This window comes from Danio rerio, chromosome 14, assembly GCF_049306965.1.
Source record: "Danio rerio strain Tuebingen ecotype United States chromosome 14, GRCz12tu, whole genome shotgun sequence".
NCBI lineage: Eukaryota > Metazoa > Chordata > Actinopteri > Cypriniformes > Danionidae > Danio > Danio rerio.
In genome coordinates this window covers 19,726,305-19,797,500 of record NC_133189.1, presented here as the reverse complement: position 1 = coordinate 19,797,500, position 71,196 = coordinate 19,726,305, and the positions used below count along the sequence as shown (strand labels likewise).

Here is a 71,196-nt window from a genome sequence, read left to right as displayed (position 1 = left end):
GTTTTAGCAAAAACACACTTTATGCAACATTAAACAAGGAAACAATGGTATTACCTAGCTAAAATTAGTGAAGTCTAGTCTGAAATGTAACAGAATTTTGCTTTAAAGACTCACTTTTGTGCATCGATGATCAAGTATACAATGTTATAACACAAACAAACAAATCGATTACTTCCAGCCCAACTGGAAAAGCAATGATGGCATTGTGGGATACAGTATGCACATTGTGCCAAAAGAGCCATAACATCTGAATATATTCACAATATGAAGCTGCAAAAACAGCAAAAGTAACACTAGCATGGTGGTTTGTCATTTCATTCCTTAGCAATTCTGTCCCTCACATTCAATGTCAACTTCATCCTATAGTGAAATTACACAACAACATGTCTTTTAATGAAGCATATAATGCATCCTCTGCATTTGTACAACACAATTATGCCACTGTTCAATCTGACCACTGCTTTACCAAACTCCATAAGCCAAACATATGTAACCAAGCATTCAATTACAGCCATTTCAGGGGGTTCGTCAAGATGCAGTTAGCCATTTGAAACTCCAGGCTCAACCACTGCGTGATTTGCGGTGATCCAATAAAATGCACAAAACCACCACCACTATTTCTGAGGACAATTCGTTCTGTTGGGAGCCTGAATATACACTGAATACAGCAGATTTTGTGCTGTATTAACTATGTTTGAATGTAGTTGTTGTAATCTTGCTTAGTTTCAGTCCCACAGAGATGGTTGAGGAGTGCTTACCAAGGTTATTTTAGTACACAAAAACCACAAGACAAAAATTTTGTTAACTGGAAAAAAAACTTTAAAAACTGCAATAAATGGAAAAAATAAACTAAACTAAAAACAGCCACTGAAACGCTAACTGTAATAAAATAATTAGCAAAAAAAGAATTAATAAGCACAGAATACTTTGCATTTAAAAAAACTGTTAATTAACAGTTTCTGTATTTTGTGATTTTCCCTTGATTTATGGTTGTGAATTGCATTATGGGATGTTGATCTCTGCTCTGTCGACTTTTGATGAGGAAAATTCAACTCTACAGTTTAATAAAATGGCTTTTATTGTTATTTTAGTGGTTTGAAATAATATAATGTCTAAGAAATAATATATAGAGAAATAAGTTTGTAAAACAACAACAACAAAAAAAAAAAGTAATGACAGCTTATTACAAGGTTTTAGTACTATAACATACACGCTAACCCAGACGATAAATCACTTAAACTACTAAAAAAAAAAAAAGTTATTAAATGCATTTTTTTTTTTACTTTTTAAGGATAAAATTTGTTTGGATGAAATATCAAATTCCATAATGCAATTAAAAAGCAAATAAATAAACAGGGAAAATAAAAATAAAAACATGAATCCTAAAATACAGAAAACTGCTAATTTACAGATATGTTTACAGTTTAGCAGAAAATCTGCTGACTGACAGCTATTTAGAGAATCACCTATAGATGCACTTTTACAGACAAAAACATCATTCAAGCACATGTTTAAAAAACTATGTATAAAATATACAGTGCTCAGCACTGAGTACAGCCCATTTTTAAACTTAATATTTGCATCCATTTCTCAGTGAATATAGGCAATGTATTTTGGTTCATTTTAACAAAATAGATATATAAAACAGATATATTCATTAAAATAATATTTTAGTCACCAAACATATTCAAAAATTGAAAAATAATAGAATAAATTTCAAGCAAAATATTGCAAAAAATAAATACAACCTACAACTAAATCTTTCCATTTTTTATTTATTTTTTTACTTCTGTTGATTTTTCCTCATTTTTAAATTTGTAATTAATATTTTTCTATATCATACATTTGGGTGTACTAGATTTTGGACCGTAATCATAAGTTATATTGTTAGATAAGCTGTATCTAATGTAAATACACAAATATAATATATAGCTTCCTAATAAAAAAATGGATTTAAATAATAGATTTGTGAGGGGTGTACTTATATATGCACTGTATATACAGTACCTATATGTGTAACTATGTATAATCTTTCTAACATAAACATAAATGTTCTAACCTTTTTGCCAAAAAAATGTAAACTAGACATGTTTAACTGCATATACAGTAAAGGTTCTTTAATACAAAGAAAATTGTATTCTTATTTTTTATTATTATTTTTGTTTTGTTTTTATTCATTGCATTTCTATGGTTTTAGAATGGGTGTTTGTTCAACCTATTATGTTATGTTTATTACTAATAGGTTTGCACAAAAGTTAATATGAGCCATGCAAATACTAAAATTTGCTCAGGTTGACAATGGACATGTCCTGTTAGCTCTGTTAAACTAGAATTACTAAAACTGAAAAATTAAATTCAAAAATTGTAATCACAAAATAAAAACTAAACTAAAACTTATGAACCCATCAACTATAACTAAACTGAAATATACAGCAAATTTAAAAAAATAAATTTTAACGCTAAACTATAATAACCTTGGTTCTCATGATGACCGTTTTCTGCATATGGAAGAATAATGAGTTCCAGGTGTGTGTGTGCCAGGTCTCAGATGAGCCTATTATAACATTCATGCTGCACTTCATAAGCATGACCCCTTAAGCCCCTCCTACTGGAGCCATACATGCCACGTTAATAAGCAAGACAAACCGAATTAAATTACATTTTTCTTGGGGGATTTTATTAATAAACTGTTGAAGAGCCTGTGCTCACCGGTACGGCTTCATCAGGGTTTTTTAGCGAGTTTCCTTTGCATTCCAAAGAGGTGAGCAGCCTGGAAACTTAACTGCCTCCAACAAGTTTTTTTTTCCTTCTGTTGTAGTAATTGTGGGAAGTGATTATTGTAAACACACACACACACACACACACACACACACACACACACACACACACACACACACACACACACACACACACACACACACACACACACACACGGTGCCCCATATGAAAGTACACCACCACATCAGGAGAAAACAGCAACCAGATGTGCTGTTAGCAAAATGACCAGAGGAAACACAGACTATTAAAGGTAGAGTGAGAAGATGTGTAATGTGAAGTGATGCGTAAGTGCACGGCAAATCACGAGAACGTTTCACATTTACCATACACTCCATCTACAGTGCAAACAAAGACTTCCTTCCTGTGACTTGCACTTTAAAAAGTTTTATGATCAAGTCACTGCAACATGTTTTATGTTACTTTAACTTATCAAGCTACATTAACAATGTTTTAACTTTGTTTAAAAAAGCAACGAGATTCAACTCAATGTTTTGAGTTTGTTTGACAAAATGCAAGTTTAAATTATTTATAAACTTAAAATGATTTCATTTAAAATTTGAAAAACCTATATTCAGTATATTCCCCAGGACAAACACTTAAGCATTGCTTTAAAGAAGAATAATCTCTACTGATGGGGTAAACAGAATCTCCTTTGTCCTTTTAGGTTTGTTTTTTTTATCCCACTGTCAGACATTTAATTACAGGCACATGCAGCCTGGTGAAAGGGGTGATTCTTTTTTTCTTAAAACTTGGATATTTTTGCAGTTATTCACCTCATTTTATATTTAATTATGAGGTTTAAATAGGTTGCATTTTAGTGACATTTTAAGTGTTATTTATTTATTTATTTATTTATTTTTTTGCTGTATAAGCTTGTGGGACGGTATAATCACCTCACTTTTTGATGTACCAAGAACATTTCCTGAAGATTTAGAACAAAGAAATCTGAGATCAAAGCTTATTTTTAAGCACTAATGTATTACTTTATATATCATTAGCCCTCTACTGCATGCATTATGATCTATAAAAAAGTGACTGTTTTTGTTTACTTAGAATGGCTGAACTTGACATGCTGTGAAAAAAAAATAATAATAAAAATTAAGGTACTTTATGATATGTTGCCATATGGCAACATATTCCAACAGTGGATCTAACTTAGAAATTTCAAATTTAGAATTTTCCTTTTAATTAATAATTTTGTTATTTGAAGTGATTTATTTGGTGTTGCGATATTATAAGTTACCACAGAACTCATAAATGACACCTTATACTTTCCGACAATTGATGTTCCAACAGCTTTCATTTATTACATTCTTTTTTTGCTGAATATTATTAAAAACAAACATATTTTTTATTATATAAAACATACAGTAGGTATAAATATTTCCTCCAGTAAATAAAATAACAAATAAATAGCAAGTCTAATTCATACAGGTGCATCAGAATAATGTAGCTAAAAATGTTTATGTATTATACTAAGTACTCTACTACGCCTCTGAGCTAACTTGGGTGAACTGTCTCCATCACTGCTCTTATCAAATTACCAATCTGCACCATTCTCATGGTCACTAAAACCCATCTCATCCTCACTTTCATCTGCAGAAAGAGCCAGTTCTGTCCTTTTCTTCTTTCGCTTATCTTAGGACATGGTGGTCTTCACTAATACACTGTTCTCTGTATTTATATCTAATCAAAAGTAGTTTTGCCATTAAAAATCCATTTTATTTATAATTCAAATGCCATTAACACATGACCAATAACCATCATACTACTAGCATTCATGTTGTTATTGTTACAACTTAAAAGTTCACAGCTGACCTTGCAAGCTAACCCATTGCAGTATTGCACGTTCCACTATTGCACAGTGTTGCCGTTTCGGCAACACACACATTTGATTAATTGACAAAAATAAAATAATAACAAATGTTTTGAGTCGTGAGCATGTCTTCATAACTTGCTTAAGGTGATGTTTCGGATTTTTTTGTGGATCTGACATAATTTGATCCTTTGTTTTTATTGACGTTTACATTTGCATTCAGCAATTACTCACATTAAACGCCAGTCTGTCAGAAATCGTACTACAGAAAAACACTACATGTCATGTGACTAAACTAAAGCACATCATTAGCTAAGGTCTTCTCTTTCAAACAAAAAAATGTGAGAAACCTAAAATTAAAGAAACAGTGGCAGGGAAATAAGCATAAATATCATGTTGCCATAATGCGGTTAAGGGTTAGAAAAAATAGAAATCTGTTAGCCTATTGTCATTTAAACAATTTTTCAAACTTTCCTCTGCTCAGACATCATTCCGCTTTGTGTTAAAGCCTTCTTTGGTGTGTTATTTTTACAATTTAAATAGGACAAATGAGCTCATGTATGGGACAAATTCTGGACCTTGCTCAGTGACAAGTAGGTCTTTTGAACCACCTGAACCCCCTCTCACTCCCTGCCTATGGGCCACAATTATGTAAATGTAACTTATATGATTTTCTATAAACAGTACCTTTTAAAACAAGTATTTCTTAGTATACTTTTTTTGGGTATTTCTGATTGTTTTTATGCCTAGGTTTATTTTATATTATACTTAAATTAATTTAATTCATTATTTTAAGGTAAACCAAATTAAAAGTATTTCCACTATGTTGATTTTAGTTCATGTTTATTTTAATTATCAAAAAACAATTGTTCAATGATTTTAGTTTTAATTCACTATAATTGCCCTTCCTTTGTCTTAACCTATTCTGATTCTCAAGTAAATGTATCTTATTTTAAGAAAGTTAATCCTAAAATAAAATAAAAAACAAAATCATTTTCTCAGTGTAACATCAATAATATTAATGAAACCGATTTCCATTTTAATATAATTTAAATTATGACAGATTGGCATGACCAAGTCTACATGCCTAAATAACAGCTCATTTCAATGACTGGTTGGTTGGTGCTGTGCCAGACAGGCTTGGTTGAGCATTTCAGAAGATCTACTATAATTTCTATGCATGACCAAATATCTAGTCTTTATATAGAATCGTTTAAAAAAAAGAGAGATAATATTACCAGAACATCTTTGTGTCAGTTCTCTTTGGAGCTAGGGGTCAAATGAGATGTCCAGATGGCCAGTCTGTTCAGATGATATTGACCTTATTCTTTACATATGAGCAGGCACAGGCATTGAAATCTTTTTGACTGCAGACTTCCAGTCTCATTCACTTTCATTGATTTTTAGACATTACAATGGCTCGTTATGCTGCTTCATGTTGCAAACTGATCTTTTCTTATTATATTAGTCTTCTTTTATGTATAATCAAACACGCTTGTTTTTAGAGCAAGCGGTTTAACATTTTATTATTTGTAGTCATTTCTCCCATAGGCAACTGTTTCAAAACAAGTGCACTTCAGAATAAGGTCAATTAAATCTAAAGCAGCAGATAAATCTGAAGCAGAGAGTCACAATTTGGGGTAAACAACAGGAAAAGTTTTGTTCATTCAGCCTGAAAAAAAGTTTTGGCTGCTGGTGGTCTGACTGTGGCAGGGACTATATTTTTTAGCCTGCATTGGGCCCTTTGGTACTACTTGAGCATTGATTAAACACAGCAGCTGAGCTTACCTGCACTGTTGCTGCCATGTCACAAGCACTGGAACCCCTGTAAAAACAGAAGATTTGACTTACGAATGATTAGATTAACATAGTGGTTCTCAATTCCAGTCCTCCCCTCCCTGCACATTTTCTGTCTAGGTTACTAAACACACCTGATTCAGATCATCAGCTCGTTAACTGATCCTTGTGTGTCAAATAAAAGAGACATACAATATGAACAGGGCAAGGTGGCCTAAGGATTGAGGTAAAGGTTGTTTAACATTCACACATTCAGACTTTCTCCTTAATAATATAATTTTAGAGAAGTATTCTTTGGAACTTCTAAAAAGTCAAATCACATTAGCAGCCAATGACTACCAAAGTGTAACATTGTTCACAGTCAACTAAATAGTGCTAACATAGTTTTGAAGTCATATTTACATGCAATTTCGTACCGAATATTTAAAGTACAATAATGGCGTCATGTCATAAGCTTAATGTCATAAGCTAATCTAAAAACAACTTTACCTCAATGGCCTGTGGAATTAACAGGATAGTTCACTAAAAATTTAAATTTACTCACTATTTTAACCCTCAAGTTGTTCCAAGCCTGTGTGTTTCTTAATTATGTTGAACAAAAAAGGGAGATATTTTGAAAAAAGCTGAAAAACTGTAACCACCCAGTAAGCACTCATCATAAGAAGATAACATTAGGTTAGATTTATGTCACGAGATGACCAAAATTCAATGTCTAGCCAGCATCTAAGGATGTTTTTATGTCAATAAATTACGTCAAATTATGCCAATATTTTTGGTTGATTTTAGGTTGTGTTGGAAAGTGACCAAAATCCAACGTCTGATAGATGTCAAAGTGGTAAAGACCACACAGCATTAAGGTGTAACATGATTAGATGTTGATATTTGTTTGATTTTAGATTGGATTTTTCTTCACTCCCATCAGGTGAAGTTTTTTTTTCCCTCTCCGCTGTCGCCACTGCCTCGCATGGTTCGGGATTGGTAGAGCTACGCATCGATGAATTGGCTCTTCAGTGTTTGAACTCTCAGTAATGATTAAATCACACTGAACTGAGCTAAACTGAACTGAACTGAACTGAACTTAAACACTAAAACCTGAACCACACTGTTCCAGTTACTATGACCATTTATGTGAAGCTGCTTTGACACAATCTACATTGTAAAAGCGCTATACAAATAAAGCTGAATTGAATTGAATTGAATTAAACATTTGACATTGGTGTCAGCCTGGTGTTGGGGTCAGACGCCGACCAGATTTTCACTTCCAAACAAAACCCAATGTCCCCATGATCTTGGGGTACAACATCATGTTGATGTCCTGTGCCTGCAGGGCACTGACTAACATAGTTGGAAAAACAAATACTTTATAAGTCAGTTGTGTTCAACAGAAGCCCAATGTAGGATGACAAGGTTTGGAACAACAGGTAAAGGGTGAGTAAATCAAGTTCAGTTTTGGTTGAAATATCCCTTTAAATCACAAGATTGGGTTATGTCTCAAATAAAATTAAGTAGGCCTAACTTGTTTTCAAATGAGGCCTATTAATCATCACAAAATATCTTAACACAAAATTTGCTTAATTGCTGTTTTAAACAGGATGAAGTTATTCAGCTCACCTGCAGCTGCTGTTTAAAGAGCATTTGTCATCTTTATATCCCGTCGTGTCCCCTTGAGAAATTGACTTGAATCAAAGACAAACTTTTAAGCAGCAGCAGTACTCAAGGTAATTGTGCCATCTTTCTCAGCAGCTCGTGCAACATGGCAGAAATGACACATGAACAATTGCTGCTGTCTTCAGATCAGTCGAGGCCCTCGAGGTGAAGCCTTACCTTCTTACACTACACAGCTCTTCAGAATTACTGAGCTGTAGTAGATTTATGAGGACTGTTGTTTTCAGGCAATACAAAATATTTAGGAGTAACGTACCTGGGTGCATTTGACCTTTAAAAGTGCTGGAATTCATGTGTTCCTGTGGTTTCTGTAAGTAGGAGCTCGGGGACTGTAAATGTTTCTCATTTATTGCTGCTCTGTGGGCATTATAGGACATTTTTTTATGTTACATTAGATGTGCCCACAAACTGACAATACGGCCAGCAAACAGGACGGGGTGCAGTTTCTTATAAACATGCATTGAAGGTTGTTAAAATTAAAGAAACCACTTCATACAAAAGCTTTTGTCCTTTACTCACCCCAGTAAGTTACTATACTGTATGTTGTTCCGTCTTCTGAACAAAATAAGTAATAATTGATCATAATTAATAATAAGTTTCTTTTAATCAAATATTTGCTTGTTTTATTTTCTTACAGCAAACGTCATTGCAGCCCAATGTTGTATGTAATGCTTTATATATATATATATCAAATAAATACAAAATGTATTTAAATTTATTTACAGTAAAAATTAATAAATGAATACAATATTGAGTAAAATTAATATTTTTATTGAGTAATAATAAAAAGAATAAAATAAGTTCAATAAAACGTTTTTATTTTTTTTTAATAAATAAATTGAATTTCTAAACGAGTAATATGGATTCATTTTACATATTAAGATGGGGTCCAGTGTCAACTTTTTCAGTAGTAGTTTGGTAATACTTGCTTCAGTAAGTCAAATGTATAAATCTATTTAAATTACATCTCATTTATTAATAGAATGTACAAGTTTTCAGTGTTTTGAGAGATATTTAGTGACTATTTAAGAGGTTACTGTTAGTCAAACTATACAAATTATGTTTTTTTTCTCTTTTTTTTAGGCTACAGGCAGATATATACACCCACAAGAAACGTTTTTTGTTAATACTTAAGATGTCTGTCTGTGCTCAAGAACTGCCAGTTTTAGACTGCTGAATATTTCTCCCTGCATTGATTAACGCAATTGATTGATGGTATGAACTGTTATGGGAAGTCAAATGCATATTTATATTATGCAATTTTATTATTAATACTAAGAGATCAGAGAAAGCTATTCTTACTATTAAAGGGCCGACTCCCCATACATCTTGTTTTGATGTCCTTCAGGGGATTAAGTGTTAATTAGGGAGGTCAATCCCCCCAACCCCCCTGTAGCTTGCACTCTGATGGGGTCCCTTGAATTAATATATTTGGTCTTATATATTATAACAGATTCTAACCCTTATTCTAGGGCAGGGGTGCCAAACCTTTTCTTATGATGGGTCAAAAACCAAACTTGATTGAGGCTAGTGGACCAGAGGTAAATATATTTGCAATGAGTAATTTCCTAATTTATTTACGACTATTTAAAAATTATTTAAAAATTGCTTTATATTAACTAATGCAGTATTTATTACATTTTATAATGAACCCATTACAGTAAAAACAAAACATTGTAATTTATAACAAAATGACACTATTTTTTGCCTTGACTTGCTCACCGATGTCTTTTGCATAGTCCTCTATCCGTTGAGTGGCCGTATTTAAATTTTATAAAATCAGATTCATTTACATTTCATTTCAGTTTCCTTTTTTGTAGCTCAGCAACAAAACAAAAAAGGTTACGTCAAATTAGAAATTACAATCTCTGTTAAAGGCATTCCCCAACCCTCTCTATCATACTCTCCTGTCAGATGGGACGGTGGGCCATATCAAAGGTTACAATGGGTCAGATTTGGCCTTTAGGCCCTACTTTGGACATCTCTGTTCTAGGGTATCTCTTAATATTACATAAAAGGCATTTAGCATGTTGAGTGAATAATCTGAAGAAAAATCAGAACATGACAAATTCTGAGGTGGGATCTTTTGGCACTATAGACCTTTTTCATGGCTGCTGCATGGAGGGCGCCATAGCGACCAGCGTCTTCCGGTAGAATGCTAAAAACTTTCGTTTACAGTGTGTACAACTGATAATTTGCGCTCCGAAAATGGGTTTCAATAACGTTTTTAATGGATAACAGAGTATTTTTGTGACACAACTTAGAAATGTGTCTGTTAAAGCCGTTATAATCTGTCACATGTGGTTCAAACACGTCAGTTCACGTATCTGCCGTCAGAAATACAGTGCGTGTGTGCGTTCCTGGCCTGTCAGCTGGTAGCTCAGCGGCTTTTTAACACACACACACACACACACACACACACACACACACAGAGCAAACCAGAGTACTGGCATGAAACTTAACAGGTATGAAAGTCGTGCAATTTACAAAAATGATCAATAAAAGTCTGTTACTGATCCTCTGCTGGCTGATTTGCTGTTCATTCTGTTCATTCGCGAGCCGTTTGTGTTTTATTTAGTGTGTTGTTTTTACCACGGTTTGTGTTTTTCTGTCATTTTGAAATGACACTAGCCTATATTTTCACTTTGTCAAAGTTATTAAATCAGTGTGTCAGTGGCACAGTACAGGCTACGTGTGTGTGTCAAACATTTTGGTGAATTACATTTGTTTGGGCTGGTTATATATTTTAAATAAAGAGAAAATGTTGACTTTAGCGATAAGGCTTCATTTAAACTGCAAAAGATGCCGTCTGACAACGAGGGAAAAATGCCTCACAGCAGCTGTTTTCCATCCTATTACATCGCATTTCTTTAAATGATCAGTCCAGGAGATAGTGCTGATGGACAACAGTATTAGTTCAAAGAGGATAAAAGCAGGTTAAATAGATTAAAACTATCGTTTCAAAGCTGTCCAAATGTGACTGTTTACATGCATCAGCTGCCGACCGGAAGTTCTTCGCATTCTCCTTGCGCATACACGCAAAGCATAATGGGTAATTTTGCGTTCCAAGAAAAAGGTCTAGAACAGCACTTTCCAACCAGGCCTTGAATTAGGTCTAGCTTGCTTATTTTGACTATCCCAAATACAGTGTGAGACCCATAAAAGCATATACACCAACATTTTCCGAAGACTACTCACCTTTAAACTCCCGCCGATTTGTTTGGATGAAGCCAAGATTTGATTAGACAAATCTCACGACTTCATCTTTGATGAGGTACCAAGATAACAAACAAGATACACCAGAAAAACTCAAACAAACTCAAGCCACATTAGCAGATGCATCATTTTAATGACTGCGAACAAGGTCTGAACACCTCAGTACAATGGCATCAGTGTGTTAGAGGAAAAACATGCTCTAGAAAACATATTGGATGTGATTAACAGCACATGCTGCTGACAAAATGCGAGTCATGAGGGGGGGGGAAGGGGGCATATTAAAATTCACACTCACAAACCATTCAACGAGGGTCTGTGATTAATCGCTACGATACACAGGAACATTTATGGAAACGAGAGCACAGATGTTCATTGAAGAGAGTCAGTTACAGGTCAGCGCTGCAGTGACTACAGGCCTGCATGCAGATCACAATAATAGGCCTGAAGTCTTTTTCCGAAGAGTATCTTGTAAAAATAGCGCAGGTTTGTGACATATAACAACAGTCTGAGATGTGATTAGTTGTGTTGCTTTTGGACTGGAGTGTATGTCACGGAGGGGGTCCCAGAGAGGACACCGATGAAAATTTGAAGACCGAGGGGAGTTTGAACACTGGCGTTTCCCATGGCGACTCACTGCGGTAGGGCACATTTTGGGATTGACTGATCCTGGGCTCCCGTAGACCACTGGAGAATTCCCTACTGCAAGAGATACTTCTCCAGTTACTCTGGCTGTCCATACTAAGGCAGAAGAGTTTTCCAAGATACAAGACAGTGGAGTCATTCTTTTAGTGGAAGAAATACCTGACAGTGGCACTGAATGGCGCTGAATGGTTACCCAGAGTGCTCTGACTTGATGCTCTGTGAGGAACTGAACCTAAATGGAAGAGACCATTCATTGCAGAACAAAGTATACAGCCAGATTGTATCAATGGATTGGTGATATCATTGTGAAAAGAGTGCAGTTTTGGAGATGTCAGAAGTGCTATAAACCCTTTTGAAAGGATTTGAAAAAAAAAGGACACTGATATATTTGACAAAAGCTTCTACTCAAACTGCCAAAATGTAGCTAGTACTATCAAAATCAAAAGAGTGCATTAGGGCACTCCGCTTTTTTTGGCAGGGCTGGTTTAGGAAGTATTTTTTAATTCATTTTCTCCATAAGGATTTTTACAAAAATGAGATAAACCAAACCAACCAGCTATGAGTAGGGCCAGACGGAATCCATGGACGTTTTTTGCTATTTCTGCTGAGAATTTTGGTAAAAATCTGCGGATTTATGCAGAATTTTTTTGGAATTAGAAAGTATCATAACTAAAACCTTAATATGTGAAATAAAACATATCTTTTTAACTTTTATTTAATGCAAATCCAATTAGATTCACTTTATTTGGTAAACAAAGCAAGTTTCTCCTAAAATATATCTACTAAAAGACAGAAAATTTTACTGTACAAACTGCATCGTACATAAATCAACTGAAAATTTTTACATTAGTCAATAATATTACTGTAATTAATTTATAAACTGAATAAATATAGATTTACACACAATTTACTCAAGTAAATAAACAGAATTAATGACGGGCTAAAAATCTGCAGAATTCTGCGCGTGCAGATTCTGTGTGGGCCTAGCTATGAGGTTAATCACAACACTGAGTTTTGATTTGAACCAAAGTACATGAAAATTGAACGTGAGCTTGATTAATCAAAATTCATCCATGCAAGTTTGGCCACTTTTGCATTTGGAGTGGCGGTCCTTCTGAACGGATGTCAGTTTGGTGGCTTCAGCCACAATACTCTTAAGCACACCCCTACTCAATATTCAGAAGAAAGTACATCAACACACTGAAATAAAATTCTCAATAACCTCTGGTTCACTTTGGTTTGAAAAAAACAAACATCGAGAAAAAACTACATTCACATGAAGCACTGTGAATGGCACAATCAAATTAAATATGGAGAAATATAAAATATTATATTGGTTAGTAGGGGCGTCACGGTGGTGCAGTGGGTAGCACAATCGCCTCACAGCAAGAAGGTCACTGGTTTGAGCCCCGACTTGGTCAGTTGGCATTTCTGTGTGGAGTTCTCTCCATGTTGGCGTGGGTTTTCTTCGGTTGCTCTGGATTCCCCCAGAGTTCAATGCAGAATAAGTCAATTGGGTAAGCTAAATTGGCTGTAGTGTATGTGTGTAAATGCTTGAGTGGGTTTTTCCAATATTGGGTTGCGGCTGGAAGGGCATTCGCTGCGTAAAACATATGCTGGATAAGTTGGCGGTTCATTCTGCTATGGCGACCCCTGATTAATAAAGGGACTAAGCCGATAAGAAACTGAATGAACAAATTAATTTTTGTTATATAAAAACATTGTTGGCTCTATCTGTAGAAACAATATATTTCAGGTTTATTGCAAAATACTATAGGCAGACCTATATCAGTTATGTCATTTGTGGTGCTTCACAGAAGTGGGCAGAGCTAAAGATCTTTGCTCATTCATAGCTGACTGGTGGAATTTAATGCATTATGAATAATGTCGTTTTTGTTTTGAAGTTGTACTTGAATTCTTGTTTCAATTCAAGTTGTATTTAATACTTGCATAGAGCTTTTCACAATAATTATACATTTCAAAAAGGTCCACATTACATTAGTCAAAATCAGAAAATTTGTGTAAAACAAACTCTGATTTTAAGCATATATTTAATTAATGCAAACAGAAGGGTTCAGAAAAAGCATATACAATTGATTTACAATGCATGTCTATGTGTAATTGTTAAACAGAAATTTGCTATAATTTGAGCAAAAAATAAATAAACAAATAAATGGAAATCTTATTAATTTAAATAATCCAAGTACTGATCTGCCTTTTTCAAAGACAACAAAATGTTTGGAAAAAATAAAACTGTTAATAAAAGTAAGTACATGACAGCTTTCACACAAGATAAATTGTGTAAATAAATTCTAAAATTCTATGAGTCAAATTCATTCATTTATTTTCTTTTCAGCTTAATCCCTTTATTAATCAGGCATCACCACCGCGGAATGAACTGCTAACTTATCCAGCATATGTTTTAGGCAGCGGATGCCCTTCCAGCCGCAGCCCAATACAGGGAAACACCCATAAACTCTCACACTCACACACATACAGTACACCACGGCCAATTAAGTGTATTCAATTCACCTGTACCACATGTCTTCGGACTGTGGGGAAAACTGGAGCACCAGGAAGAAACCCATGCGAAGACAGGGAGAACATGCACACTCCACACAGATATGCCAACTGACCCAGCTGGGGCTCGAACCACCAACCTTCTTGCTGTGAGGCAATCATGCTACCTACTGTGCCACTGTGACGCCAAGTCAAATTCATGTAATATAAAAGTATTCAACTAAATATTTTGAATTATTTTGAAAACAATTACATAAAATAATAATAATAATAATTCCTTACATTTATATAGCGATTTTCTAGACACTCTAGACAAAAGGGGGAATCAGAAACTGAAATTAGAACCTGTTTATCATAAAATATTCTTAGCACAGTATCATTATTGCATTTTTTTTTTTAGAGAGTTTTGTTAACAATAGTGGTACAATAATACTGTTAAACATTGTAAATATGCACTGTAAAGGAAAGCTAATTTAATTAATTAAATAAACTATATGTTCATAATTTCTTATTTAAAGGATTTAAATGTAAATAAGAAAAAACACTGGTTATTTTATTGGTCAATATGTTGATTGTTGTTGTTGATCAGGATAACGATTATAGACCAAATTATCTCTATTAGTGCATTTATAACAAACCCAGTTCAACATATCCAACATGCATATATTTTATCATATACAAACCAAAAATATCAAGAGCAGAGAATATGAAAACAGCATAACATTTCTGACAAACCTATGCGGCAGTTTTGCGGTGAGCTTCTGAGACAAATTCTGCTCAAAGCATCTGTCTAGATGGAGAAACAGAAGTATAGGATTGCAAGGTGACAACAGAGAAGTGTGTACTCTATTACAAATCACACAAGAATTATATATGGAAAATAGAGGACGTTTACTTTGTGAGAGCGTCCCCTGCTGTCCATTTCTGTACTCTCAGCTCTGAAAACAAAAATATTACAATCACAAGCACGACCATCCTTGTTTAAAGCACTGGCTATTTCATAGAATTTTGAAACTTTAATGAAACAATGATATAAAAAACAGCATTTAACAGATAGCTGAAATGAATATGAAATTAGATATAACCTTTTACGGTTTCGTTATTATTCTTTACAATTGATTATCAAATGTTTTAGAGTTTCTAATTATAGATACAATTACATACCTATATGAAATAAGAACACGTTTTTAAAATTTGAATGGTTATTTGAACCTTCTATAGAGATTAAAGCTGATCAGAATGTATACTTACAGGCTAGCATTGGATAAGGATCGGGACAGTGAGAGTGGAGAACAAAAGGGGATTTTTGTCACTGATGAAGCTGAAATAAAAGTAAAGCAGGTCTTATAAATAGTATTATACATCACAAAAACAAAAGTTTATCACAGTTACCAAGACTAAAATATTTGAAACTGCTGTAACAGTGTGGACAGCCTGATCATAATGGAAGCTTGTTTCCGCAGCCAAGTGGAATATTAAAGAATATTAAAAAAGGAAATTGCACTTTTCTTACTCGCAATTGTAAATTTCCCTCTCTTAGAAAAAGCTCAAATTGCAAAATATAAAGTCATAACGGTGGGGGGGTGGGGGTTGAAGTCAAAATTGTGATAATCTAGCTTGAAATTATGAATGGAAAAGTTTGAGTCTTTTGTATCTCAACCCTGAGTTTATATTCTGCTATGACTTTTCTTGTAATTTCTACTTTGTAATTCGGAATTCTGACCTATGATCTCACAATTCTGGGAAAAATGTAGAATTACAAACTATAAAGTCCAAATTAGTTGTGAAAAAAATAACAACTTTAGAATTCCCTGATAATAACTAAGAATTGTAAGAAAATACATTGGATTTGCAAAATATAAACTCAGAACTGTAAGGGAAAGAGTCTGAATTGTGAAATACTATAAACTAAAAATGATGTGAAAAGGCCAGGATGGGTCTTATATATTAATTCGGAGTTTATATCTTGACTAACAGTATGGACTCACAGCTCTGACTGTATGTATTACTGTACTGTATGAACTTACAAATCTGAGAAAAAGCAGCAAGAACTGCAAGCAATAAATTCATAACTATGAGTAAAAATGTTCTGAGAAATAGTTAGATTTGAAAAAATAAAAACTGCGAGAAACTTTAGAATTCAAGTGACCTATTTGAGAATAAGCTTATAAGAGAGAAAAAAAGCTGAATTTTGAGATAAACTGTAACAATTATCTTTTTTTCGGTCACACTTTACTGTAAGGTTCTATAAGTTAATGGTACTTAATGTATTTGTTAACATGAACTAATAATAATAAAAATCTACATACAGCATACAGTAGGTCAACGTTTACTAATGCCTTATTAATAAAGTTGTGCTTGTTAACATTAATTACTGCACTGTAAGTTAATAATAGCGAACAATGACTATTTTCATTGACAAAAGATAATCAAATACTGTAATAAATGTGATGTTCATTGTTTGAAAATACATGAACTAAAATTAACCAATCAACTATTTTCTGTAAAATGTTAAAATACCATAAACAATAAATTCAGTGGCAACATAATTTATTCAGTGGCAAAAAAGGACTTCAATACAGTATGTAATTGTGCAAATCTATTAGGATCTAAAAATGAGCTAAACTCACCTGGTAAACTTGCTGAAGGTAAATCTCGGTTTGACTGTAATGCCAGTCTTGAACTATAGAGATGTAGAGACAAGTGTTGCATTAAAAAAAATAATAATAATAATTAAAATAAATACTGTACATTATCATGTGTTGTATTTTCTTATGTCACGTATGTATACACTGTAAAATTGCTGAATTCAACTTGTTGTCCAAACAAAAATCGATTTAGTTAACTAAACAAATTTAAGTTGATTAAACAAAAAACAATTAAGTTGTAGTAAAAAATCTCAAGAATTGTTGTTTCAGCTCATTTTACACAAGTAGTTTAAACAAGCAGCAAAAAAAAATTGAGTGTATGCCACATTTACAGTAAATATGAAAAGTATGTTTTGCTTGACTTGGCTAATGTTTCTTTATTTTTTGTATCTAATGTATTTTCTGTAGTCATTATTCCAGTCTTTAGTGTCATGTGACACTTCAGATATGATTCTATGATGATCATGTAGTGCTCAAATACATTTATTTTGTATTATTATCAGTTAAAAAAAAATAAAAACGTTTTTTTCCAAAAACTGCCCAGGCCCTGAAAAGATAGTAACATATGTCAAAATAAAAACCTGACATAGTTTTCAAGACACCTGCGGTTTTGGGGTGAACGTTTGTTTTCCAGTAAAAAATGATCCTAGAGCTACAGAGGAATGGCCGAATGCCAAATGCAGATCTCAGGCCAACTGAGAATTCACTGGTTGACTTGACATTGACATCTCCATGCTAACTGACTAAGATTGAGCAGTTCTGCCAAGAAGAACAGAGAAGACTGAACTGGACAGATGTGCAGAGCGGGATCCACACACTATCCACTTAAGACTGAATCTGCAGCCAAAGCTGCATCTTCTTAATGTTGATTTTTTTTTAATATAAAAGAAAATGTACTGGTATGCGGCATGGTGGCTCAGTGGTTAGCACTGTCACCTCACAGCAAGAAAGTTGCTGGTTCAAGTCCCGGACCAGTTAGCATTTCTATGTGGAGTTTGCATGTTCTTGCCCTATTTGCATGGGTTTTCTCCGGGTGCTCCGGTTACCTCCACAGTCCAAAGACATATGGTATAGGTGAATTGGGTTAGCTAAATTGTCCGTAGTGTATGAGTGTGTGTGAATCAGTGTGTATGGGTGCTTCCCAATACTGGGTTGCGGCTGGAAAAGCGTCCGCTGCTTAAAACATGCTGAAATAGTTGTCGTTCATTCCGCTGTGGCAACCTTTGAAATAGAGACTAAGCTAAATAAAAATGAATAAAAATGAATGAATGAAATTTTGATATTTATATGAATGTAAAAAAATATGATATGAAAATATTAATTTTTTTATACGAAAGTTTTCTTGACCAATAATGCCACAAATCCTAAACATAAATAAAGGTATTTCTTCTGGGGTTCAATGTTACCGAAATCTTTTTTCAGAGTGTTTGAATGCTGGTTGCAAGCCCTGTACACTGAAAAAAAAAATTACTTGGTTTGGTAAAATCTAAGAAATTTCCTGTCATAATTTTTCTACTATTAAATGTAATATTACATGTCACGCTGAACTATAACTAGTAAAATATTAATTATAACTTAGTAAAATATTAAATATTTACAGATTTACTTCATGTAATAGTTGAACTGGATAGAAAAGATTGAATATTAGTATTCATTTACTTGTATTGTTTAAATGTTTTCTATTCACTGCAAATAAATCAAGTACATTTTAATAGAAAAGTATTGACTTGTTGGGATAGCCAGGAATGCTGACTAAAACGTGACATGCATTTATTACAAATATATAAAACAATTGAAGTGTAAGTATCACGGAAATCTAAAATAACATTTAACTAATAATATTGACATAATTTGATAAAAGCAATGTTCCTTTTGCTAAAAAAAAACAAAAACAAAAAAAAATCGAAATAAATATTAAAAGATAATTAATTACATTTTACTTAATTTATTTAGGTGTTAGGTTAAACCTTAAGTCAATGTTAAATGATATTGACAAGCTCACTGTACTTGATATAAGATTTAAGATATAAGATAAAATTTACTTGAAATATACTTGTGCAACTTATTACAAGGATTATATCAAATAAATCTAAAAGGTGATTTTCTTATATTCAATCTATTCAGAAATGCATATTGAAATACCTTTGATTTTGAACAGTTGTCTCCAGCTTTGATATGTAGGCATTCTGTTCCGCTATTTTCCTGTAAAAAAAATACATAAATAAAACAACAACAAATAAGACAAACAAAATGAGTGGCTGTATTACTGAAATACTTATACTTACTTAGACATCATCTGCATCTCTTGTTGCATTTTCAGTCCTTCTTCCTTCATTCTCTCAATCTGTGCTCAGGAGTGTTGTAGGACATTAATTTGACTTGGTAAACAAGAATCTTACCTTGTGCACGTTATTAAAAAAATAATCGATCTTTGCATCCACTTGTCTCCACATTGCATTCACATATGAAAATATGAATAATGCTATCCTAGGGCTGGGCGATTTTGCCTAAAATCTAAATCTTGATTAATTGAACATTTTACCTTGATTACAGTTGATGAATGATTATTTTATGTGTTCACTGATAAGTTTTGTACAAAAAATATGCACACATGTAATGTATTTACAAAAGTATGCATTTACATGAAGACTGTGTTGGATACCCGAGGGGTCATGTGACTCCACTCGCGGTAGGGTAAGTAATTGAAAAAAATGACCTGGAAAAATTAGACCAATTATAGGTTCTAAATGTTGATTTTAATTAATCGCCTAGCCCTTTGTTATCCAATAAGGTCTCTAAACGCAAATCAATGCATTTAAGAGATAGTTCACCCAAAACTGAAAATACTGTCATCATTTACTCACCCTTGTTCCAATTTGTTTTGTTCGTTTGTTCTGTGTAACACAAAATAAGTGTTTTGAGGAATCTTGGAACCATTAACATGATTGACATGGCTGGAAGGAAAAACAAATGCTATGGAAGTCAATTCTTCAAAATATTTTCTTTTATGTTTAACAGGGAAAGCAAATCTCAAACTGGTTTAAAACAAGTAAAGGGTGAGTAAATGATGACAGAATTTTCAGTTTTGGGTAAACTATCTCTTTAATTACAAGTATCTACAGTTACAGTTTTAGTAATCCTTTTAATATAAAAAAAAATCTATTGTTAGTTTATGTTAGCTCAAATAAAAAAACATGAAATAAAATTTTAAATCCAGATCCTAGATTCGAGTAGGTTTAAAATTATAAACCTAAAAAGAAAAATTCCACACTCAGTAGAAAAAAAAACTTTAAAAGACGTTTCTGGAATTTTGTTTTAGAAATATTTTTGACTGAAAATCATGTTAAAATAAGCAAAGATAACGTTTAAAAAAATCTATAATATGAAATTTCCAAATCTGTGCAGTTACGAGTCATTCTAATCGTCACATCAATTTATAATCACCTTCAAAATGCTTCTAACAAGTTTACACTACTCTAAACAAATAAAAAACTAAAATATATTTCTTTTTTCATAACTAATGTAGCGTGTCACCAAACCATCAGTAATGTTCACATTAAGGTCAGATGATCTCACCGTCTGCTGATAGTAGGCCAGCAATCTTTTCTGGTGTTTGCCCTGGAATTGTAAGACCTGAAAAGCATAAATAACAGAAATGTTTATGTCATGAGTGCATGCCTGATTAACATAGCTGAGCTCTATTCAACTAAGCACAGGATTACCTTGCTTATCTCTGAGAAGTACTTTACAGCAACTGAACTGATATCTGAGAAAACGTCTGAGCAGCTCTGTAAGAGCAATAACCAGATTAGTGCATAGTTTGTTAATAGTAATCTCCATGACAAAAAGTTTGGTGTCTTACTTTATCAGAAAGGGGAGAGATCTGACATTTTGCTTTGCAAATGAGACACAAATTTTGCTTTCCTGATGTGGGAAACAAAGACAGAATTTCCCCTGTAAAACTGCAGAATCTCCAGCAGAGGTCAATATATCCACATATTTACTTTCTTTGAGCCACACTATAGTAAAATACTTGGTAATTCTAGAGTTGCAGTGGTAATACAACCATAGCAAAATAATACCAAATGACTCAATATACTGTTTCTAAAACTACAGTGTATATTGTACTACAATACATCACAGTTTACTGCAGTAGTATAAAGGTATGCTAAAATATAGTATTTATTATTTAATCAGTTAATCCCATGTTGAGTGGTTCGTTAAGAAAAAGTAACTATTATACAGTATGCTATACTTTACTATAGTATGGTTCAAAAACACTATGTGTTTACTATACATTACTATAGTAAGTTATATTTCTTATGTGGGATATCGTCAATGAAAATAGGTTACGTTAGTCAATTAGACAAAGCATTAACGTTAAACACCTAACGTTATTTGTAAAAACACTATGTCCTCTGAATAAAACAACCTGAACGCTTTTGTGTTGAGGGTGTTTTACCTCTTTGAAAGCACACATTGCAGATGATGTGGCCGCAGCTCGTGACCGCCATCTGACGCTCAGGGCCGGATGATGTGAAACACGCGTTACAGCAGATCCAGTGAGACATTATTAATTCTGTGCGAGTAAAATAACTTGTTTGCTAAAACTTCCATAAGTGAGTTAACTGCCTTCGTCATTTCATGTAACAGCCAATAACAAGCCATACATAAAATCTGTTGCTCCTCCAATTAACTTATATCTAACGTTAACAGTTAGGTTCCTAACTTCTGAGCTAACGTTAACTATACAAATAATCTTTTACTTTAAATTTTACTCTAAGGTGTGTACAAACGTTGTCGTGGTCACTAAGTTACATACCTGTATCCTCTTTTATTGATGTCTTAACTGATATCAGTAGTGTACGAACTAAACTGTAGGCTTGCTAGGTATAGCAAAAATAGCTAACAAAATAGCAGATTTTGGAACGGTAACGTCATCGTGGTAAAATCGCGCTAACTTACGACAGTCAGCGACCGTTTCCGCCTACACACTAAGGCTCTTGAACTTAATACATATTATTAACTTTACTACAGTTTTTTGTTAATACGTTTTAGATTTTTTTCTGATGGTGGTAGCACTTTTACTATAGCAGTGACGTTGTAATTAACCCTTTTAGGGTGTGGGTCAAATTACATAGAATTCAATATAAACCACATTTGATTATGAGAATACAACTAAATAAGTCAGATATGAAAAGTAAACATTTGGCATGGATAACGTTAGTTTAATTATAGATAATTCTCACACATTCTTAAAATTACTACTAAAATATTTAATTAAAGTATTAATTATAATATAACAAGAATATCAATAAAATGTTTTTTAATTATTTAAAAAAGATATTTTAAAACGTATTTAACAAATAAATGCAATTAAAAAAAAACATTTTATTTTAACAATTTATAATTTTAAAGTGAAGTGATGTTCAGTTCAAATGAATAAAACAGTACTAGCAACATTAAAATTAATTATTTCCAGTAAAATTAACAAACAACTAGATATATGTCACTGACACATGCAATTGTTTAGGATAAAAGTATCTGTCAAAGGCCTACATGTAATTAAGACATGAGCTTGTGTCATAACGAAATGCATATATTTTTTATGTTTTGTAGTACCTAAACAAAGGGCTGGGCCGATAAATGATATTATATTGAATCGTGATGAAGTTTATTTAAATAACAATGATAAGCTCTGGACCTTTTTTACTCAATATTAATCTAAGAGCCAATCACACAGCAGAAATTTGCAACAATGAGAATCTAAAAGTGTGTTTATATTATAGATGTAGCCTAACGAATTTTCGGCAACCGAAAATTTATCGGCCGAAAATGTTATGCCATTAATGAACCCTCTGAATTGTGTGGCCTCTTGTGTGCATATTTTGGATATGCACTCAAAAAAACGATTGATGGAATTGGCAAGATGCACATAAATTCTAAAAATGTGCAAAAAAACAACAACATATGCACATATCTGAGTAGGATAAACTTTTTATCGATAAGTAAAGATGTGTAAAAAACTGCGATGGAAACATTTTTATGTACAAATTCCATTATGCTCATTAAAAAAGGTCATGTGATTTTGTTAAAAGTGATGATAAAAATGTGTGCAAATGGACAAACCAGCAGGCCGAGCACATTATAAAACATCTGAAATAATGTTTTGGTCATTCTAAAACGCCGCAACCATTTCAGTAATAGTTTTATTATATTATTAATGAACTCCAGAATCAAGAGCATCTGTACTCCGCGTCTTACGCCTTCAAACGCCACTGCATGTAGCATTGCCTTCTGCGGTGCAAGTCATTTATTAAATGAAAAAAAGATTCTTGCAGCTTCTCCTACCGCAGCAAATTCCGTTTTTACTGATGATATTTGGCACCAGGTAATCAGGAAGTGACGATTTTGTTCTCTTTGACTCGTTGGATAGAAACACTGCTTTATTCGCATGTCTTTTATACGATAATCCAGTTTTACGCAGAAAGTTAATTTGCATTTTTGGATGTAAACATGTAAAGCTATTGTTTGTGTACTCTTATAAATCATTAACAACTTATATTAAAAAAAATATTGTTATTGTTCAATATGAAAAAATAATTATTGAGGTAGCTTTTTTGCCGTATCACCAAGCCCTACTTAAACCTGCATTTTCAGAAATTTAGCAGATCAAATTAATCAGCAATTGTTACAAATATTTAAAGTTCATCATCAACATCAGCTTGTTGAAACTTTATATGCGTGCTATGGTCATGAGTAAGAAAAACATTAGAACATGTTAAATAAAGAGATAAATGAAAATTAAATATAATACAATTTCTTTAAAGAAAAAAATAAAATAATTTTGGGTAATCCTGAATGGGGTATACTGTATGCACATGGACTTTTAATTTTAGCCAGCCAGCCTCTTCTATCCAGCCAGCGCTTACGGGGAACTGTCTTTAAATTCAAAATTGCCACGTTTAAGCTCTTATTTCTTTAAAAATCAGTGATCTTCACTGACTGATTAATATACAATATAAAGTCGGTCTCAGACCAGAAAAGAATCACTGTATTAAATTCTATTTTCCCCTGCCTGGTCTAAAAAAAATTGTTTTAACCCAGTTTTTTCAATGGAGTTTCTGCGCTTGCCTGCTGATCCTGATGGTGCTAGCGGTTACAGTCTTTCATCTCGTTTTACGTTTGAATAACTAAAGGCCGGCTCACACTGTGAGATTTCAGCCACGATTTTGTCATCTGAGACAAATTTGGGCAATCCTAAAAGATTCCTGAAATCCTAGGCTAAAACCTGTGATCTTTGATTGTTGGTTTGGCATGTTCACAGACAGCCACTTGGTGCCTGTTGCGATCTGATTTTTCCTCTGATGAAGTTCTGGCAGTGTCAGAAGATTTCAGAGACAACTCAAACAACCACGGGGAAATGTCAAAATATTTTTTTCTTCCTGGTTTTATTATTGAGACACGCTGTGTGCAAAATTGCTGCTACAGATTGTTTACGTTTGCTGCGAGGAATCATTTCAAAATGCGGAATAGTGAAAGTGTCAAGGGTGGATGACGTCAAATTCAATGGCCAGTTTCTTTTGTGTTTGGCGTGTCTTCATTAGCCAGGCCAGTGTTGGGCCAGTGCGAGCCAGCGCTTTTATCAGGCCAGGCCGGGCCAATCGCCCGGGAGGTTGAGCAGTGAGGCTGAAATCATGTCGCGTTTCCACTGTCGGGCTAGTAGCTTGCAGCGTGTCACACAAACCCTACCCCCAGAAGGACCCCCGAATCAAACGTCACACAACCCGCCCACTTCAGCGGGAATCAGGCAGATAAAGCACATCATCGCATCATCACAAAGCGATTAAAATGAAGACAACCAAAACAAACAGACAACATGTTACTGTACAGCATTACATTATATGTCTACAAGCACAGGCCTGTGTGTTCTCATACTCACCGACCGACTGTTGGCATTGTGGATCCAGTGGTCTCGCCACTTACGGAGGGACCCAGCACAGTGAGCGCACCATTCATAATATAACACCACAGAAATTCTCCATAATAATAAGAAAATGTATTTTATAACATCAACGTTTAGATAGACGCTGTCAAACATTCAGCTCAAATGCTCTGGAGAGACCTGAAACATATTTTTCCCTAGGCTATATGACACTTAATATTAGGTGATTCCCCTTTATTTAAAGCTGTTGCATATTATTCTGTGATCTTTAAGTAAAGGAGTTTCAGCACATAAGAGCAAGTAATAAAATATAGTCTATATTTCGTTGCACTCAGCAGCTTTGCACTAATAAAGCTCTAGGCCTAATATGTATTTAAAATTTCAGTTTTAAATTTTACCACATCATATATAAACATAAACACTTGTTTGAGGACACAGAACACATTTTGTATTAGCAGTTTTCCCCGATGCGTTTCTAGAGGCACTGCGCGCGCAGGACTGGATGACAGAAAAAAAGGTTGCCAATAGTTTCTGCTTTCACTCACCCAAAAATACTCTGTTTGCACTATTTGATTAATAACATTGTATCCAAATACTTTATAAATAATATTTTAAACCTTCTCCAATGTTTATTGTTTTATTATAAAATATCTCAAATCTTTTTTTCAGATAGGCCTTTGTAAAATGAAAGTTAAATATGGCTTTAAAACGGTTTATGTATTGTATAAATCTACATTGTTATAGCTAGCTTTTGTTTGTATATATTGGTTTATTTATTTAATGCGATTTTATTATATCCGATATTTGTAATTCTTTAAATGATTTCAATATAGCTTAGGCTACCTTATCAAGATATGACACTATTGTTTTGAGTCTAAAAAAGTGGAAAGCCCCCCTTTGGCCCGATTAGGCCCCGTAAGTGATAGTGGAAAATACAAGGCGACTGGGCTTGGCTCGCCCTGGCTCGCTCGATTTAGTCGCGATAGTGGAAACGCGGCTATTGTCATTCAGTCTGACTTAATGACAGCTGAGATCTTACAGTGTGACATGAGAGCCATGTTCGTGCAGTTTGACATCCAACTAACATTGAGGATTATAAAAAATCCCACAGTGCGAGTCGGCCTTAAATCAATGCTTAAGTCTGTTTAACTGATTATATTGTAATTACATTACAACATCATGTAAAAGGAACCTTATGAAATTGAAAATAATCACATTAAGCTTTTACCGGAAGTTTATCATTGCTGAAAAACATCAGCTGTGCACATAGCACATTGAAAGATACATAATCTTTTAAATAATGATACTTTGGTGGAAACTATAGCAAACCAATAAAGCTTCAAATAAATATTCTTAGTTTAAAGCACAACTTGAGTGAGGTAAAACACAAATAAGAAGACTTAGAGTTTTATTAAGTATGTTAAGTGAATTTATTAACATCAGCCCAAAAACATTTTTTATTTGTTTTACAGGGTAAATGATAGTTCCCTCTCAAACGAGCTAATTTATCAAAATGCTTCAAACTGTCTTAGAATTATTTAAACAAGCAGTTAATCATTTCATAAAGCTAAACCAACTTCTTTTCGATGAAAAAGTCTTTGAGGTTTTTCATTTGCCAGAATCCAACAGAGAGCAGTATTGATGTCTGAATAATGGCCCACCACAAAACGTTTCCATTCGTTTCCTCGCTCATTTGGCGAAACTTCTCCTCACGTTCCTGGTTGCAGTAAAATAAACAGATACAAATTGCACATAATTACCACGAGAGTAAGTAGTACACCTTGGAAAATGTGGACTGATGACACTCGGTCTGGTTCTCATTCAGATTCTTGCGAGCAGAAAATATGGTAACATTTTGTTGTCAGGCCAATATACAGCATGTGTTTGCTTACCCTTTGGAAATCTTGCTGTCTGCTAATGTAACGCATCTGGTCAATGAGATGTTGCAGGTTGTACTCCATTGCTTTTATAGTATCCTTTGTCTTGGCAGCATTAGGATCAATGGTGTGTTCACCCATTTGAACGTCTAAATGCACTTTCTGTGAAAAAAGAGAAACGAAAAAGCTTTTCGCACACATCTGAAGCATGTTAAATTCTAGGAGTGTAAGATATGACAAAAGCCTCATATCACAAAGTAATCTTTTTTTTTTTAATTATAATAAACACTCAACGGCCACTTTATTAGGTACACATTACTAGTACCGTTTTGAACCCCTTTTGCCTCTAGAACTGTACAGAATAGATTTAACAGGGTACTGGAAATATTCCTTAGAGATTTTGGTCCATATTGACATGATAGCATCATGCAGCTTTATGTGAATCTCCCATTCCACCACATCCCAATGGTGCTCTATTGGATTGAGATCTGGTGACTGTGGAGGCCATTTGAGTACAGTGAACTCATTGTCATGTTCAAGAAACCAGTCTGAGATGATTTACGCTTTATGACATGGGGCATTATTCTGCTGGAAGTAGCTGTCAGAAGATTGGTATACTGTGGTCATAAAGGATTAGTCATGGTCAGCAACAATACTAAAGTAGGCTGTGGCATTGACACTATGCTCAATTGGTTTAAATGGAACCAAAGTGTGCCAAGAAAATATCCCCCACACCATGACACCACTACCACCAGCCTGAACCCTTGATAAAAGGGAGAATGGATCCATGCTTTCATGTTGTTTGGCGCCAAATTCTGACTACCATTCTAATGTCGCAGCAGAAATCAAGACTTATCAAACCAGGCAACGTTTTTCAATCTTCTATTGTCCCATTTTGGTGAGCCTGTGTAAATTGTAGCCTTAGTTTCCTGTTCTTAGCTGACAGGAGTGGAGACCTGGAGTTGTCTTCTGCATCTGTAGCCCATCTGCCTCAAGATTCGACGTGTTGTGCGTTCAGAGACGCTCTTCTGCATACCTCAGTTGTAACGGGTGGTTATTAGGCTGGCTTGTGTAGCAAGCCAGACTACTGTTATCCTATTAAACTTATTATTATTTTTATTATTAATATTATTATTCTTCTTCTGAGACTAAAAATTAAACTCTATCTCCACCTAGACCTTTCAAGCTATGACCATCAAACTCGGGTCAGACCTCCGAACTATTCTGACTCGAGTTGCTATATCCTTTCCGACTGATCCGACTTTCGGTTTTCCGAAAAACGTCCCGGGACCGTCGGAAAAATCCCATAGACATAACATTGGATCAAACTTTGTGACCTCATAACTCCGCATCAGAATGTCACACAGACTTCTAACTGGGCTCATTTAACTCAGACTATCAAACTGCCAATGACTGACCATCTTTAAACTTTCTGGCCACGCCCTAGCAACCACTTTTGGACCCTAGAAACTGTCCCATAGACTTCCATTGCAAAATACTCTCATTGACTTTACATGGGATCAAACTTTGTGAACCCATAACTCTGCATCAGACTGTCCTACAGACTAATGATTGAGCTCATTTAACTCAGTCTAGCCAGCAGCCAATCACTGATGGCCTTTTAACTTTCTAGCCACACCCTAACAACCAGATACTGCACCCTAGCAACTGTCCCATAGACTGCCATTAAAGAGGTTCAGACTGATATTGTCATGCTGCAGTGTGATAGAGACATGGGGGTTGTGTTTAACTGTTCATACGGACAAGAAGCTTTGATACATCATCAGTCTAAGCTGTCAATCAACTCCATAGCAACAAAACAGACTAACCTAGCAACGATATAATAGCAGCTATATCTCAGCATCAGAACATCGTAGAGAGGCGGGGGTTGGCTTGTTTGAATCAGGCTCGCACACCATCTATCTATCTATCTATCTATCTATCTATCTATCTATCTATCTATCTATCTATCTATCTATCTATCTATCTATCTACCTCTACCTATCTATCTATCTATCTATCTATTTATCTATTTATCTATCTCTAACTATCTATCTATCTATCTATCTATCTATCTATCTATCTATCTATCTATCTATCTATCTATCTCTAACTATCTATCTATCTATCTATCTATCTATCTATCTATCTATCTATCTATCTATCTATTTATCTATCTCTATCTATCTATCTATCTATCTATCTATCTATCTATCTATCTATCTATCTATCTATCTATCTATCTATCTATCTATCTATCTATCTATCTATCTACCTCTATCTATCTATCCATCATGCTAACAACATGCTAATTCATGCTAGAATCATGCTAGTTACATGCTAATTCATGCTAGAATCATGCTAGTCACATGCTAATTCATGCTAGAATCATGCTAGTTACATGCTAATTTATGCTAGAATCATGCTAGTCACATGCTAATTCATGCTAGAATCATGCCAGTCACATGCTAATTCATACTAGAATCATGCTAACAACATGCTAATTCATGCTAGAATCATGCTAGTCACATGCTAATTCATGCTAGAATCATGCTAACAACATGCTAATTCATGTTAGAATCATGCTAGTAGCATGCTAATTCATGTTAGAATCATGCTAACAACATGCTAATTCATGCTAGAATCATGCTAGTAACATGCTAATTCATGCTAGAATCATGCTAACAACATGCTAATTCATGCTAGAATCATGCTAGTCACACGCTAATTCATGCTAGAATCATGCTAGTCAAATGCTAATTCATGCTAGAATCGTGCTAACAACATGCTAATTTATGCTAGAATCATGTCAGTAACATGCTAATTCATGCTAGAATCATGCTAGTAACATACTAATTCATGCTAGAATCATGCTAACAACATGATAATTCATGCTAGAATCATGCTAGTAACATGCTAATTCATGCTAGAATCATGCTAACAACCTGCTAATTCATGCTAGAATTGTGCTAATTTATGCTAAAATCATGCTAGTAACATGCTAATTCATGTTAAAATCATGCTAGGTACATGCTAATTCATGCTAGAATCATGCTAGTAACATGCTATATCATGCTAGAATCATGCTAGTAACATGCTAATTCATACTAGAATCATGCTAGTAACATGCTAATTCATGCTAGAATTATGCTAACAACATGCTAAATCATGCTAGAATCATGCTAACAACATGCTAAATCATGCTAGAATCATGCTAACAACATGCTAATTCATGCTAGAATCATGCTAACAACATGCTAATTCATGCTAGAATCATGCTAACATTATGCTAATTCATGCTAGAATCATGCTAACAACATGCTAATTCATGCTAGAATCATGCTAACAACATGCTAATTCATGCTAGAATCATGCTAACATTATGCTAATTCATGCTAGAATCATGCTAACAACATCTATCTATCTATCTATCTAGCAACAAAACAGACTAACCTAGCAACGATATGGCACCAGCTATATCTCAGCATCAGAACATCGTAGAGAGGCGGGGGTTGGCTTGTTTGACTCATGCTCTTACACTATCTATCTATCTATCTATCTATCTATCTATCTATCTATCTATCTATCTATCTATCTATCTATCTATCTATCTATCTATCTCTATTTATCTATCTACCTCTATCTATCTATCTATCTATCTATCTATCTATCTATCTATCTATCTATCTATCTATCTATCTATCTATCTATCTATCTATCTATCTATCTATCTATCTATCTATCTATCTATCTATCTATCCATCATGCTAAGGACATGCTAATTCATGCTAGAATCATGCTAGTTACATGCTAATTCATGCTAGAATCATGCTAGTCACATGCTAATTTATGCTAAAATCATGCTAGACACATGCTAATTCATACTAGAATCATGCTAACAACATGCTAATTCATGCTAGAATCATGCTAGTCACATGCTAATTCATACTAGAATCATGCTAACAACATGCTAATTCATGCTAGAATCATGCTAGTCACATGCTAGAATCATGCTAACAACATGCTAATTCATGCTAGAATCATGCTAGTAACATGCTAATTCATGCTAGAATCATGTTAACAACATGCTAATTCATGCTAGAATCATGCTAGTAACATGCTAACTCATGCTAGAATCATGCTAACAACATGCTAATTCATGCTAGAATCATGCTAACAACATGCTAATTCATGCTAGAATCATGCTAGTCACATGCTAATTCATGCTAGAATCATGCTAGTCAAATGCTAATTCATGCTAAAATTATGCTAACAACATGCTAATTCATGCTAGAATCATGCTAGTAACATGCTAATTCTTGTTAGAATCATGCTAACAACATGCTAATTCATTCTAGAATCATGCTAGTAACATGCTAATTCATGCTAGAAGCATGCTAACAACATGCTAATTCATGCTAGAATCATGCTAGTAACATGCTAATTCATGCTAGAATCATGCTAAGAACATGCTAATTCATGTTAGAATCATGCTAACAACATGCTAATTCATGCTAGAATCGTGTTAATTCATGCTAAAATCACGCTAGTAACATGCTAATTCATGTTAAAATCATGCTAGGTACATGCTAATTCATGCTAGAATCATGCTAGTAACATGCTAATTCATGCTAGAATCGTGCTAACAACATGCTAATTCATGCTAGAATCATGCTAACAACATGCTAATTCATGCTAGAATCATGCTAGTAACATGCTAATTCATACTAAAATCATGCTAACAACATGCTAATTCATGCTAAAATCATGTTAGTAACATGCTAATTCATGCTAGAATCATGCTAACAACATGCTATTTCACGTTAAAATCATGCTAATAACATGCTTATGTATCTATCTATCTATCTATCTATCTATCTATCTATCTATCTATCTATCTATCTATCTATCTATCTATCTATCTATCTATCTATCTATCTATCTTTTCATACTTTTTAAAACTGTTTAAACTAAATAAACTATTACCGTCAGGCTTTCACAAGCCAGCCTCAAAGTTTGTTCTCAAACTTTAAGAATCTAGTTAATATTATTATTCTTCTTCTGAGACTAAAAATTAAACTCTATCTCCACCTAGACCTTTCAAGCTATGACCATCAAACTCGGGTCAGACCTCCGAACTATTCTGACTCGAGTTGCTATATCCTTTCCGACTGATCCGACTTTCGGTTTTCCGAAAAACGTCCCGGGACCGTCGGAAAAATCCCATAGACGTAACATTGGATCAAACTTTGTGACCTCATAACTCCGCATCAGAATGTCACACAGACTTCTAACTGGGCTCATTTAACTCAGACTATCAAACTGCCAATGACTGATCACCTTTAAACTTTCTGGCCACGCCCTAGCAACCACTTTTGGACCCTAGAAACCGTCCCATAGACTTCCATTGCAAAAGACTCTCATTGACTTTACATGGGATCAAACTTTGTGAGCTCATAACTCTGCATCAGACTGTCCTACAGACTAATAATTGAGCTCATTTAACTCAGTCTAGCCAGCAGCCAATCACTGATGGCCTTTTAACTTTTTAGCCACACCCTAACAACCAGATACTGCACCCTAGCAACTGTCCCATAGACTGCCATTAAAGAGGTTCAGACTGATATTGTCATGCTGCAGTGTGATAGAGACATGGGGGTTGTTTTTAACTGTTCATACTGGCAAGAAGCTTTGATACATCATCAGTCTAAGCTGTCAATCAACTCCATAGCAACAAAACAGACTAACCTAGCAACGATATAACAGCAGCTATATCTCAGCATCAGAACATCGTAGAGAGGCGGGGGTTGGCTTGTTTGACTCATGCTCGCACACTATCTATCTATCTATCTATCTATCTATCTATCTATCTATCTATCTATCTATCTATCTATCTATCTATCTATCTATCTATCTATCTATCATGCTAGTCACATGCTAATTCATGCTAGAATCATGCTAGTTACATGCTAATTCATGCTAGAATCATGCTAGTCACATGCTAATTCATGCTAGAATCATGGCAGTCACATGCTAATTCATACTAGAATCATGTTAACAACATGCTAATTCATGCTAGTTACATGCTAACTCATTATGAATCATGCTAGTCACATGCTAATTCATGCTAGAATCATGCTAACAACATGCTAAGTAATGCTAGAATCATGCTAGTCACATGCTAATTTATGCTAGAATCATGCTAGTTACATGCTAATTCATGCTAGAATCATGCTAATAACATGCTAATTCATGCTAGAATCATGGTAGTAACATGCTAAATCATGCTAGAGTTATGCTAACAACATGCTAATTCATGCTAGAATCATGCTAATTAATGCTAAAATTATGCTAGTAACATGCTAATTCATGCTAGAATCGTGCTAGTAACATGCTAATTCATGCTAGAATCGTGCTAACAACATGCTAATTCATGCTAGAATCATGCTAAAAACATGCTAATTCATGCTAGAATCGTGCTAGTAACATGCTAATTCATGCTAGAATCATGCTAGTAACATGCTAATTCATGCTAGAATCATGCTAACAACATGCTAAGTCATGCTAGAATCATGCTAGTCACATGCTAATTTTTGCTAGAATCAAGCTAGTTACATGCTAATTCATGCTAGAATCATGCTAGTAACATGCTAATTCATGCTAGAATCATGCTAGTAACATGCTAAATCATGCTAGAATCATGCTAACAACATGCTAATTTATGCTAGAATCTTGCTAATTAATGCTAAAATTATGCTAGTAATATGCTAATTCATGCTAGAATCATGCTAACAACATGCTAATTCATGCTAGAATCATGCTAAAAACATGCTAATTCATGCTAGAATCGTGCTAGTAACATGCTAATTCATGCTAGAATCGTGCTAGTAACATGCTAAATCATGCCAGAATCGTGCTAGTAACATGCTAATTCATGCTAGAAACGTGCTAGTAACATGCTAATTCATGCTAAAATCGTGCTAACAACATGCTAATTCATGCTAAAATCATGCTAACAACATGCTAATTCATGCTAAAATCATGCTAACAACATTGTAATTCATGCTAAAATCATGCTAGTAACATGCTAATTCGTGCTAGAATTATGCTAGCAACATGCTAATTCATGCAAGAATCATGCTAACAACATGCTAATTCATGCTAAATCATGCTAACAACATGCTAATTCACGCTAGAATCATGCTAACATGCTAATTCACGTTAGAATCATGCTAATACCATGCTAATTTATCTATCTATCTATCTATCTATCTATCTATCTATCTATCTATCTATCTATCTATCTATCTATCTATCTATCTTTTCATACTTTTAAAAACTGTTTAAACTAAATAAACTATTACCGTCAGGCTTTCACAAGCCAGCCTCAAAGTTTGTTCTCAAACTTTAAGAATCTAGTTTACTGTTGCCTTTCTATCAGCTCGAGTCACTCTGGCCATTCTCCACTGACCTCTGGCATCAACAAGGCATTTGCACACACAGAACTGCCGCTCACTGGATATTTTCTCTTTTTCTCATCATTCACTGTAAACCCTATAATTGGTTGTGCATAACAATCTCAGTAGATCAGCAATTTCTGAAATGGTGGCCCGTCTGGCACCAACAATCATGAAATATTCAAAGTCACTTAAATCACCTTTCTTCCCTATTCTGCTGCTTCGTTTAAACTGCAAAAGACCGTCTTGACCATGTCTACATGGTATATGAAGAGTTCAGATGCAAAAGCCGCTAAACTCCAGTTCAGCCAAAACTGAGATAATGACATTGAGTAAATGCTTTAGGCACGAACTGTAGTACACCACATAACAGTTTGTTGGCAAAAGCCTCTAAACGCCACTTGCGTTTGACAGCAAAAGCGGCCATATCCCAAGAACCAATCAGAAGGCGCGAATCGAATCATATGTGTTCAATGTAGCGGTGCACTGATACGCCGGCTTTTATAACGAGAGTGTTTTATTCTGCGGTCGATTTCGATTTTAAAAGGCGGAGTTTGATGAACTGGATGAGCCTGTCCGACTGTCAGTAAATGGAACCATCCATGAAAACATCCCATACCCCAAAACTGTGCATTACAAGAAAAAGAAAACACAGTGTACAGTCGGAAGTTTAATATGCATTCATAACAGTTTTTTTTTATGCGCAGCGGCACTGCTTTGAATGAATCCAATTTACTATGCATTAAACAGCAACTGCGTTTCACGAAACACTAAGATGTCGAGTTGTATTGAGTTAAGATGTCTTTAATCCCACATGGATGCTATGAGAATAAACAAGAGGCCAAGACCATAAGTATGGTGAGAATGAATGAATGACAGCTTCTAAAATTGTCTGAGAGGCACCCCCTTTTTGTCCAGTAGGCCTACCTTGGTTTTTTATTTGCTACTTTAAGCTATTTTTAAAAGATAAAGATAATGTATAAAACTATTCATTATTTATATTACTTCATAATACCAAAATGTCTGATAAGCTTTTTATATTAATGAACAATGCACAGATATTGATGTTTCATAGTTTACAATGTTTGCAATGTTTACATTGTTTTACTTACATTAAATCCCAAATATCAGACATGACAACAGATTGTTAAGATTTTATTATTGTCAGTTCATGGTTTCTGCTATATTCATTCTTCCATGGCGGGGTGCCACGCCAAAATTCATCCCGTCACGGCTACATTACAGTTTCTCACCCAAAACATTAGATTTTTTAAATAGTGGGTAATAATTGCACCAAAACGTATTAAAGTGTAAGTGAATTATAACAGCGCAAACTTTTCTGTAACCGTAGTAGTGCTGTGCGTCATTTGTTTAACCCTTTAAGATGACGTGCTGATTGGCTGACAGACAGGTGCGTGATGCGTGAGGCTAGCAAACACGACATATAACCGTTTCACTTTACTTCAGGACGCATTAATAACGCTCTGTTGGTTTATTATAGGTTCATAAGACATTCATAAAATTCCTTGCAAATCTAATAAATGTTGGAGATATACTTGTTACATAAACGCACTAAATCGCACTCAGCAGCGTTTGTTTGAGAGCGCACAAGAAGATCTGCACACTATTGAAGTGGCTTATATTTGAGGTGGCGTTGCTAGAAGTTTTGTGCACGAGCAGAGGAAATCGGCAAGCAAGCAGAGATTCACATAGTCGTACATGTAGGTTATTACATAAATGCGATCTCCACTTCTAATACTGCGCTCACAACATGTGGCATTGAAATAACGGCACAGGTATTTGGTAGATCTGTGTAAAAAAAAAAAGGCCTGCCGCCACAGCTGGAAAAAATCCTGGAGGAAACACTGCAGTTTTAATGTTAATGAATAATGCACTTGACAGATTTCTTTCAATAATTGTCCTTTTGCTGTGTCCCTGGTTTATCAGAGGTTACCTCAGCGGAAGGAACCATCACTTGACAGATTTATATATTTTTAATTTTAGGTGTTTTATGTTTCGTAAAAAAAAATCTAATTGCATCTAAAGTGATTTCAACCATTTACACTGTTTTATCTCAATAGGTGGATTTAGAGGTTTTTGCAAAAAAAAAAAAAAGTGTATTTAGCTGGCTTTGACGCAAAAGAAAATTTACCTTGTTAAAAACCAAAGAATTGTCTAAAGAGATATTTTTGCAAAAAGTTTTTTATTTACTCGCTAATAACCCTATCATTAGCTATAAAATGAAACTTCTAAACCTAATCAAAGGAGCCTGATAGAAAATGCTCATTTACAAGGCAAGGCAAGGCAAGTTTATTTATATAGCACATTTCATACACAATGGCAATTCAAAGTGCTTTACATAAACAAAAATAAAAGAAAAAAGTAAAATAAAAATAAAAACAAATAATAAAAATGCATAAAAACAAAACAAAACATAAAAACAGGTAAAATGTGATATGAAAGAATGAAGAAGAAGAGAAAAACATGATAGTGCGATCTGTCGGACGCAGCACAGTGCTCATTCAGTAAAAGCACAGCTAAACAGATGTGTTTTCAGTCTTGATTTGAATGTGCCTAATGTTGGAGCACATCTGATCATTTCTGGAAGCTGATTCCAGCAGCGGGGGGCGTAGTGGCTAAAAGCCGATTCACCCTGCTTTGACTGAACTCTTGGAACTTCTAGTTTATATGATCCTAAAGATCTGAGTGATCTGTTAGGTTTGTATTGAGTGAGCATATCTGTGATGTATTTAGGTCCTAGGCCATTTAGTGATTTATAGACCAGTAATAATACTTTAAAATCTATTCTGAATGTAACTGGCAGCCAGTGTAAAGACCTGAGGACAGGTGTGATGTGCTCTGATTTTCTGGTTCTGGTTAGAATTTTGGCTGCAGCGTTCTGGATGAGCTGCAACTGTCTGACTGTCTTTTTAGGAAGACCAGTAAGGAGGCCGTTATAGTAATCCACCCTGCTGCTGATAAAAGCATGAACAAGTTTTTCTAAATCTTCACTAGAAACAAAGCATCTGATTCTTGCTATGTTTTTGAGATGATAGTATGCTGATTTACTGACTGCTTTGATATGACTGTTGAAACTCAGATCTGACTCCAGAGTCACACCAAGATTCTTGACCTTATTTTTTGTCGTTTACAAAAAAAAGAGCTCTGTTGGATTTAAAGGGTTTTGCATCTGAACTCTTCATATGTGTGTATGTATGTGTATATATACCTAGAAATGTACTCATTCAGTATGCCATACTGTATTTGTTATATTACTTCATTTTGAATGTCAGGGCAAACATTTGATTAAAAATGTAAAAGCGTAAAATTAATTTTTATAAATAATAAAACACTTTTTCAAAAACTAATGTCCAACTACAGTAAAAAGTAGAAAAACAAATGGTAAAATAAAATCTAAACATTTAACATTGTACTTTCATTGCAACTTTCTCGCAATGTTGTTATCTGCTTCTGCATCCCGATAATTGTGTATAATATTGCGCTCATATAAATTATAAAAAAGTGTTATCATGAACAATGTATTCTGTGAAACTACACAATAAACAATAATGTTCCTACAATACTTAGAGATTTTGTCTTGTTTTTAATCCAAATAAAAAATTAAACATATGAAATATCTAAAAAACAATGAGCATTTTCAAGACTTTCTAGATTTTGTGTTTTATAATAAAATTAGTAAAATTAGATAATTTTTTCCTTAAAGATGATCTGCTAGTGGGATAATTAAATAATCTTATTTCAAACTGAAAACAAGATTATTTTATTTATTCTAATGGCAGATTATTTAGCTTGTGTTTAAGGACAAACTCACTTAATTTTGCCTTATTTTAGAAAAAAAAAACAATATTTATTTTTTATTAAAACAAGGTTTAGGAATTTGTAGATATTTTTACTCGAAACAAGACAAAACTATTTATTTTAAGATTTATTTTTTCCAGTGATAAAGGACTTTTTATTTTGTCCATGTTCTTAGAACTCACCAGACGATCTCCGGCAAATACAGAGAACCTGGTGGAGTTGGACTGCATGCACAGAAAATGTTGACCCGAAGCAGGGGATGTAAAGGTGAATTTTCCATACCTCCCAAAGCGTTTTAACAAGACCACCTGCCAAATGACAGAGTATATCAGAAGAATTGTTCCAGATGGTAAGACTTAAGAGTTTACTGTGTAATTCAGAGTTATGTTATAAGTGCAGGAGGAGCTGAATGCTTCAAACCTCATGTTGAGGGTCTCTCACAGTTACAGTCAAACCAAGGTGTGGGGTATTGCTCTTTTTGTTCTCATCCCAGTACTCAAGCCTGAAAACACCTGAATGGAGGAGAAACCAAAACATTTGTGATACTGTTGTTTTAATACAAATTCTTTATATGCAGTTGAAATCAAAATTTTCACAGTGTGTCTGATAATATTTTTTCTTCTGGAGAAAGTCTTATTTGTTTTATTTTGACTAGAATAAAAACAGTTTTTAAGTTTTAAACCCTCATGGGGTCCGTTTTTTGTACCTCGCTTAAATGATTTAAGATGATTTGGCAGATTCTGGATCTTTTAATCTTGATAACTGATCTCTGGCTAATTTAGTTTTTCAAACAAGTTCGCGAATGAGATTAAAATGTCTGGATGAACTGATCTGACATCTGAGAACTGGACAGATCTATCGATCTGCGAAATGATCAGCAATGCAAATGATTGACTGACGACACAACAGTGTAATGACATCATCGGATTAATATTCAATAATCCACCTGATCAAAATGACATAAGTTTGCAGTAAATCGTTTGTTAAATATGATACGCAATAACACCTTTGTTTTGGGCTGCAGGCTTTACACTTTCTTGTGTGTTAAGAGTATTTAGCAGTTATTTAGTTTTATATTTAGAGCGGTTTAATCGACGTAATTACTGGCTGTTAAAATTTTAAAGCATTTTGATATTGGTGAAGGTTTTTGAAACTTTTGCGAAGCTACAAATCACCGGCATATTATCTGTCTAAACGTAAATGACTACATAAATTATTATTCCTTTAGAAAAACAAACAAAAAAATTCTGTACACTTTTAGCATTACCTTTTCTTAAAATGACCCAATCTACACCTGTTTATATGATATAAGCCTGCTCCTGAGCCGGTTTGGGCTATCAGAACTGTTGCTTTGACAACAACTCTCAATGAGTTTTTAAGAACGAAATGGCCCTCGATCGTGTCAAATCGTCAATAACCAAATCCAGCTGAGTAATCCATATACGAAAAATGGAACACTGCTGACTCTAAACAGGAAGCAGCCAGGTTCAACCAATCTGAGGTCACCGAACAAATTTCCATTGTGGTCTGTGCTATTTGCAGTGTGTTTTTGTATTTGCAAACACGATCTCACAGCAATTTGTAACTTTTTGATTTAGTGGCTAATTCATATGAATTCGTACCATCTCATTCATACAATTTAGTACTATTTGCATTTTAGTTGCTATTTGTTTATTTGAGTGCACACCTACTTTTTAAAATGTTACATTTTTGTATGACTGAACCAAGCAGCAACCTCCCACTCTTCCTCGAGAAGCTAATAAGGAAGTAACTGATACTGAAATTCACCAAATTCCACTTGTCCTGGCTCCATAATAGAACAGATTTCCATTGAGCCCACTGTTAAAATGGCCAACTTTACGGCAAAAAAAAAAGGTGTTTACAGCCTGGTACAAAGAAAGATATTGGTTCATATAGGGTATCCTTCATGACAACTGAGGGGGTGTAAATTTTTGTATGAATTTAACTCCTACATTTCGTTTATATTAAGTCTGCATAGTTAAGGTCGTATCCACTTGAGACACAGCTAGGTCTCGCTACTCATCGTTATGCCACCTCGCTGAACTCGGCATGTACTGTACATTGTATTTTTGTTTTGATTTATGTAGCTTTACACAGTCAATTGCCTTTTGGAATTATTTCCTACAATTATCCGATAATATGACATGCTGTGTGCACCTAATTGTGCCCACAAACTATTCACATGGTCTCCATTTCCTAGGTGAGTGAAATCATTTACTTATACCATCTCTATAAATGAATTTGTTTTGTTTAGGATAATTTATAATTTCTTTAGAACTTGTCTGCTCTCCAGAATTTGACAGATTGATTAGCTGTAGGCTATAAAACGGTCATCTGAAATGTTATCATACATTATTTTACCTAGATTTCATAAATAGCCTTGCATTTACTAACACAGACTATATTTGCAGTGTTTGGAAGTAATTCACGTTTTCCTCTTGTAGAAAAATGTCATAAGAACAACGCTTAGGGCCCTATCATACACCCGGCACAGTGTGGCGCAAGGCGTGGGCAGTAGTCTTTTGGTAGTTTCAGCTTGGCGCAAGAGTCGTTTTGAGGCGTTGCGCTACGCTGTTTAAATAGCAAATGCATTAGCGCTCATTTTTGAGCCCATAGGCGTTCTGGTCTAAAAGGAAGGCGTTCTGAGGCGGACCGCTGGCGCGTTGCTATTTTGAGAATCTATAATAGATTTTTCATTACACCAAAACTAACCCGGTCTAAACTCTGGCGCAGAGTTGCGCCTCGCTTACGCACTGCTTAATACGCACAAGAGAGCAATAGGCAAATATCGAGAGCAATAGGCAAATATCTTTACATATGAAAAAATGTAAATATTAAGAATATATATAGGATATAATAAGAATAGATACAGAATATAAATATAAAGGATTAAAATATTACAAAACATATTATTTTCTAGCCTACAAATATGAAAAATCACTGCTTTTATGTCTTCTTCATCTCGGGAGGCTTTTTCAGTTCATTCATGACAATTTGCTTTTGTATAATGTTATTATTATTAGCAGTATTATTTATTATATCCGTATTTATATTTGTTTTATTAAAAACAAGCTTAGATTTGCCCACCTGTCAGGTTTTAAACCATAAGGGGCAAAGCATGTGTTTTAGGATATAACTCAGGTTTTTGAGCACATTTTGCTATTATTATTCATTTATTCGTTTGCTGGAAATTAGAACTGAATTTAGAATTTTGAAACGAATATTTGCGCTTAACAAACAAAAGTATTTATTTATAGACTAATTGATGTCTGTGCGTAAAGGTTTCCCTATCCAACAGCAAAAGTGATCCATTATCTCTCATTCTCACGCAGTAGATGCTCTGTTTAACAGTTTTCTGTTAAAAAACTGTTAACTGTTAACTGTTTGCTTGTGAAATGCTAATTTTTTCCACTTAGACTTACTTTGCGTCCTCTAAATAGTGAATGCGCTCTTGGCGCGATGCAGCTGACTCTTAAAGGGAATGGGAGATGAGATTTTAATTGGTTTATTCTCAAAACACACCTATAACTCATTAAGAAAATAAACTCAACCCTTTTAGAACATGCGACGTGGCACAAGGCAGATTTCCCATCCTTAAATTAGCAAAAACGCATCCTGACACGCCCTGAAATCGTTTGTGCCCTGCGTTTTGCGCTCTGCGCATGGACCATCAAAATAGAGCCCTTAGTGTCTCAGTGTGTTACAACAGTGCTTTTAAAAGACTAAACACTTTATTGATATAGTATACAGTCAAGCACATGTGGTTAGAATACAAACGAGTCGCAGTTAATGAAGTATTAAGCTTTTCTTCCAAAGAAAAGCCCATTTAAGCAGAATGCTAGCAGGCGTCCGTGGCTCCGCTCGCACTCCGCCTCCTGTCCTTGCCCTTGTTGGTTACCTCCGGTGGGTGCGATGAAGTGCGAACAAAATGGTGCCGGTTGGCCACGCCCCTTGTAGTTTCATTTGCTGTCTTCAGAAACTTTTGGGTGATGTCACGGATACTATGTCCAAATCTTTTACAGTCTATAGACTGACCCCGTACGAATTAGCCACTAAATTGACAAAACAAAAAATAGTTACGTTTCCTCATGAGATCAGGCTGGTATTTGCATGTGTTGTGAGACTTAGCATGTGTCAAATTAATGAAGATGCTTTCTCAATTTGTTAGTGCTTTTCTAATTGCATATGTTTCTTAACTTGCAGTGTATTTAAGCTCTCCCAGTTACCATAGAATTTTCTTTTTATTGTTTTCATTGTGTCAGAATAAAAAGTTGATACAGTGGCACCACATGTGTCACTTATCCTCCTATAATTATATCACGCTATAATATTGAGGAATGATATATTGACCATATATTACCTAAATTTTATTTTTAGAGCTTTTATTTAGATTATTTCGTAAATGTTTCTTGTTTTCAATTTCAGCTTAAATTGCTGTCTAAAATCACATACCACACAATAAACTGTTACTTTTAGTTTAAAATTCTTTGCAATTGTTTTATATTAGTTCTATATTAGGATGAATGAATTATTATGCCGCTATGGTGTAACTGTGTTCTAGACCATAAAACCTTTTTTTGTTTTTTTTTCTTATTTTACTTAAAATAAAATAAATGTTAAGTGGAAAAAGAAACATAAAATGGTGTATAATAAAAAGTGTATAAAACACAATTTAAGCTACTTTATAAAATAAATACTTTATAAAATAAATTTAATTTAGATGAAAGCAAAAGAGACATTTAAATAACGTAATAAAACTGAACAAAAAATTCACAAGTAAAGAATCATTTTTTAGATTGTTACTTTTAAATTACGAGTCTGAAATCCCCTGAATTTCCTCTGGCCTCAGGTTACCTGGTTCCTGTTGTCCAGATACGTATGAATATTCCAGATGTATTAGATATTATGCAACATGTACCTTTAGAATTTATCTTGATATGTATACATAAAGTAATCATTTGTCTTCAAAGAAAGTTATATAAAGCCTAAATATGTCTACAGATTAACACTTTTACGTGTATTAAAAGTATTATTTTATTATTAAACTGAATGTATCAAACTGACTTAAATCATTTGTAATATCCTAGCCTACAGCGATACATTTTCAGGAACTATTTAAGATCAAATAACTGTAGAATAACCCACAATTCACGTATAATTGAATAAATACACCTAATACTGTATAACAGCACAATTCATCTTCACTGACCTGTCACCAGTGTGTCCACTGGAATCTCCTCGATGATGCACTTTTCCTCTTGTTCCCCTAAATCAAAATACATAGCTGAAGCCAAAATAACAAAACTGGCTAGCAACAGTCCTGTCAGACTCCCATTCATTACAGTAAAACAATTCATTTTTAAAGTAGGAAATCTTCAAATAAGACTAACAGATGGGAACTAGTAAAGCTGTAGATGCGCTGCAGATTTAGTGTGGGAAAACTACAGCTGCGGTTTGCAAAGTTCTGTTTAAACAAGGTTAAGGAAAAGAATGATAAGGCTAATCCGCAAGCTAACAATGTTTAGTTGGTTACACTTCATTTTGCTGGTTCTTTTTGATATTCTGTCGAATATAACTTTGCAACTATATTTAAACAACTCTTAGAGTATTAGGAGAGTATTTCTAGATTAGGTTTAGATTAGAAACTTTTAAGGTAGGTTTAGTTGGATGAGTTGACAATGATTTTTTTTTCACACAGACACAAACATTCAGAAGAAATACATTTTATTCATTTGTATTTACAACTTATATACAGTTTTGCAGTTATTGTACAGAATTCATCCACTTATGCAACATATATTGACAAGAACAGAGTAGTTTGAACTAAAGATGTGTTTCAGCTTTTGAGTGTGATGATGAAACCAGTGATTTTTTCCACCAGAGAGCATCAGACTCCATGAACAGTGTATGAGGACAGTGTGTGAAAGTGAAAACAAAATCAGTTAAACTCCTGTTATCACTGCTGTTTTGAAGTTTTTTTTTTTTGTTTTTTGTTGCTGATGACATCTGCAGTTCCCTATATTTTACCTTTATATGCAATGAACTTAAATGTCTTTTCATTGCTTTGAATACTTCAGTTTCCTTTTAAAGTTGAGATATGTGGCCTAGACTGTTTCAGCTTGTTAAATCACCCATCAAAGTCTTAAAGAAACCGGTCATTCCCTTTTAAAAAAAGTCTCATTTAAAAGCTGCAGATTCTTCCGTTTGGATGAGGCTCATCTGATTTACATTCACACACAGTTGTCAGGGATACAGAGTCTCTTTTCCTCTAGGGATGGACAGGGAGCACCGTTGTTTGCAGGATGCATGTGAATATAACGGGTTCTGTGTTTTACCCCTTTCTCACCACACTGACCTTTACAAAGACCCCAAGGTGACCACACAGACACCTCGCAGTCCAGAGGGGTATCTGTGGATAAAAAGAGAGAGAGAGCTGTTGATTAGTATCATAAGTTTAGCAGATTATTATATTTGTACTTGTCAATGATACTTGTCAATTGATTTTGGCGATCAATTTTGCATTAAAAAGGCTAACAAATCCAGTTTAATGAAAAAGTTATTCAATGTTTTCTTTTTTTAATATCTTGTTTTTCTATTTTTTATTAATCAATTGAATTGGAAGTCCCTGGCGATTAGAGTTGTATAAAAATGTATTTTTAGTAGAAGTTATATATTAAGCATATATTGCAGGATTCTCTCAGATGCACAAAAACCAATTGAATTGGTCTTCCAAAACATTCAATGTTCACAAAATGGCTGATAACTAGCACCAATCATTGAAGAAACAAAATGGAAAGTTGCTGAAATGCTAAATCATTTTTATGCTAAATTTACTGTATGCTTATGATCTAATTGCTTCTCATTTTGACTACGAGATGTCCCGATTCACTGATGCTTTCCAGAAATCCTCCTGACCTTGTAAAAGGTTGATATGTATCACAGACAGGGACTTTTGTGCAAGTAGGAAAACAGAAGGATGGAATAAAAGCACACATTTCACGTCCATGACAAACACTTCCTGAGTGCTGAGTGGCAAGAAACTTTTAAACGAGTTGGCCTCCATTATCTTGTTGCAGTTTGTTGTGTTGGTTACCATGGGAATGGATAAACCTTTCTACAGCCTGTGATTCAGTCACCACAGCTTCTCTCTAAGGATTTGTAGAGTTTCTTCGAAAACGGAATATATGAATATACAATTCAAATGTAGTTTGATTCATATTTCAGGGGGTGAGGGGTTGTATATGGGGAGACTTTGAAAGAGCATTACCTCATTCATATCACAAATCATCACAAACAATTCTCAATGCTTACTTATAAGAGGCCCGTCTATTTCATTCCCGCTTGGGATCTGATTGGACTGTGTTGGCTGGATGGGTAAGCTGAAGATCTGGTTGTTCTTGATCTTGGTTAGAGAGACTTTGGCAATTGGGGGGAGGTGCTTCAATCTGGGATAGTAGAAAGAGTTTGCTGGGTGGCTTGGGAATGATGAGGTTATCTGTTGAGAAAAAGACATACAGTTGAAGTCAAAATTAGCCCCCCTTTTATTTTATTTATTTTTTTTTTTTTTAAATTTTTCCAAAATGATGTTTAACAGAGCAAGGAAATTTTCACAGTATATCTGATAATATTTTTTCTTCAGGAGAAAGTCTTATTTGTTTTATTTCGGCCAGAATAAAAGCAGTTTTAAATTTTTTAAACACCATTTTAAATACAAATTTATTAGCCCCTTTAAACTATTTTTTCCCGACTGTCTACAGAACAAACCATCGTTATACAATAACTTGCCTAATTACCCTAACCTGCCTAGTTAACCTAGTTAAGCCTTTAAAAACACTTTAAGCTGTATAAAAGTGTCTTGAAAAAGATCTAGTCAAAAGCTATTTACTGTCATCATGGCAAAGATAAAATAAAACCGTTATTAGAAATAAGTTATTAAAACTGGTATGTTTAGAAATGGTTTAAAAAAAACTTTGTTAAACATGAATTGGGGAAAAAAATAAACGCGGGCTAATAATTCTGACTTCAGCTGTATCTGTAAACAAGATTCCTATCAAGATCTTCATGCCTACCTTAAAAAAATATTGGTTAGGTGGTCTAACAAATACATCAGATATAAAGGTACGAAAGCTGTTAGTGGGATTGTACCTTGTAACAAACAGTAAACATCTGTACTATTTGGTGCTAATATGTAAGCGTTAGGTACTAAAATGCACCTTGAAGATACCAATATTGACAGTTTTAGTGCAATTGTTTACCTTTTAAAAAGGTAGAACGTCTGTGATAAATCTTGTATCCTTATTTCTTTAAGTGTACTCTGAGTTTTCAGATTTTTTAGAAGACAAAGCTAATTTTTTTTTCTCCATCTCTCTTGAGCAGGGAATGGTTTCCAAAGTAGGTTGAGTCTGATGAAATGATGTAACTAAATGCAGCCTTTAAAAGTTTCCTTCTGTTGATTTGTCTCCAAGTCAGGTTTGTCTGCTGGTTTGGAAACTTTATGTCAGGTTGGAAGACCTGACCAAATGTTATAAATATATGTCTTTTAGACATTACCTGAGTGACCTTGTCTTGAGGAATGGTTTCAAAGTTTGGCGAGGAGAAGGTGAAACCACTGTCTGTGCCGGCATCATAGGGGTAGAGCTCTAGGCTTATGTTTTCTTTCCAGTGGTCACCCTCGCACAAGTTCAGACTGTCTACTCCAATAAACCAGTCAGGACTTGGCACAATGCGAACAATGAAGGACAGCTGCAAAACAAGAAGACCATTAGTGTTCAGTTGCACTGCGGTTTTAGCTTGCTCATTAGCCCATTTGAGTTGCCACTGGCTTGTTTTCATTTGGAAAGTTTTATTATTTATAATTCTTTCTATAATATTTTATAAGGAATGCCTGAGAGGCCAATGAAGTATGAGCATGTAGAGAGCCAGTCCCAAAAGTATGGCAGTGTCCACACTTTCTGACTGAAAACATCTGTGGTTTATATATATATATATATATATATATATATATATATATATATATATATATATATATATATATATATATATATATATATATATATATATATAATATTTAAAAAGCTGTAAAAACCATGCTATGGTGACAGCTTAAACCAGGTAATTTAGAGGTCTTGGATTGTCTCAGCTGGTGTACTTGGTCTCCCAGTCTAGCCAAACTAATTTTAGCTGATTTATCTAGTCAGCACAGTGATGTTTCTGACCAACTGAAAGATTTAACAATACAGTACAGTCAGACAAGGGGGTCCAAATTGAATTAAACAATGGCTAACGATGTGGTGTAGCATAAATATAATCATACACAGGACCAGCATTTAGTTTCTGAAGGGTGGCTCATGCTTGTCCTGTCTTTAACCTGCTGCAGTGCACAGTGTACTTACCAAAGAGTGTCTCGCAAAGACCTCAAATTCTGTGGTTGCGTGGCCAGTTCCTGCAACCACAGCTGGCGCTGAGAAGAGGCCATAGACGCTCTGGATCCGATCCCCAGCTGCCTCCACTTCCTTTATCAGGGTCCAAGCCTCTGCTCTCTCAGAGAACTCTCTCACCCCATTACTGGCGTACTCATTCCTTTGCCAGAGGTGATAGTCTGAACTGTGAGTTACTCCTGAAATGAAAATGAGTTTTCGATGTGTACTTCTGCTTTTGTGCATAACATGATATTCAAGCACCTTCATATTTGTTGTGCTCAGACCCATAGGAACAGTGTGTGAATGTACGGTGGCTCATAGGAGAATTTTTATTTTTTACAGGAAATTAATTAGTACATGTTTTTAGGCAGAATTTGTTGAAGGTCATCCATTAGAGCCAAGATTGCTTTTGGCATCCCTGTTACTTAAATCTTTGTATTTTTACACGAATCTATAGGAAATAGATGCATTTTGATTTTATTTAATAATCCTGCAAGAATCACTGATCAGCCATATTTAAAAGATACACTAATTTTTTGGTGTCTATGGTTGTACGTAGGTTCTACACAAATTTCTTAAGATTATTAAAAAGTTCTTCAAACTTGTAACTTATTTTTTTGAGAACCCAAAATAATTTTCTGCAAATTCACTTCTGTGGAAAACTCTTATGCAATCTTCATTATAAAGACTGCAAATCAACAAACTTTGGCATCCTTTTGGAGGAGTTGAAGTTGTAATTACTTGGTAAACCCCTTGAGACAGGGACAATGTCAAAGACTTGGGTTGAACATATGGTGCAGAGAAAAAAAAAAAGCAAAGCAACAAATGTTCTGCTACTCAGTTCTTTCGTATACATCCTTAAGTACACCAGAAACTATCAAGTTATTTAACAGAACCATTTTTGTTCCCCTATAGAACCTTCATGATCCATAAATTTTTAAGATTTTTAACAGAACCATCAATGCTGATAAAGAAGCTTCATTTTTAAGAGTGCAGCCACTCACCAATAAGAGGGGACCACTGAGCAGGTGGCCTGTACAGAGGGTAGTGCTTGGGGAAGGCAGTCTGTGTCCACTGGCCAGTAAACGTCAGTCGGTACTTAGCCGTGGAAGGGGCCGTGCACATGCGGTCCACATCCACCGGCATTGCAGGGACTCCACTCAGCAGGGCCAGAGTCATGGTCAGCCAGCAGTTCACTCTCAGAGATGTCATTGTTTCCATGTTGGTTCTGCAAAGGAACAATAACCGTTTTACCATGCAGGGCATGTGGACACATGCCATAACCAGGTTTGGACATTTTGGACCACTCCTTTCACTAAACCAAGTAACAATGGTGAAACATGTGGAAATGAAAGATTTTACATAAGCTGCCTCTGTGAGTGATTTAATATAATTGTGTCATACACTGACTAAGGAAGAAGGAATGTAGGTCAGGATAACCAAATTCTGTCTGTTTTTTCCAGGCACTGTTACATGGCATATTCAGCAAATAACAGACTGGAAATGAAATGCCATAGTTTGTTAAAAGTGATTCTAAACATGACAATATTTAAAAAATATATCTAATTATTTAAATAAATGATTATTTAAATTAGTGTAGACTGTTACAATTTATATTTAATATTAATTATTAGCGTTTTAGGCATTAATTATTAGTGTTATTTGGACATTGCCACACTTAAACTAGAATTTAGTCTGTAAGTTTTAAATAGTAAAACAGTGTTTAAATGTATATTCTATAAAGCTGTATTGATCAAAATTAAACCTAAGTAATTCGGCACTGTGCAGCATGAATAAAACATAAAACACTTACAGGGATTGCAGAGGCAGATGAGGTTTCCTGCAGAAGAGCTGAGTGGAGGTCACCTGTGCCCGGGCATTCAGAAGAAGACTGCAAGATTACTGTGTTTCTTCCAGCTATTTATGCGTTTCCAGCAGTCCCCACAGTCTTACAATATCAATAACCTCCTGACCCCTCCCAGATGTAGAGTCGAGCTCTTCGCACTGCATTACAACTCCATGTGGGATTCCCCTTCGGTTTCGGCGAAGCGAGTCACTGTTTGAATCAAGGTTCACACTTTTTTTTTTTTTCATTTCCAAACCTGATATGCATAGAGAAAGCAGCATTATGAAGCTCCAGAGAGTTTTGCAGTCAGTCGAGGAGGTAGTATTATGGGCTTGGTTGATTGTCGAAACAGACTTGGCTGGTGGCTCAGCAGCGTGGAAGAACCCGGCAAGCCGAAAGCTAACCGATCCCGCCTGCAGCCAGTAATTGCTTCCACATGCTCACGTTTTTCGCCCTTCTCAAAGTCTCTCCAGTTTCTCGACACTTAATTTGCTGAGAGCTGTTTGGATTTGGTTTTCTGCAAACCAGTTCCATTTCTGAGAGCTTGCTTAAAGGGTTTTTAAATTTTCCTCTGATGTAAATTGGGCTTTGACCCAGCCGGATTGCGACATCTAATGGGTTTGACATGTGTTTTACGCCTGTCTCAATCTGGGGTCAGTTTCTGTCAACCATCCCTCATTGTTCATTTGAGTTGTCTCACATGTCACTCTATTTGGTCACGATGGACCAAATGAAATATTAATAGAAGCTACAGAAAATATGTTCAAATGAGTTTGGATTGATCACACAAATGGATTCGTTTAACGATAACTCTAAGGAGGTAATAAATGCATGATGGTATGTTTAAAGGCTAAAATGTAGGTCATTGTTTGCAAAAACCACTTAGTCTTTATGACTTTACCTATTGGTTTTGTAGCAGCTTACCAGTTGTGATAATGGGTAACAAATTTGAGTTGTTGTTGAGTTGTTGAAAATGAAAATTATACATTATCATTTGAAATTTTTTTATTTTTTTTTTGCTGAATGACATTAACTTTTAAAAAGGATGATTTAAAAAGTAAATTGGTAAGTAAATTTAAAGCTTACTATATTTTGTATTTATGCATTTCTTTCTATTTATTTTCATTTTCAAATTGAATTATGGAGATGTCTGATTCTGAAAACTTAACCAAACTTAACAAAATTCTGTTTTATACAATATCTTGATTTTGTCTACTAAAAAGTCAATAAAAGGCTATTTGTAGAGTATAAAGGTCTCATAACCCTGAGTATTTTTATAAATTAGAAATAAAAATTTCAAATGATTGTTTTTTAATGCTTATAACAATGGTTGGGTCATGAGACATTAACAGAGAAAAAGTATCAAGTTGTTTAGGAAACTGTCCTGTACTGTTTTTGTATCGTAGTATGAAAACTACACCAGATGGGGGAAAAAAGACAATTTATTCCATTTTCATTAGTTTAAAATGAGGAATGAATGATCTCAGATTTATGTACAGATTGCAAAAATAAACTCAATAAAAGGTCAAGAAACAAAGCCACATTTCATGAATGTTCATGTTTTCTGACATGGCCAGAATTTTATCAGAGAAAAAATTTGATTGCAAAAGCCATTAATCGGTTGGCTGTCAGTGAATGTCAAAATTGTGATCCAGAATACTCACCAGGGACCCAATTTTTTTTTTAGAATGTTTCCAATTTTTTTTTTCACATGGCCAAAATCACAGTGTGCACTTGGCACAACTCTGAAAATCAGCCTGCTGTTCTAACACTAACCTTAAAGTTTACTAAAATGTAGTTTCTTATGTTGTGAACAGAATGTCTTAAACAAGACCATTGAAGGTGAAAAATCTGAAGTATAGCGTGGCCAAGTCGAATAAAAAGAGTTTTAGATCAGTCAGACCTTGTATACCCCAGGCAGCTTTTGATTATTCACAATGTTTTCTAGTGAGATTACAACAATGATCATTTTCCTCCCTTATTTTTTAGGTTATCTAGGTTTATATTAAACTTTCTATGTTTGTGGGACTCTTAGTTTGAAAACCGGAGACATAGAAAAGTATCTTTGAATCAGAGCAAACACATGCATTTTTAACATGTTTTGCGTTTTTTACACATCTACTTGTGGAAAATATGACAGGAAACCTACCATACAAGTAATTATATGCTGCATATATGATCCGTTATGTTACTGTGAAAAAAAATAGCATCTACAATCCTGGACTTATGTCGTGTGATTAAAGCATCCTCTTTTATAGCTGACACTATGCAACTGCGATGATTCAAGCAGTTATGAATTCCATACACTGTAAAAAAAATCGTGGTTGCCTAATGGCCTGTTTCCATCGAGTGGTACGGTACGGTTCGGTATGCTTTTATCGCCGTTTCCACTGTCAAAAGGTACCAAAAAGCGAACTATACCACTTTTTTGGGTATCCTTTCGAAAGGGTACCTAGCACAACAAAAGGGTACCAAAGGGCAGAGCAAGACGCGCAGCTGAACGCTATTGGTTTACAGAGAAAAAAAGTAGAAAGAGAAACCAGAAAAAACAAAGGAGCAAATGATTCTTTCAGCAACCAACATGATCAAACTGCAATGTTTAACTATTATCATCACCTTTTGGACTATTATGAACTCGAATGACGGAATCACTTTCTAACAAGATGTTACATGTGCTGGTGAAGATACAGATGAGATGTTACTGTAGGCTAAATGTTGTGTGTTGTTTTTGAACCCAAATAAGGACTAAATGCTGTGTAGTTTTTCTGTAATTGGTAACATATGGTAGACTGTAAGGGTCTGTGTGTGTTCATATGTGTTGCATTTATTTATTTTTTTATAATTGCAGATGTTACAGTAGGCTATTTCGCACACTATTGTTACCCTTTTGCAGGCCTGATAAAGGTGACCTGTACCGAACTGTACCACTCAGTGGAAACATACCATTAGAACAAAATCGTCACTTTCTGATTATCTAAAGTAAAATATCAACAGTAAAATCAAAATATGCTGAAGACAAGCTGTGTTAATCTTTTCTTTATTTAATAAACGACTTGCGCCTCAGAAGACAATACTGACATGCAGTAAATGCAAAAAAAAAAAAAAAATGTTAATCCCACTCAGTTATACGCATATATGTTTTTTATGCGCATCTTGGCGTTTCCATCAACCATTTTTTATGTGCATATTCAAAATACGCCTAAAAATAGGTGGATGGAAACATAGCTTCTAGGGATGCCACAATTCTCAATATAATATTGAACCGTTCGGTACAACATCCACCATTCAATACATGCTTGTGAGTTTAACGGTTTTACGTTTAAATAATTTATGTGCATTTTATTTCTCTCCGAAATGACTGTGTGTGCCTGTAAGTCTACAAGCTGAGATGAGGAAACTCTCCCCACAAGTATATATAGAATCATATGCTTTAAAGTTAGGGGGCGCTTAACCATCATTCCAAACTTTAACATGGGAAGCGGCAGTGTAGTGAGGCAACAGTACGAGAACTTTGTCTTTCAAATACGTGGTGTGGCGACATTTTGGTTTGATGTATTGGCAACGCAATCTCACGGCAATTCGTAACTTTTTGATTTAGTGGCTAATTCGTATGAATTTGTACAATCTAATTCATCACCCAATGATGGTTATGGTTAGGGGTGGGGTTGGGTGCCACACCTCTTTTTTAAAATCCTACATTTTCGTGCAAATTCGTACAAATAAGCCACTAAACTGACCAAACGTAAAATACTTGTGTTTCCTTGTGAGATCAGGCTGCTATAGCCTACTGAAACGGAAACACTTCCAACGTGACTGCACAATTGTGGCGCCATTACCCAACAATATTACTGTCTGAAGGCAGGATAGCAGAGAAGGTAATAAAGTCCTCCAAAAAACAACAATCCTTTGCTGAATCCTTCCAGCAAACAAAATCTACTGGTTCCGAAAGACATATAAAAACAACAAAGGCAGTGTTATGGTTTATTTATGTTTACTGAAGTACAAATATGTTTATTTGAAGTGGTCAATTTATGTCTATTAAGTTCACATGTACAGTAGATGTTTATTTTCAAAATGTAGGAATTTATTTGTTCCACAGATAGCCTACCAGCATAGGATTGCAACATATGAGATTTCAGTGTTAATTTTTTTATTATTATTATAGCTGCAATACACTACGAACTAGTGTACATTTTTATTCATAAACGTTCCTATTGTTCCTATTGCCTAGAATAACAAAAAAAAATTAAAAAATACTGATGTGTCAAGTCATCAACTGAACTGAAAACCTTGTTAAAAAAAACGAGGTATATAATAAACCGTAAGCTAACTGTATTTTGCATCTATAATAGCTACAGATGGAACAGATCTTTTAATCCCAGTTTCTTTGCAAATCCTGTTTTATGGACATGGTAATATATGTCCACACTAAAATATGATAATACGTGATTTTCAATCGAAAACAATTTAATAACTGCACTTCTATGTCACGTAGTGGTTGGCCTCAAAATCGCTGACATTTGGCTGACATTTTAAGGCTTTGTTTTACCACTCTGTGTTTACCACTCTAATGAGGCTGTGTACACATTATACTACACACATTTCTGTCCAAACAGCTTCCAAAAGTTGTTTTTGCATGACAGGAGCCCTTTAAAATAAAGAGTAACCCAATTTTCACAGCAAGTATTTTAAGAACCCGTGCGATGAGTTATTTATTCAAAGTGACCTAGTGACTGCCCAGGTTTGTTGTTTTGCCTTCAGGTTTTCCTGAAATACTCTGGCCTCTTTTTTGTTTATTTATTCCCAGTAAATAGTCAGTAAATGTGTCATTCTCGGCTGTTTTGGGAACTGTTGAGTTGAAAACAAAGAAATGTTACCAATAAAGATCTTGGCAAGAAAAGTTATGAAACCATGCACCAGTTCCGGAAAAGATTCCTTTAACTAGGTCACATTATTTTCTTAGAAAAAGTGAAAACTTGTTTATAAAGAAACCAATGCCAGTTTTTACTGAAGCCTAATCATACAGTAGTAACTCAAGAAATGCATTATTTACATTATATATTTCAACTACTAAGCTACCTGTATGTTTGCAATAGTCCATATGCACTGTGGGCATTTTTTTAGATTTAAATAAGAATCAAATGTTAATTATTTCTTGAACTTTTACCATACTTAAAAAATATATTCAGTTCACTGTACCTATTAGCTCTTTCTGATGCATGATATCTCTTATAAAACAAGAGGTCTACTGTTGACCCGTAAAGTGAAACTTTCCTGTTATTCCCATTCACATTTTCCCAGTGTGACCATCTACTCACAGACCGGAGGTATAAAGAGCATGATTTACCAGGTCCTTCTTAAAAACAGATTCATTTTCCAGCTTGGTGGCATTTCATAGTGAACTCGAACCCCTGTCTTGATATTTATTGTTTGGCATGACTTATCTGATTTTAAATGGTGCAAAATCCATTTTCTGGATCATTCTGTTGTGACATAATGTAAATGTCAGCCAGTAAAATATAGTTTTTTTTTATGGTTAAAAATGTATTAATCTGCATTAAGCTTTCATATTTAATGCAATTTTATATTTAATAAAGTTTTAAAAAGCATATAATCCTTTAACTACTACTGATAATAATGTTAATAATTGAATACTTTTCGCATCTACAGAAATATCAAATGCAAAAACTTACATAATTTCATATTTTACGTATATATTTCATATATATTGCATATTATTTTCTTTTCAGCCAGACATATTTCAATTAATCATGAAACTGCTCACCGAGACACCACCATACACAGTGTCTGCCATTTGCCCTGTGCAGTGAAAACCAGGATTTATCCTTAAACACTTCTCAAAAGTGCCAGATGCCATCAAATGTAAGCGTTTGCACACTCATGTTGGTGACATAGATGCACTGCAGTCAGGTCAAGACCCTGATGTTTGTGGCACAATGTTCTGGGTGATGAAGATGGAGGTGGAGGTCCTGGGCTGGAGTTGTTACACATGGGGCCTCATGACTCAATGCTGCGTACACACAAAAACTTTGCGTACGCCAGGTTTCACGCTCACGTTTGGATTTACTAACGATGAAATTAATGTGAGAATGTGTGTTGGTCTGCACCAAGTGTGCCGCAAGCCTGCGGTTGAGTGAAGGTCTCGGCCGTTAGAATGCCCCCTGGGGGCTGACTGCAGTACAAGTCATAAAGCCCGACTCCTCCGTTTTAATGAAGGAGACTTGAGCCCAAATAAAAAAAATATTACACTTGCAATAAAATTTCCCGGAAGATGGTTCTGGTCGATTAAGGCACTGATTATTGTGCTGAAATAGGTGCAGATCTTCATTTTTGTAAACAGTTTGTTTTTAGCAGTAATTTAATGCTGGGCGTGTCATCGTGATTGACAGCTGTGATTGACAGTTTCTCAAAGCAGCGCGTCTGAGCTTCGGCAGGAGACTGAAGTGTTATTATTCGATTTCTGTGTTATTTTACCATGACAAAATGAGTTCAGCAGTAAAGTATAGTTTCTGACATACATGATCCTGGTGGAACACTGTTTATTCGCTAAGGTCAGGGCTTTTTTCGGGCTTTATTAGTTTGCTGATACACGTCTAACCACCCAGATAGCAAAATACACTCGGGCCAGTTCCGGCAAAATTTTCGCCTGCCGGAGACTTACCCCTCAGAGGTCAGACTGACTACCTCTGCTGGACTTACTCTGGATGCCTGGACTCACTGCCCGATTCCAGCCCGAGTCAATCGAGCCAGATGCGGCGGCCGAGCGAGCCGGCGCTGCCGCATGCGAGCCGGAATCAGCCCGCGACGCCGCGAGTAGGTTATGCGCTGCGGCCCGGAGCTGGCGCGATTGAATATATAAAACCCTCATATTTGTTAACGTTATTACATCCATTTGTGTTGATATGACAGCAAACGCATGCTGAGAAGTTCAGGGGGCGTGGTTGATTTTACATAAAGCGTTTGATTGGAAGCTCGACTCCGCTCATTTTCGCGGCTCCTCCTCTGGCTCCATCAGACAGTCCTTCTGCGCATGTCAAGGCTCCAATTTCAGCAGTCTTTTGCGACAGTTTGTGCCCGTCAAGCAGGCGTTTTGCCCTCAAGGCGTTCAATGGGAAAAGGGGCTGTCGCGTCGTCCATATTTTTTACAGTCATTGGTCTGCACCAACTTCATGTCTGGTGTATGTGTATTTCTTGTGTGTGTTTGTTTTATTTCCATTGGCGACTTCTAGAGGCAATTATGTTAAATTGCACAGTACATAGTATCGCAGCAACATATGTGAAAAGCATTGCTATTAAGTTATAATTGATAAAATGGGTCAATATATATATATATATATATATATATATATATATATATATATATATATATATATATATATATATATATATATATATATATAAATAAATATATATATATATAAATATATATATATATTATATATATATATATATATATATATATATATATATATATATATATATATATATATATATATATATATATATATATATATATATTTTACCAAGTATGTGATTTAGAACATATAAAAGTATTTGCAAATGTATACAATCCTTAGTCTATGGCAATTCCAGAGTTGGCCTTATTAGAGGACATTGTCAATGGTCGAATCTGAAGGGAACACAATTTTTAGGGATCATTAGGATGATTTTCTGGCCCATGATGATCACTGGCTTATTGGCCATTTCAAATTTCCAAGAGCTATTCTTTTGGAGCTCTGTGCTGAGTTGGGTCCAAATTTGGAAACAGAGACCGTGAGGAGGCTCCAATATGGCAGGGTGCGCGATGGGTGACTTGGTGAGTGATGTATTTAAAGATATTATTCCAGCTAAGATTTATTTAATTTTATTAAGCATAATTATTTAACTGCATATCAGGAGGCCGCAATTATTTATTAAAGATGTGGCTGTTAACCCCCCTCAAAAAGCCACAAACTGACCAAGAGTGCAGATGCAATGATGCCCATTCTTACCAGTTGTAGAGTGGGCGATTGGATAGCTGAAATGCCGGTTGCGCTACCTTGATAAGAGCGGAAGGGTGCTGCTGTACCGCCCTGACAAAGTATTCCTCTAATACATCTGTCTCCCACAGACAAGGATACTACTCCAGACAGTAAAGTGTCGCCCACAATTGAGGCAACTATATAATTATATTATATATAATTATATATATTATATATAGCAATGTTTTGGTATGAATTCAATGCAAGTCTTTGTACATGCCCCTGGTCTGCAGTTGTGAATCCAACTGGATGTACTGCCAAATTCTTTGAAATGCCTGTAGAGTTTTATAACTGCCTACAGTGGTAACTGTATGCTCACCGTTCACAGTCTCCTAGTTTTGCTGATTTTTTGTGTGCAATAGGACCTTTTTTACTGATTTGTGCATTGTGTTCTGCGCCCTGATTGGCTGTGGACCATTGTCAATCAATCTCCTCTGTCCCGTATTTCCTGTACAGTACAGAATGTGTTCAGCTTGCCAAATTCACATAAATCTTCGATCGCTAGCAGTGTGACTCTAAAGTGCAGTAATGTATGTTTGCAGGTTTTCATCCCAACAAGCCCCATAATGTCAGCGAAATATTCTGCGCCATCAAAGGCACTCACAGTAGCACCAAAATGGCAGAGGAAGTTGCTAACCATCGCTCAAAATGTTGGACTTCTGGATGTTTTACAGCCTTGAAACATCTATAATAATTGTAAAAGTTAAAGCGGACTAATTTGCGGATTCATAGCCTATTGCGGGCTATTTTTAGAACTTAAAAACAAGGGACCACTATATGTATATGAGTTGTCTTAATGGTTACTAAAAGTGTTTTTAATGTCAGTCAAACATATGTAAACGTATGTACTGTTAGTCAGTAAAACATAATGGAGCTCCATGCTAGTTTCCAGTCAATTTCATCTTCATTTTGTACAGCCAGTTCCCTTGAGCAATAGAGGATGTGAAGTTAAGGGTCATTGCATTGACCCTCACATTGGGAGTGTTAACCTATCCAGTGTTTGTGCTGACAGACAAGATTTCTTAGCAACATTAAAACAGGCTAGCCAGCATTATGTAACCGTATTTGGAAAATAAATTATTGGCTGTGTTCTTCGTGGCGGTCTACACCCAAAGTGCAAGCTGTTTGAAGGTGACAATAAGATGCTAACAAGAACCGTACGATCATATGCCAAATATCAACAGCACATAAAAGTTAATATGAAACATACACTAATGTGGCCTGAATCATCCCCCCTGCTGGATTATGGTCACATTCTGTACTTTTTTCTTTTTGCTTGTTTGTTTTTCTTAACCATGGTACATTTGCATTATGAGCCTGGCAACTGTTTACTACAGTTTACAGGTTTCTAGAAAGAAAAAAATAATAATAATATAAAAGATGCTTTTTCTTGCACGCTACAGTTTCCTATTTTGGGTTATGAAATATTGGTTTGTTTTCAAAATGCCAGTCAAAACAGCATTTGTCACTAATGTAGTGCAAATGTTCAAAAAATATGGGAGTCATTTTTTTGCAGAGACGAGCAGAAATAAGGTATTAATTAACTTTTGTTACATCATATTTATGCTGTGTTTATGAAAATAAGTAGGAAAACAAATGGCTAAAAAATACATAAATTAATACATAATTAATAGCAGATCATGTCTGTGGTTTATTATGAACCTAAGCCCTGCATAGGCCTCACATTCAACACAAGTGCACATCAAATCCTCACTCCCGACATATATATGATGATTGGTCAGGACTCCTTGTTGCTTTTATGTGGCTCTGGGTACCCTTTCTGTGTGATTTTATAGCAATCGGATCCTCCAATGTTTTTGGTCACTTGCATTATACAGTGCATTAGACTACCTGCTCTACTAAAGCAAAGAGCATAGAATCACCAATAGGCGACACTCTAGTGGGATTTGGGAAACTTTTTGTACATTTTTTTACATTTTGTACATTTCAATAACTCCAATAAAAATGTTTTGATTAGTAATATGAATCGCTAAGAATGAACTCTAAAGGCAATTTTGAACCTTTAGATTCCAGATAATGTATATAGTCAATTTCACACATAAGTTGCAGATTTTTGATATCCATTGTCTGAAATGGTTTCTTGTTTTGCCTAACTTAATTCTACATTTAAAGCGGTTCTTCTTAACCAAATGATCCAGTCCAGATCCAGTTAATATTGAGTATGCGTAACTTAGAAATTTCAGTTTTGTTTTGTTTTTAAATGCATAATATATAACAAACGGTTGTGTATTTAACGAAAACAAGTTTTTTTCAAATCATTTAACTCAGGTCCAAGTCAAGTCTTAAGTCATGACAGCCAAGTCCAAGTCAAGTCGAGTCTTTTTTGGATATTTGTCAAGCAAGTCTCAATTTTTTGTGACTTAATTTTGACTTGAGTCAAGTCATGTGACTCGAGTGCCCCATCTCTGGTGTATCCTTACAAATGAAATTAGATCGATCAGACAACACATGCCTTGCCTTTTATTTTATTTGTGACCATTTCTTGACCAAGCTCTGTGATGAATCGGGAATCAAATAAAATCTAGATCCTAGTGTGGCACATGTCTTACAGCTTATCAGAGATTTTGGTCCATTTTTTATGCAGACTCATGTAAAATGTTGCAATGATCACAGGATTGCAAAAGAGTTCATTGTTCAGATGATGTAAACTAACCAAACTCTACTGCCAAGCCAACCTATTTGCACACCTCCTTACTTTCTGTATCTGCTCCAGATTTTCTGTTATGGAATCTTAAAGAGCACCTGCTATTTTATTAGGACTTTAAAGCCTGAACAGTGCCTGAGGTAAAAGAGGCCCTCATTTAAAATAGAATGTTTTGAACTCAAGCTTTGAATCTTTAAAGAGAAGTTTTTGTTTGTTTGTATAATTGTTTGTTTGTTTGTGTTGTTTTGTTGCTATCTTAAGTTATTATAGGGACAATGAATAAACATATGTGTGTAATACAGTTAAGTAAACGAGACTGACACTGTGTTACATTTGTGTTGTGTTTGTGTTCTTGGTTACATGCAACAGTTTGACTTCTCTGGTGGAAACTGTAAATACGACATGTTGTTTAGACAACACTGTTTATACAAAAATGGCAAACTTTATGAATGTTGGATGTTCACTTACATGACAAAATCATTTGGTGTCTTTTAAAGGGCGAGTTTTTAAAAATACTACATTTTTTATATTCAAATTAACTTCAGATATGTGAATTTGTTATGTGCAAACATTACACTCATTTCGATTATAGACCTTGTCAAGTTCTTGAAAAGCAAATCATCAGTGTCATATGTGCGTAGATGCATAGTGATTTTTTTTTTTTCTGAAACTCTCACTGCTGGGATGAATAATACCATGTTCACAGACATGCTGTCTGAGAATATACTGTAGCACTGCTGCAGCAAACATTAAACAGATATACTGTAACCCCAAAGCCAGGATTGAGCCACAGGATTGAATGTGTAACGTGCATAAGCTATTTTGTCGACTGCCTTAACACTAGTGAATAGCTTAACTCTTCTGACTATGTGTACCTGGGCTACCTTGCCAATCGGCTTAGCACTAATACTGCCTACTGTGTCGTTATGGAACAAAAATCACATTGCAGGGTAATAGAAACATATAAACACAGAAACCACCTGAGTGAGTAGAAATGAGAACCTTGATTATATCATTCCATGTTCCAGATTCCAAACACAGTATGAACATAAACAAAATATAAAGATTTACATAGATCTGATATAAAAAAAAAAAAAAATGAAGCAAAATTATGGCATGTATTTGAAACACAATGTGTTATTAGTCACTGGTGCAATATAATTTTAGCCTACCCAATTCACCTGTACCGCATATCTTTGGACTTGTGGAGGAAACCGGAGCACCCGGAGAAAACCACTGCGAACACGCGGAGAACATGCAAACTGCTAACAGAAATGCCAAATGACCTAGCCAAGGCTCAAACCAGCCATCTTCTTGCTGTGAGGATTGCGACAGCACTACCTACTGCACAGCAACTAATGATAAACAGTAAATATTTGTAATTTTACCTCTTGCCAAAAGGAAAAACCAGCAGCAATCAAGAATGCATGATTATTTGGTGTCATGGATTTGCAATCTAAAAATGTCATTATAATGGAAGTCAATAGGGCAAAAGCAGGCATGAACATAACAAAAGGGTAGTCAATTTGCAATGTTTCATTTATTTATTTCAAAGCATTTCCCAAAATAAAACCTGTATTTAAAAAAAAATCTTTATTTCAGTGCTATTGTTGTGTAAACTTATCCTGATAATATTTGTTTACAGTATAACTGACTTCTATTCCATATGTTTCAGTCAGATCAATTGTCAGTATATTGATTAAAGTGAAGAATGTTTGAGCATTACATTCACCTCTTCCATCAATGATAGAAACTGTTTTGGCATTACTGTACAATATATCTGACTTACATTCTGAAGAGCTTTTCCCTATCTTTTCCCTATGTTTACTTTCAAGTACAGGGGATCAGAAAAGAGCTTCCTTGCTAGACATTTTGCAGTAGCAAAAAGTGTCATAAGTTTCACAATTGAATTATTACCATGGGACTAAAAAGTGTTGCTCACCTATGAAATCTTTAATTCTGAAGGGCCATCCAGAGATAGATATATCATGTTTGGAGTGCAGTGTTTATTGAATATTCCTTGCTCTTGAAAAACAGTCAACACAATAATGTTCCCGTTGAGATCGTGCTGGAGATAATAATGCTGGAAAATCAGGATTTCAGGATGTTTTTGAGTTGTACTCAAAAGCCATTTCTTCTTGGTTCTTTGTTTTGGACTGCTAAAAGTTACATGTGGAGGAGTAATCACACATTTTTATTTTCTTTATCCTCGATAGCCAATCATGCCCTGTCTGTAAACTCTCCCATGGGACACCATTAAAACTTTGGCAACTCAATATAAAGTTTAGCCACTGATCTGAATTTGGGTCTGAAATTTCTGGCTGTGAAAGCGTATATTTGTGTTTTCATCCATGTAAACTCATCATCATCTAGGCATAAGATTATATCCAATTGTTTTTGAAACCTTATTACTTCACTTCTCCTTACTTGAGACTTGATTTACTCAGAGGTTATAACCCGAGACTTGGATTAAAACTCTCACTTGGACTCATGTCTGAAATGTCCAAGCTGAAGCTAAAGGCCAACACAGCGTTTTTTGCTACATCCCATTTGATTTCTGTCAGAACAATTGTCAATATATTGATTAAGAGGAAGAATGTTTTTGGCATTAGTCGGGTAAGTAGAATTTAAAGAGGCTGATATAAATGTGAACTAGTTCCAGTTGATTTAAGCCAAATGTGACTTCATCGATATGTCATGAAGAATTAAACCCAACAATGCATGCGGTTTTACATGCCTATGTCACAAGTTGTGTCAGTTTGGAAAAAAGTTAAGTGTTTGTGTGCATGTACATTTAGTGGAACGTTAAATCTTTATGCTTTTTGAAGGAAAAAGTCATGTGCACATATTTATGCCAAAAAGTTTTGGAAATGATCTTAGGAAAAACATTACACATTGTTGTTTGCAAGAATCATAAGATGTGAATGTATTTGTGTTATTCCTTAAGAGATTTATGATTATAAGCAGTGTAGGTTTTATGTTTTAAGTAGGTTTTATGTTTTTGCAAGTGTTTGGGGGAAGCAAGTCAATGAATCACAGAAAAACAGATTACACCTATACAGTGGATTACAAGTTTTCCCTTAAAGAGCCCATATTATGGGTTTTTGAAAATGCCCTTCCATGTAGTTTGTAACACAGCTCTAAGTGAAGTGAAGTATCCAGCTAAGGCTTAAATCTGTAAGAATACAGTGTTTAAAACTGTTGATTCATCTATAAAAGAGTCGACTCATAGTGCTTCAAACGAGTCGCCTTGATACCGAGTCATTAGGTGTTTCGCCATGACGTACGAACGAAACCAAGTTATTCACGTGCACGCGCAAACCCGGGAGATTTCAAACCTGCGGCCCCGCCCTCTGACGCAGAAACCCAGACACACACACACACACACACACCCACAAACACACACCCACAAACACACACACACAAACATGCCGGTCGATTGAAGTCACACTGCAGATGGATATTATTGAGTCTCTACCCAAAGATGAAACCTCTGGATTATAGCCAAGCAGTTGGAAACTACTGGAAACTTCTGGAAACTACATGCTACAAAGAATACTTCATCAGCGTTTGTTAAAGGAAGGATCAGTAAAGATTAACTTACTGATGGACGTCAGGATGGGTTTCTTCCTCCATTTCTCAAGTGTAAGTACTTGCGATTAAAGTTGTTGCCTCGTTTACTCTAGCTTGCAAATGTATTTAGTTGTGATTTGTTACTTGTAACCGCGTGTACTGTATGAGGTTAATTCGCTTTCTTCTCATATCGGGTGCAAAGCCACGTTTAAAACGCGACGCGTGCTGCTTTGTTTACGGAGCTCCGTGGAGGAGGAGTAGTGTGTGTGTCTGTGTGTGCGTGTGTGTGTGTGTGTGTGCGCGCTGTTGTCCGGAGGTGTGTGTGTTTGTGTGTGTGTGTGTGAGCGCGTGTTGTCGTCCGGAGCAGGGTTAAGTGTTTGTGTGTGTGTGTGTGTGTGTGTGTGCAATATGTGTGTGTGTGTGTCTGTGGAAAGAGCAGAGTGAGACAAGCTAGAAAATCTCCTCAACTGTTATTGGAGTTTTTGCTCAATAAAATAGTTAGTCGTCGGTATTTTCAAGTCCATGGTCTGTATTTACATTGATCCACTGGCAGCTAAAATCCACGTCTACACTATCGAGCGTGTATGAACTGTGATTACTTTTATATTGCTGATTAGCTGTTGGGCATTTCACTCTCTCACTGAAGGCAGTCGACCAATCGCAACAGACTGTCATTGGTCCAATCAGCGCAGATTAGCTTCGCACTAAGGAGGGGTTTGGGAACGAATGAATCACTGGACGATTCATACAGGAGTCGCTGGGATAATAAGGTAAAAATAAATGCAGATTATAAGACCATGAAAGTGTTTTTTGACCTTGCATGCATATTAGACTGTTGTTGGAGACCCTCACAACCAAGATATGACCCTATTTCATGTATAATATGGGCTCTTTAAGTATTGTAAATTGTCATTATGTAATTAGGAACCACTGATCAAACTTACACACCTGGGGCCTCATGTACAAAGACTTGTGTTGAATTCATACTAAAATATTGCGTACACACAAAGCTGTAAATGTAGCACCTCCAATTCACATTCTGTCTAGTATCTCTACTTGCTTGCTTTTGCCATTGCTGTATCATTTGGTTTTTTCCAAAGTTGAGTCATTTAAATATTTATTAGGGGAAGGAGGCAGGGAGGGGTTTTGTGCTCGTGCATGTGCACTTAGTTTCACATTAATTCAGATGTACAAAGATAATATGCATGGGATTCAGCGTACGCAATGTTTCATACCTCTGAAATTTTTACTGTGTACGCACATTTACAGCTTTGTCTGCACGCAATAAAAATTTCAGACGTATGAAACACTTTGTACGCTGAATCCCATGCATATTCTCTTTGTACATCTTTGTGCAAATCAATAATGAACCTCATTTTGTGCATTGTTGTCTTGTTGACATGATTATATGCATTACTATGGAAACATGTGAATAATACGCCGCTGTCAGTCAATTCGGTGGGCGGGGAAACTGCATTCCTACATCATGTTGCGGTTGGCCTCAAAATGGGAGGGATTTGGATCCTATTTTAACAACAGGAAATAAAAAAATAGACTTTATGTTTTTATATCACACCAATATGACTGTGGACACACTACATTTACACAGTTCTGTCCAGACAGCTTACAAAAGAAGATTTTTTATCATAGTGGCCCTTTAATGAATGTAGATTATTGTTCTTTTCGCAAAAAGCACTGCATGTAAAATTAGGCAACAATGTTCTGTTGTTTAGGCTACTGCTGTTTGTGCAAAAAAATCAAAAGGTATCATCAAGGGTCAAAGATTGGGAGCTTTCAAGGGATCTCTGTTGTGTTCTGTTCATTAAGCCTATTTTGTAATATTAGTTACAATAATAAGGATATTTGTTTTATATTTATATCACTTATTCAGGACAGGACAGGGATCTTGTAAGCATTATACAGTATATCTATATAATTTACACTACGAGCAACTACAAAGCAACTGTTCATTTTAAAGGAGAGCAAGCGACTTCTGGCAACCTGAATCTATAGACCTTTTTCTTGGAACGCAAAATTACCCATGCTTTGCGTGTATGCGAAAGGAGAATGTGAAGAACTTCCGGTCAGTAAACGGTCACATTTGGACAGCTTTGAAACGATAGTTTTAGTCTATTTTACCTATTTTACTCTATTTTATCCTCTTTGAACTAATACTGTTGTCCATCAGCACCATCTCCTGGACTGATCATTTAAATAAATGCAATCTAATAGGATTTTCTCTTTATTATAAATATATAACCAGCCCAAACAAATGTAATTCACCAAAATATTTGACACACACGTAGCCTGTACTGTGCCACTGACACACTGATTTAATAACTGTGACAAAGTGAAAATATAGGCTAGTGTCATTTTCGAAATGACAGAAAAACACAAACCGTGGTAAATACAACACACGAAATAAAACACAAACTGCTCGCGATTAAAATGAACAGCAAATCAGCCAGCAGAGGATCAGTAACAGACTTTTATTGGTCATTTTTGTAAATTGCACGACTTTCATACCTGCTAAGTTTCATGCCAGTACTCTGGTTTGCTCTCTCTCTCTCTCTCTCTCTCTCTCTCTCTCTGTGTGTGTGCGTGTGTGTGTTAAAGAGCCGCTGAGCTAACAGCTGACAGGCCAGGAACGCACACACACGCACTGTATTTCTGACGGCAGACACGTGAACTAGGAGAACGTTTTTCTCGTATTTCTGACGCGCTTGAACCACATGTGACAAATTATAACGGCTTTAACAGACACATTTCTAAGTTGTGTGTCACAAAAACACTGTTATCCATTAAAAACGTTATTGAAACCCATTTTCGGAGCGCAAATTATCAGTTGTACACGATGTAAACTGAAGTTTTTAGCATTCTACCGGAAGACGGTCGCTATGGCGCCCTCCATGCAGCAGCCATTATAAAAGGTCTATACAAGCGACAGCAATCGTTGGCCACCAGGTGGGCGTGTCGAACAACACAACAAAGTTGAGAATCCTTCAACTTTATGCAAATGAAGGGTAACTTTCTTGAGTGACAGCCAATAGGGCCACCAGTAAAGCTCACGTGATCCTCTCTCAGCTCGCATAGAGGCTGGTTGTATTCTCCGTGCTGTAGACCTACACAGAAGTTATGTTTGCAGCAGATCTCCACCCAGAGCGACAGGCAGCTACAAAGTTGCTGGAGGCCCGCTCACGATCACCACAACAGTTGTTGTGTAAATGCATTGCAAGCAATCCTGAGCTAGAAGAATTGGTCATTGTGAGTTTGATAAAAAGCTTCAAGTTCTCATTTGCTTATAGCAAGCTGTGGGGCATAATTTGTCTGAACAAACCTTACAAACCTAGCTGCAACTTTGTGTGGATGGAGCTGAAGCTAAATCTATTAAAGTCTATTAAACATTGAAACATAAACAAATCTTTTAAGTGTTGGCTAACCTTAAAAAGACCCAGACTTCAGGCAAAAAAAAAATAAAACCCACATCTTTGGGCTAGACAAGGTGTCAAGAGAAGTTCAAGAAGCTCATATAATCATACTGTGGTACTACCTGAGCATGGAATTTGGTTTTACCAGATTGTAAAGCCAGCTCATAAAAAATATATCTACACAGTTTTTGGCATAACTAGTGGAAAATCAGTCTGCTCTTTCGTGATCATAACATCTCACGTGCGTTTTCCAGAGATACCCACGTGTGGCCCACTTGTTCAAGAAAGACCAGCAGAAAACATTTCAGAAAGAGGTCAGTTGTGTCTCACGTGCGATGTTACAAGCATGCGAGTGAGACGGCGTGGATTCAATTTGCAAACGTAAACTAAATCAGCTTCAGAGTGGCACTGACTGAAATACCGCCAAACCCTCCAGACTGTCCTCAAGACTCTTTAGAAATATTTACATAACAGTTTTAAATGGTCTACTTGGATTGTAAAGTGTTTTGTAATGGTCTATGAACAAATTACGAGCCAAACTCTACTTTATACACATACGGAAAGCAAAAACTTTGGAAATGTGGGTCAAGCAAGAGCCATTTTTGGAAGCAGTGATGGACAACATAATTACACAAGTGTTTGCAATAACGAGGCTTCTGTCCAAAATCAGTCATTTACGAGATCTTTAATTTAAAGAAAAAAACTTGAAAAAATTGTTTGTTTTTTTTAAATAAATAAAACACTTAGGATTGACTTATCTGCAATTGGGATGTGATGTAGTTTTTGTATATTTCCAAAAATAATTATATTTTATAATCAAGGCTACGTTTCTTCTGGCATCAATACACACTGTAAGTTGCTATAAGTCAAAATCTCGAAAACTGTTCTAACTCAAACTTTCTGAGAAAATGTTTTTAACGAACACTAAAAGGGCTTTTCACGCTGCACTTAAGTGGTTTACTGTGGTTCTAAACATTGCTTTTAATTCCAAGTAAAAAAAAAAAATAAATAACTGAGCAAGCAGGAAATCCTGGTTTGGCTTGTGTTGGTCAATGGTAAAATAAAGCACTGTGATTGGTTGTTCAGCTATGAATCAAAGTGCAAGAACAAAATCTGAGGTGACAAAACTAAGCAAAAGGCACAAAACAAGAGACCACAAAGAAGTCGGCTGTTTCGTCATGTCAAATTTTACAGTGAGTGAGGCCTTCTGAGGTGAGCAAGACACTGTTTCTATTGCAAATGCTGCTTTGTAATGTAATGCAATGTGCATTTAAATTACACATTTATGCCATACACCCAAAGCACATGTCTCATGTAGATGCAGAACATTTTTTTTGTTTGTTTGTTTCAGTAACCTTTCATCCATTTGGTGTGTTCCTGCAGCTTTTTGGCACTATCGATGTGAGCCAACAACAGTACACTTTTGTTGCCACTAGTTCTTTGATGTTGACTTGGTGTGTCCTGGGCTTAAGTCCATGAGATTGTAAATTTTAGATTTCTGAAGAGTGCTTGTGTGAAATTGTTGGAGTTCCGAACTGTTTCTTTGTCTTGCTTATTTGGGTTAGGTAGAGCTGCCCTAGAGTGAATCCCATCCTTTAGCATTGACATTAAATTTTCAGCTGAACTGAATCATCAGCAAACTAATTCAAAACCAGTATCCTCAGAACCTAATGTGTTTGATTTATTAAATTGTTGTAAAAAAAAAAAAGGATTTTCAATTTTTAAAAAAATGACAAAGTCTGACATCTCCGAAGTCTGTAGGCAAAGCAGTTTATTGTTACAGCATCAGTAACAACAGAGACAGGTCGTTCGAGTGTCTCCTGAGCATAGGCTTGCACACAGTTTAAATACATTTCTGTGTCTTAATACTTCACCCATGCATCCATAAGTCTACCCTCATTGTGACATTAATGATGTTCTTCTAATTTATCTTCACATCTCTGACTGCATTTACACAGAACGACTTTTTCATTTACCAAAGCACACATACCTGATAATAATGCGGCAGGTATGGGTAATAATAAAATAGATAATAATAATAATGATAATAATACTGAAATCACTCTAATAAGCATATAAATGAGAGTAATACATTCATCAGAAATTCATCAAGACACAATGAATTCCCCAACAGAATCTGTTTCACTATGATGAAACTTCATACCTAATTCTCTGTTTTTGCCGGGTTTTTTTTTTTTTTGTTTGTTTTTTTTTCTCTGTAAAGCTGCTTTGGCACAATCTGTAATGCATAAAGGACTATATGAGTAAAAGGTGATTTATTTCTGCCAAAAGATTTATGTTGTCATTTAGGATTGGGAATCTGAATGTGATGGCAAGATCAGAGGTGTCTCATCCTGTTCCTGTGATATAGAGGTAAGTTTAGTCCTACAGAGTCAAGGAACCTTGCTGCTATAACATGGCTACAGTAGGTGCAATTATATTATTTAGTGCCTGAAAGTAGTCCCCAGCACCAAGCCCTACACATGCATCCCCGGTTAGAATCTGTGTAATATAAATGCGCCTACTGCAGCCATGGTGCTGCAATAAAGTTCCTTGATTTTGCTTGCAATGAAAGTATAGTTCCTAGCGATATTGCAAACCCAGACTCACTGCAGATACATACTCCAGATCTACATTTCTAGAGACAGCAAAATATGTAATCAGAGGTAGATCTGCTCGCAGTTTTTGTTTTTTCCAAATCCACCAGAGGCCGCTGTGTAAGGTTTTTGATGATCTCACATTTCTCTCACGCATCCTCTTCTCTCATAAATCCACCAGAGGGCGCAATGTACACTTCAGTTGAAGAGGCCAGCTTGCTGTCTACTGACTGATTGATCCACCCACACATCCCCTTTCCTAAACCCAACTGACAGTGTTTACAAAAGCAATCTAGGAAAAAAAAAGCTGTGATTTCACAACATTTTAAACCATTTTATTATTACTTGCTTTTGTTTTACCTAGTTTTTGGAACCATTCTTCTGTCGTCGTGGTCAACTCCACTCTGCGTCCCAAGTCCATTGACATACACGGCGAGCTACTGGGCAAATTGGAAAAGCCATCCACATAGAGGGAAGCTGTCAGCTGGAAGCATGAAAAGCAACAGAAGGCTTCAGTGGCTCACCACACCAGCGTTCATTTTAAAGACAAAAAAATGCATCCAGACGTACCTGTGGCTAAATAATTCGCGTTCTCCAGAAATGTAAACAGGTGTATGTATCCACAAGGAGCCTGTGTTGCATATAACCCTACAACATAGCAATTTTTTAGTTTTTAATTTTTAGTATGGCTGCACGGTGGTGCAGTGGGTAGCACATTCTCCTCACTGCAAAAACGTCGCTGGTTCGAGCCTTGGCTGGGTCAGTGAGCGTTTTTGTGTGGAGTTTGCATGTTCTCCATGTATTTGCTTGGGTTTTCTCCAAGTGCTCTGGTTTCCCCCACAGTCCAAAGACATGCGCTATACAGTAGGTGAATTGGGTAAGCTAAATTGTCCGAAGTGTATGTGTGTGAATGGTTGTTTCCCAGTGATGGGTTGCAGCTGGAGTTGGAGGTTCATTCTGCTGTGGTGACCCCAGATTAATAAAGGGACAAAGCCGAAAAGAAAATGAATGAATGAATTAATTTTTTGTACACAGTGTTACTACAGAAGTGTCAACCTTTAAATAGGAAAATTATTAAAACACCTTGGTCATTTTGAGCAAGATGCTAATGGTCTAATCCAGGGGTGCCCAAAGTTTTTCTTATAATGGGCCAAAAACCAACCTTGATTGAGGGCTGTGGGCTGAATATATTACTCCAAACCGTATTATGTAAAATTTGCCATGGGTAATTTCCCAATTAATTTGGGAATATTTAAAAATAACTAGAAAATGTAGAAAACTACATAAACAATCTCATTTATAATACAGTCGAGCTGCCTCTGCTATTGCCTTGATTTGTTCACATATTTACATTTTAAAAGTCTGGTTTATTTACAACATTTAAATTCAGTTGGCTTTTTTGTTGCTCAGCAATAAAACAAACAA

The 71,196-nt window shown here is 35.3% G+C and overlaps 3 protein-coding genes across 4 annotated transcripts; all 3 read right to left on the bottom strand.

Annotated features, from left to right (window-relative positions):
* Positions 1 to 11,380: 11,380 nt before the first annotated feature.
* rnf212 (ring finger protein 212) lies at positions 11,381 to 22,163 on the bottom strand. 2 transcript variants are annotated; one of them, NM_001423279.1, is given in 13 exon segments: positions 11,381 to 11,971; positions 12,074 to 12,146; positions 15,170 to 15,224; positions 15,330 to 15,372; positions 15,686 to 15,755; positions 17,065 to 17,117; positions 19,225 to 19,284; positions 19,368 to 19,426; positions 20,659 to 20,715; positions 20,805 to 20,870; positions 20,945 to 21,006; positions 21,545 to 21,661; positions 21,905 to 22,163. In NM_001423279.1, coding segments are annotated over 12 exon segments (858 nt in total). In that variant the 5' UTR covers positions 21,654 to 21,661; positions 21,905 to 22,163; the 3' UTR covers positions 11,381 to 11,820.
* Positions 22,164 to 26,419: 4,256 nt separating this feature from the next.
* si:ch211-255i20.3 lies at positions 26,420 to 43,690 on the bottom strand. Its single transcript, XM_003199865.7, has 5 exons — positions 43,411 to 43,690; positions 38,601 to 38,692; positions 38,363 to 38,488; positions 26,920 to 27,066; positions 26,420 to 26,744 (listed from the first exon to the last, which is right to left on the bottom strand). The coding sequence occupies exons 1-5, from the start codon at positions 43,556 to 43,558 to the stop codon at positions 26,595 to 26,597; spliced, it is 663 nt and encodes a 220-aa protein (XP_003199913.3). The 5' UTR covers positions 43,559 to 43,690; the 3' UTR covers positions 26,420 to 26,594.
* A 504-nt stretch (positions 43,691 to 44,194) lies between these two features.
* Positions 44,195 to 49,513, bottom strand: spon2b (spondin 2b, extracellular matrix protein). Its single transcript, NM_131008.4, is given in 6 exon segments — positions 44,195 to 44,610; positions 45,513 to 45,696; positions 46,752 to 46,943; positions 47,594 to 47,817; positions 48,625 to 48,848; positions 49,434 to 49,513. Coding segments are annotated over 5 exon segments (996 nt in total). The 5' UTR covers positions 48,842 to 48,848; positions 49,434 to 49,513; the 3' UTR covers positions 44,195 to 44,431.
* Positions 49,514 to 71,196: the final 21,683 nt, after the last annotated feature.

What these genes read in the sequence shown, in the direction of transcription:
- rnf212 (XM_073921123.1), bottom strand. An exon ending in TGGCCTACTATCAGCAGACG is followed by an intron (nt 19,427 to 20,658) that starts GTGAGATCATCT and finishes TCCTGAGCACAG; the next exon opens with ATTGAGAGAATGAAGGAAGA. An exon ending in GAGATGCAGATGATGTCTAA is followed by an intron (nt 19,285 to 19,367) that starts GTAAGTATAAGT and finishes TTTTTTTTACAG; the next exon opens with GAAAATAGCGGAACAGAATG.
- si:ch211-255i20.3 (XM_003199865.7), bottom strand. Translation starts at nt 43,558, where the DNA reads ATGAATTGTTTTACTGTAATGAATGGGAGTCTGACAGGACTGTTGCTA. An exon ending in TATTTGCCGGAGATCGTCTG is followed by an intron (nt 27,067 to 38,362) that starts GTGAGTTCTAAG and finishes CTTTTTTCACAG; the next exon opens with AAAGTGCATTTAGACGTTCA. An exon ending in GACAGCAAGATTTCCAAAGG is followed by an intron (nt 26,745 to 26,919) that starts GTAAGCAAACAC and finishes TACTGCAACCAG; the next exon opens with GAACGTGAGGAGAAGTTTCG.